This window comes from Apium graveolens, chromosome 10 (assembly GCF_009905375.1).
Source record: "Apium graveolens cultivar Ventura chromosome 10, ASM990537v1, whole genome shotgun sequence".
NCBI classification, from domain to species: Eukaryota; Viridiplantae; Streptophyta; class Magnoliopsida; order Apiales; family Apiaceae; genus Apium; species Apium graveolens.
In genome coordinates this window covers 189,225,310-189,297,398 of record NC_133656.1, presented here as the reverse complement: position 1 = coordinate 189,297,398, position 72,089 = coordinate 189,225,310, and the positions used below count along the sequence as shown (strand labels likewise).

The window sequence follows — 72,089 nt, the reverse complement described above, 5'->3', positions numbered from 1 at the left end:
TATTGTGCCAGAAAAAGTTATGAATGAAGGCAGAGAGCCAACAAATAGATAAGAGGTTAATACCGAGAAAGATGAGAAGGGAATAATGAGGTATTCCTACAGAATTTGGGTTCCAAAAGTTCAAGAGCTTAAAGATGAAATCTTAGATGAAAGCTAGTTTGAGGAATAAGAGTTAGAGCAAACCTTGAACGTGATAGTCAGGGAGGTTGCCACCAAGACAAAAGGAACCCATAACATGATGAAGTGGAAAATGAGGATTTAAATTATGTAAGATGACCCCAATTATGGGGAGTAGGAAGAAATATTTAGACTGAGGAAACAAAAGTCGAGTAAGGACAGGAGACCCGAGATGGTACCCCTATACGGCAATTCATGGACCTGTCTAAAGAGAACTTAGACTATTATCCCCAACCACCACCCTGAGGAGATAGTGCGGTGGGAAATTCTTTCATGACCTTTAAGTCGCTAAGCTCTCAGAGTTCCAAGGAACAAGCTGACCCAGTCGAGGCAAGAGCCTGGCTAAAGGAAATAGATGAATCATTTGAGATTCTAAATGATTGACGAACCACAAAAGACTGTTTTGTCACTTACCCTCCTAAGAGAGAGACCACCCGCTGGTGAAAGGCCAAGGAAGGCACGGAGCAAGAGATTATAATAAACTGATTTAAGTTCAGTCAATTGTTTTCAGGAAAGTACTTCCCAAGGTTATGGAGATAGTGTAAAAGCTTAAGAGCCAGAACAAAGGCAGACGAGTATGATGAATTATGAATCTAAGTTGTAAAAGTTATCAAGATTCGTTCTGAAGACACGAATCCAGAATGACGGGATGTTTGAAATCAATGCTTATGTTGTGTTGGTTCATAAAATAACGATAAGAGAAAGGAAAATAAAAAGAAACTGAAGTGGAAAGGAATATAAAGGCAATAGAGTTTGAGGAAACCCTAAAGACTCATAGCAATAGAAATAGAAAAGTATGTAATCGTCAGGATGATGATCCACCATGAGTTAAAATTGATGGTTGAAGGCATAAGAGATACATATATTGTACCCCCTTTAAGTTGGGAGGATTCGAGGAAACCTTGAGATAGTTCGAAGGATAAATATTGAGACACGGATAGACTGAGGAGACAAGAAAGTAAGAAATCAGGAAAAATTGGATGAAGGAAGTGACCTTCAATAATGTGAAATGTAAGACCGGTGGCTCGATACCCAGAAAGGGAGACGCCAGGTATGGGAGGTATCCCAACATTGAGGTGACTGTTGAGATAAACAACAAAAGTAAATAAGGAATTATTAAGAAGAAGTTCACGTTGAACATGACCAATATCTTCCAGAATATCCATGTTATCATTACCAAATCAGGAAAGAAAAGCGGATTACCATTGTTATCTTTTGGAGGCCATATGGATTGACCTCAATTTGAATAAGGATGCTATTATGAAGTTAGGTATAGACTATCGAGGTGGGAATGATGAATAAGATAATCTATCAAGGATATATGACTTGATTTATCCATGGAAGGACGCAGGTACCTTTTAAAGGTGGAATTAAGGATAGAACATTGGTAACTTAAAATGAATCGTAGGGGACTGCATAAAGGTTGGCATGTCACCCTTAATAGGGACAGTATGAGTTTTGACAGTATGATTGGGAAAGGGTTAAGGTAACAACAACCTTTAAGAATCAGTGGAGAAATTTTTCAGAAGAATATAGACAATGGTTCTAGTATTAGTAAATGGTATTGTGATATGCCCTGTATCTAGGGAATACAGGAGGAACGATTGAAGGATAACCTTAGAGGTTTTACAAGGAGAAAGGTAATATTCAAAATTCTCAAGAATAGAAATGTTGATAAAGGAAATATGACGTAATTATAATATTGCCAAGTGAGGCACGTGTTAAACCACGAGAAAGTATGGATCGAACCAGTAATGGTCGAAATTGTTCAGGGCAATTAGGACTTAAGATAAAAGATGTTCTAATTATGATTGAGCGTCAGTCATGACAGTGATTAACCTCTAAAGACTGAGACCATCTTCACATAAGCTGTGATTGAAATAAGGTAGAAAATGTATTTGGAGGTGGTTAAAATGACATTGACTGTAAGGAAATTTTACTATCAGGAAAGGCTAAAGAGGTGGCCGACACTTTAAAGGTAAGAGGATAATTATAGGCGCTTGTGCCAAAAGAATACAGTGATGATGGTTAAAACTGCGAAGGTTGTATTATGGTTTGGAAGATTGACATTCCTCCTGATGACTGTGCAATACCCAACCGTAATAGTAGTTGGTAAAGGTTTAATTCGTGTAATCGCCATGAACGGGCTATCTATCTTAGAAGGTCCTATCTTGAGATAAGCCAGGACCATGTTTCAAAAAGGACTAGACGAACCTTTGAGTAAGTCTTCTATTTAAGGCATATGATTTAGAATGGTATTAACCTGCTATCGTTGCTTTGATTGAAACTCTTCTGCAATTTTATCTGCTTCATGTCATGTATGTATGTCAGGATCAGGAGTGTTCTTCATGAATCAGAAATGGTGATTATGTTACCTCCCTAGAAGGATTTGATACGACATGTATGGACTCCGTATGGTTAGCTATTAATACTTCTTGGAAAATGAATGATGACAGTAGGTCAGTAGTGGACCATAGTAATGCAGCAATGATTCTGCGAGTAATGAGCTGGTTACAACCGTGAGAGTTGTATTGGAATGGATGTTGAGATTGAATACCACTAATCGGGTAGTGGTAGTGTATAAGTTATCATTGGTAGACTAATTAAGTAGAGTATCTACCTATTGAATATTTATTCTTTCTTATCAATAGAGAGTCGTATTATTATACGAGGAAGGTTGCGGTGCAAGCATAAAATTCTAGTAACGATGATGTCTAGAATGAGATCCCAGGTTCGATTTTCGACATCGAGGGAGTTTCAAAGGTAATTGTGTATAAGCTCGAGGAAGAGCATGGGTCCATAGAATGATGGACGGAATAGCAAATATTTAGGCATGTGAAATACGATGCTATAATACTTGATGTTGTTATAAATACTCATATGTTTCGTTCTCCTATGACAAACCTCTATAGTTCAGAGGTAGGTTCCAAGCCAGATATTTTGTGGCAGTATATTTTTTTTTCATATATACAAATCTCTTCAATTCGTTCTTTTCTCTTCTTTTCATTTCATGTAAGCTGAGAAGAACAACCCTTCCAGAAGGGGAGGTATTGCCGAATGACTATCTATCTGTGTGATAGAAGCCGAGTAGGATACCAGCTATTGTTTAATTGCTTGTCAAGTACTAAAGGCTGGCCACCTTCTGTACTAACTATGCGATATAACAAGTGTTCATGATCTTAGTGATCTCTCAACAAATTCCTTTACTTCTATTTGATTGATCAAATTTTGGAAAATAGAAACAACTGAAAAAGGAGTAATAAAGTGGTGGTAGTATGCGGAATGGGAACACATTCGTGATACTAAGGTTGACGTGGTTATTAAAAGGTTATAGAACGCTAGCGAGCAAAAGTATAACCCGTATAATATTAGGAACGGAAGGTAGTAGCGATTACGAACTGGAAAAGAATGGGTATTGAGAAGCAAAAGTTCTAATGATTAGAAGCTATGATGAGAGTCTGTGTAATAGACTTGAAAGAATTTGGAATGATCACTTAATGAGAATTGAGTTATCTTACGACAATAGATCCTATGTCATTATCGAGATGTCGCCTTATGAGATCCTTGAGGGAAGACAATGTCGATCTCCCTTATGTTAGGATAAAGTTGTAGAGCGCAAGATGCTCGGACCCGCAGTAGTCCAAAGGACCAAGGATATGATAGATCTAATCAGAGGACGGCTGGTAGTAGCCCAAGATGGACATGATAAGTATGTTGATTTGACACGAAAGGATAAAGAGTATGAAATAGGGGACCTAGAAATGTTATAGGTATCCCTTGGAAAGGATTGATGAGGTTCGGAAAGAAAGGAAAGCTAAGTCCACAAATTGTTGGACCCTTGGATATATTAAGACGTTTTGGGAAGTTAGCATATGAGCTAGCCCTACCCCCCGAACATGTAGTAAGTTCATAGCGTGTTTCACGTATCAATGTTAAGGAAGTGTAATTCGGATGCCAGATAAATAGAGGCATATGAGCGCATAGATATGCAACCCGACGTAACCTATATGGAGCAACCAGGGAGGGTTATAGAGTGAAAAGGAACAAGTGCTTAGGAGAAGGATTATCAAACTAGGCAGAGTTTGGTGGTAGAACCACAATGTGGGAAAATTGACTCGAGAGTTAGGAAGTGTAATGCTAAGAAAGTATCCCCATTTATTCTCTATTTGATTCCGGGACGGAATCCTTTTAAGGAGGGGAGACTGTAATAACCCCAATTTTTGGAAAATTTTGAAACCCTTATGAATAGTGTTTTTGCTGAATGAGAAAACTTTTCATGCCACACTATGTAGGGGTTCTGTTATGGATATTCTGGGATATTATTAGTACTCTATGAAGTATATAAGTGTATGTAAAGATCGTCAGAATCCAATTCCGAACACTTTGGTTTTTCCCGGAAATCCACAAGATACGGAGAGAATTGAGTATAAGGTAACAGGATAAAAAGGATTTAAATTAAAGGATTATAATAGAGGATCATAAAAAGGAATATAATGTATTGAGAAAGGTTAAGGGAACCTAAGTAATAAGATCCCGGGTATGATCCTTCAAACGATAAACGAGAACGAAAGTTAAGCGAACCGTATAACAGATCAGCGGCCATTAGGCAAACGATTAGGAAGTTAATCAAAGGGATTAGTGGGAATGATGTCATCCAACCAATAGAAAGAGGACAAGGAAGGGAGGATGACATCATGAGGATGATATAAGCATGACATGGGAAGGAAGGAGGTGTGGTTGAATGAGAACCACACAAATTCAAGGGCAAGAAGGTAATTGACTAAAGCAAGCACAAAAACCAAGCAACCAAGCCAAGCAAAAATCATTTTCATCAAAAATCAAAAGCAACCAAGGCTTTGTTCATGAAGCTCTCGGGTGGTTTTCTTAAAAAATGAAAGTCCAAGCTCCTCCACTTACTATTTAGCAAGGTAATTATCTAAGCTTCCCCATGGATAGTTACATACTTCCTATAAGTTTAAGCTTCTAATTCCAATCCAATCTTTTTCTATAAATCATGAAAGAAGATGGTGAATAGTGTTTTCAAGAACTAAAATTTGTGTTCTTGAAGTTTTGTTTAGATTAAGCTTGGATAAGGGCTTTAAAGGTGATTCCAAGCCATTCTCTTGATTCTCCACTCTCCAAGGAAGGTATAAACTACAAACCCTAGCTTTAGTTTTGAGTAATTAGGATTGAATTGTTTGATATAGCATATGTGAAGCATGATGCTTGAATGGTTGAAGTTTGGTTGAGTTTGTAGAGATTAGTTGGTTTTGTTGCATTGTTGGAGTTGTAAATCTTGGTAATTAGTTAAAGAACCTAAGTAAAGCTTTTAGTTCATGTGAGGAATAAGTATAAATGGTTAATGTGGATTTGTTGGGGTTGTTATGATGTGATAAGGATGGATGTTTGTTGTATGATGGATTTGAGGTTGGATTTGAGGTTGATTTGGAATGGGTTTGAATGGTTTAAACATTGGTAATCGCGTAAACATAGCCGTCGTAACGTCCGATTTTCTTTGGACTGTTTTTGTGCATAACATTAGGACCCGAGAACCCCCTGCTAGATTATGACCACTGCCATGTTTAGATAGCTCATGTTACGAGCTTCGTTTTGATATGTAGTTCGTTCGATTCCGATGCACGGTTTAGGAGAAATGACCGTTTCAAGTAACGGCGTTTCGCGAACGAAACTTTTCCCCTCGCCTTACTTTGAAACATAGGTTAAAGACCAAAAAGGGTTAATTAATGTATGAAACATTTAGGGTAAGTGTGTTAGGCAGTTGGTAAGACACTCGCGAAGGAATCGCCTTAAAACTCGTAAAGGTTAAATTATTAAAAATGGTGGAGCCGAGGGTACTCGAGTGACTTAAGAGAATCAGTAAGCGCAAAACGAGCGTTAGAGTCTGAGTTGGTTAGAGTATAGATTTACAAGTGACTTTGCTTTAATTCCAACTTACTTGTTGTTTATAGGTTACCAGACTCGTCCCGAGCCATTCGTAATCCCCAGTCGCTCAGGCAAGTTTTCTACCCGTTATAACTGTTGTTGTGATGTAAATATATGTATATGCATTATCTTGTGATAGTGCATGATTGTTATTAGCAAATTTTGCGATATATTGGAGCATGCTGATATGGTATATATGCATGTCTGTTTCGTAATCTGGTTATTTATCTGTTGATTTCAATGCTTATAGTTGCATAATACCTATGCTAGAAATAAGCAAGTAGTTGCGTATACCCTTAGTATAGGGGATAAAAGGTTAACATATTTCTAAACCGGGAGTCGATGTTCCCGAGTATATTATATATATATATATATATTTATATATATATGGATATAGTTTTTAAAACTATGGATCGAATAAGGTTTATTCGATACCTTTATTTTACTTAATTGAATATTAATTTGAGTATTCATTCGAGGGCTTATGACTCAGTTTATTTTATTATTTGAATATTATTTGAATATTCATTCGAGGGCTTATGACTCAGTTTATATTATTATTGAATATTACTTGGATATTCATTTGAGGATGTATGACTCCTTTATTTTATGAATATTATTTATAGTATTCATTCGAGGTATTATGACTCCACTTATTACTTAATAATATTCTTTATTGTATTAAAGAATAAGGTGTCGATAATCAAACTTACTTTTGATTATTCAAATAAAGATATTACTTTCGTATAAGTATATCTTTGATTATTTGCTATTCATTTCAAGTATAAGTTTTAATACTTCTACTTCAATTTTTTTTATAAAGATTATTCTTTATGGGAATATTATTTAAATAATAATATTCAGACATTTTCTAAATATTCTGGGGACTGATTTACTTCATTAAATCAGCTTCACTCCAAACATTCTTAAAAATGTTTTGCGAGTCTTCAAAATGATTTTTTAAAAGTTAGAGCGGATCCCAAAACTCATTTTTTTTAAGATCCTCCTTTCGAAGGGGATTTAAATACTCGCTCAAAACCTGAGGGATCCGGCTCTGTGGTGTGTTTTATATTCGCAACAAGATTGCTGTTTTGATAAATGAATTGATTACTTACCCAACACTCGGGAAGTAAAATTCTTGGAACAAGTTAATCCATTAACAGGCATCGCCTGGGAAATATCGGTGAGTTCTCCTTTCCAAATAGATACGACTTCTTGGTGGAGCCGTATCAACAAGTTTCTACTTGGGGAAAGTGGGGACAAGCTTTACGTTTCAGAGTCATGGATTTCATCTGAACTAGGAGTGGCGTAAGTGGCCGAGTAGCGCCGGCCCAGCCTTATTATATTGGCCCAAATGGCCTGGAAGTTCCGCTAAGGCGGTCCATTCCTTAGGAGTTTAGTGTTCGGTTGACAAGTAAATCCGACAGGTTCTCCTCTACATGTAGAAAATGGTGGGGTTGTACTACTACGACTGATCATCGTAAGTGGTCTTCCTGGCGCGGCAAACTCCCGTAATGAGTTCATCATCCAATTGGATAATTTCTGCAACACTACCCAGAGCACTTCGATAGAAAGGCTACGGTTGGGCGATTGTTGAGTGTTGGCAGGGTCAAGTTTTCAAAATGATGTTTACATCAAATGAAGTATCTCGTAACTTCATTTTATTTTGATAATATTTTAAAGATTTAATCTATTCAAATCTTGCCTTATAGTCTCATCTATGTGATGAACTTTTGAAGCTAATTATAACTTGAACGGTGGTAGTTCAAGTAGTATTTGGGAAAGATATAAGTATATTGGGGTATCTTGTAACTTCATCTTTTAAACTTATATCTAGTAAATGATTATCTTATGCATGACAAAGATTTTCAGAAAAACGTTGAGACAAGGTTAGATATATGAGATCACCTTGCAACGATATTTTTTTTATACAGTTATACACTGGGACTTTGTGTATATTGTGCATGGAAGAGGACTTCCAATATTTTGAAAAGTATATATGTATATATATATATACTGAATATTTTGCGACTTCATCGCATTAAGATATCAACTTGGTTCATTTCTTTTGACCAAGACTTTCATGAGTACTATGAGAAGGCTCATATATTGTTAATCATTATACATATTATTTTGGTGGGCTTGCTGCTCACCCTTGCTTTCTTCTTTCATCACACAACATCAGATAGACAAGATGAACCGGACCAAGCTCCCGATTCGCAAGAGGTTAGGAGACGTTCCGCAGTTTTCTAGAAGCACTGATGCCGCCATAGCTGAGGTAGGAACTACCAATAGGCTAGGCTTTCAACTTTTGATGTACCAGATTTATGTATATTTATGAATTGTAATAATGGCAAAGAAATGTAAATTTATTCAGAAAACCTTTTAAGGTGTATTGTCATATAATTGTGGAATAAAACGACTTGTGATTATTTTTGGATGTTCATCTCTGAGACTATAACGTGTGGTGTGTGTGTTTATTGTGGGGTCACAGTACAGAGTAGTTGAGTAATTATTAAGATTGGGTGTTATTAAGGGAAATGGAACTCGTGACAACCCAGATCCCCGACCCCGGATTTGGGGGTGTTACAGCCAGCCTTCAATTAATATTAATTGATTCCCTTGATCCCTTGATGAACAGACATGTGATGAACTGTAAAAATTCTAAACACATGTGGGAAACTATTGAGGTAATTAATGAAGGCACAGAGGAAGTTAGGGAGAACAAGTTGGAAATCCTAACCTCTGAATATGAACATTTCAAATCAAATCCAGGAGAAGGAATTACTGAAGTGTTTGAGAGGTACAATGCATTGATCAACAACCTGAACATCAATGGAAAGTATTATTCAATCAGGGAGGTCAACAAAAAGTTCCTTTTAACACTGCCAGCTCATCTTGAACATAGAATCACTGCCATTAGAGAAGCTAGAGATCTGAGTGAGATTTCTTTGGACATGCTCTATGGAGTGTTAAAAACTTATGAGTTGGAGCAGATTCAACAGAAGGAAGTCTACGGGAAGGATAGAATGGTCAGCACATCTAATGCACTTGTAGCTGAAGGTCAACAACAACAACAACAATCTCAACAGTTAGAAAGAATGGTACAGTTTTCCAAGGGTGAGGAAAATGAGTTAGTAGCAGAATATGATCCTCCTACTACAAATCAATCAAGTGATGATTTTTATTCCTTGGAAGAGCTGGAGCAATTGGAAGATGAATCAATGGCCCAAATTGTCAAGAGATTCTCCCATGTCAGATTCAGGAGGAATCCCAAGCTTAAGTACAAGTCCAACTACAACAAATTCCAGAAAGGTGGATCTTCATCCTCTAACACCAGCAGTGGTGGATACCAAACAGGGATGGTTGATCGGAGCACCATTAGATGCTATAACTGCAATTAGTTGGGACACTTTGCCACAGAATGTAGGAAGCCAAAGCAAGTAAGAAAGAACTCTGAAAGGGCTTATCTGGCAAAGGGAAGAAGCTGGGATGATACTGATAGTGAAGATGAAGAAGAAGGAAATCTTGCTCTTATGGCTATTGATGGAAAAGCTTCATCGTCAAGAATAGAGGTAAAACTTTCTGATGCTGAAATGGTTTATCATCTAAGAGGTAACTTAGATTGTGCACGTCGTGATAATGAACTGTTAAGTTTACAGATCACAGACCTTGAGAAAGAGGTCAATGAATTAAGACTTGTGCACATTAATCAAGACAAATTAAAAGAACAGGTATCTTTTCTAGAGAATAGAGTTGACTGTTATAGAAAACTCGAAACTATTCTTAAAGACAAGATCACCGGTCTTGAGACTAAGGTTAGAGCCTACTTCAATTCTTGTTCGAAGGCTAAAGAGTTCTACAGTAAGCAAGTTGTTAATCAAACATCTGGAATATGTTATGATTACAATGTTGCTATTGGAGAATTAGGCATAAACTCTCCTCCTCATGTCTGTGCTAAAGGGAGGGAAGTACCACATGTGCTTAAGGGTGTTGATGAACCCCTCTATAAAGCATCAATTGCTGAACTATTTAATGCGACCTCTTCTGTTATTCAAGAAGAAATACGTGCTGAAGATCTTGCTAATGAAAAGGTTGTTTCCAAGTCAAGTGTGTCGAAAGTTCCAGTCAAAGTTGTGAAAGCAACTGAGACTAACTCAGACACACATGAGTTGGATAACAAAAATGCCATGTCTACCATGCATAAATTGCCTGTTGTTAATCACTCTCATAAAGCATGTGGTGTTTCTAATTGTATGTCTTGTGCTTTTAATATGATGTATGCTTATTTTAATGGTAAGCATGTGTCTAATGATAAGACTACTCCTCGTCAGCATGTGAATAACAAGAAGCATGATAGGTCTAAGACTGCCAGTCCTTCTAAGGCTAGAAAGGAGACATTTGTGCCTAAGCTTAAACAGAAATTTGTTAAGGCTGTTTACAAGGTCAAATGTTCAGTCATTGAGAAAGTTGAGACAATTAAAATTAAAAATGTGGTTTTGCCTGACAAAGGACAGTTCTACAAGTATGCCGGGCCCAACCAAGTTTGGGTTCCGAAGAAGGTCTAATCCATTTGTAGTGTAGGGCATTAAACAAGTATAACCGGTAGTGTGGATTCTTGACAGTGGATCATCAAGACATATGACCGGAGATAGAGCCCTGCTATCAAATATGGTTGAGAAAGCTGGCCCCCTGGTTACCTTTGGAGATAACAGCAAAGGTTTATCTGAGGGATATGGCTGTTTGCAAGCTGGGAATGTTATCATTATAATTTTGTATATTGTGCTAGGTTATTATCAGGAAGCAGTATTTAACATATAGCACCAGTGACGAGACTTGAGAATATTACGATATATCAGGCACCTGCTACATATTACACTTGGAATTGTACTCTAGTAAGATGTGTACAAGTGTACTCCTGATTGGTGAGTTAAAAGAGGAAGTCAGTGCACCACAGTTCATGGACTTTGCAGCTGCAGATCTATTGGACTATGCAATCTCTTCTTCACAATCTCACTTCAGGTTGGTATGAACTAGTATACTGCTCAAGCAATCGTCAAGGACATGGTATGGCACTCTAACTGCAGTTACAGTTTTATATGAATAAGTAGAGTCGTCATATTTATAACTATCTTATCACTAAGCACAATCATATTGTTTTATATGTGCAGTGGTATATTGATAATGCAACATAACAATTAGTATCTAAAGTACTTGACAAGTATCGGTCAATGATATCTTGTTAACATTATGTTGCAGATATTTGTAAGCTTTTGACATGAATGAGAATTACTTAGACTTTACCCTAAGTGATCAATGTTTTATCAAAAACTCATTCATATTGAAAAACAAAATCAAACTTCTTTCTACATTAGTGATTTCTTATGTCATGTAAAATCTTTTGAAATCACTATTGTAAATCATTTTCTCTCTATTACCATATATTCTGTGTTACAGATTCAGTCTCCAATGGCTTTCTTTCATTAACAGTCATGAGGTTGAAAACCCACAACGTCTATCCCAGACTGTAAAGACAAACACCAAAACAGAACCAACCAACACTCTCTTACCACTAAATATAGTATGAATGAGCGTGAGGGAGATAGTGCCTTAGTGCACCACATAAGGAAGGTTCTGTAGTCAACCCAGTAGCTCTGTCTCCTACATAGATGAGTAGTATTTAAACCGAGACAACTGCTAGCCCCCATACATCTTCTCAAAAAGATGTAATGGCTGAAAAGGCACAAAAACAGTTACTAGATTCATTCTCTCAACAGGGTGAGTCTATTGAATTTTGCCTGTCGGCCAAGGTATCCGATGTAGTGTCACCATTTCAAACATAAACAATTCTTGATGCACAAGGAAATGTTACACACACAAAGGATGAGTTGACGGAAACAAGAGTTTCGACCATTTTAAGGTCAGATTCGATTGTTTAAGGTTCGTTAATGGACCAATTGCCTTTACAGGTGTTAGGAGAGGATACTGATCCAAAAGCCATATGTCAGTGGTCAGTGTCTACCTCCCCAGGCTTAAATCCCCTAGATGCATCTGCGGATAGTGGATCTGACATAGGCGCAGATCGGCAACTTGTTGACAATGATTCAGATATTACCTGATGAGTCACAAGGAAATGTCTTCACATGCATTAGAAGGGAACTGTGATCTTTATGCTAAATTCTTTGGATCATTGTTTACCTTCCCAGAATTCAAATCTGGAACCCTAAAAGGGAAACTAGCAACTTGTAAATTATGACTCAGATTCATCTGACGAGTTTAACAAGGATGGGGATTTGTGAACTCCCATTGCACCACCTGTGACCTCCTTAAGGATGGCTAAAGTGATTTTCCTTGCAGGTACAGCTAGATTATGGAGCTATGAGAGAAGAGTGATACACTTGTGAGAATGAGTGTAAACACGAGTGGAGAGAAGAGTGAAACACATGTGAGGTACACTAAAACAGGATCACACACTCACAGTGAGGAAGAAAGAGAAACACTTGTTATTTCTTTTCCAACCAAGTGAAATATGAGAACTCCTTCAGACGACGGCATACATTCCTTCTTTAAGGGGGAGATAAAAGCTTAAGTAATAGTTTGGAGGATTCCTCAACTAAGGGGGAGAAATAGCAGGGAGGAAGAAAAAGATCCTAAAAATGTACACTACACCACACCATTGTTGTTTGTAACTACGGATCCTATTGTACGGGAGAGGTGGTAAACACAAGGTGATTTCCTAGTAAGGGAAGAAGCTGTTAGGGGAGTACCATTGGTTTTTATCTGCGGATCCTATTGTACGGGAGAGGTGGTAAAACGAAGGTGATCTTCTTTAATCAGTTGATTCTCATAGGGGGAGAAGCAAGAGATATGGGCTTCTCAACAGGAAATGTGGTTGTACATGTGAAGATGGAACTACTTGATGATATGTTCAGTCTAGAGGAACATCTACTTGGAATCTGGAAAATGTTAAATCTAGTCCAGAACTTTTCTACTATTTACTTTGCATTTCTGTTTATATCTTTTTCTTATTTGTTAGTTGAGTTATCCTCTAGGTATTTGTGTGTTATTGTCTAACAAACAAATAGGGGGAGATTGTAAGGCATATGTCATAGCCTATTTGTATATTCGAGGATTCAACTCAACTCAAATAAGAATGTAATAAGTAAATAGTGGATCGACCGTCAGAGAGATCTCGCAAAGTAATATCTGTCAAAGGATTCAGAAACAAGGTTCATCTACAGACTTGAGGAGTTAATTCACTGGAAGAAGTTCAAGAATTTGATCATGCCTCAGTGATATAAATCAAGATCGTGGATTTAATCAAGTGACAGAGATCTCGTCAGAGTATCATTAATTACAAGGATTTAATCTGAAGAAAATCAGAGTATCAAAGTCAACACATGAAGAAACGTCACGGAAGTTAGTCACTCATGAACCAGACAGTACATCGAGTGTCAACGTTGAAGTGGTGGAATTGATTCATAATTTTCAGTGATTTTCAGAAGATTTGCAGAAGAATGGTTGCTGCTCAAGACTAGAATTAATTCTCTATTAATTAATTAAGTCATCTAATTTAATTAAGAAAATAAATTATATCTGCGAAGAATAATTTATTTATTAATTGAATTAATTGATTAATTAATTCTGAATTAATTTTAGGAATTTTCAGAAGTTTAATTGGTTTAAAAACAGTCTTAAATCAGCAAGACAATTGAAAATGAACTAGCATGACAATCTGGATTGTCATACCGATTGTCATGCCAAGTCATTTCAATTGTCATACCGAAAGTTACACTAGGAAGGAGATTGTCTTGCTAGTTCAACTGATTGTCATACCGATAGTCATTGTAGTTCAATCAGATTGTCTTGCTAGTACAATTGAAAGTCCTACTGAAAGTCTTGCTGAGCCAAAGAGATTGTCCTACCGATTGTCATTGCAGTTCAAGTAATTTTGTTGGATTGCACACAAAAAGAAAAAGAAGAAGACATTCTCTCACTGAAAAAAAATACAAGAACACAGCAGCCGCCTAAGAAATATTTCATTGTTCTCTGCTGAAATTCAAAGATCAATTTCTAGATTGCAAAGTTAAATCCAATCAACTAGAAATCTTTATCTTGTTCTTGTGTAACAATCTAGCGGATCAAAATCCCTAGAACTTAATCTCGAATCGCGTTTAGCATTTGATTCTAATTATTGCAAAAATAGAAAAAGTTCATGTCGAATTTATTCTAGATTTGTGATAATTGATTTGAGATTAATACCTTGTAATCGATACAGTTGTTGTAACACCTTTCAAGTTTAATAATATTCTTATTTAACTTGAATTTTGTTTCACATTTTTTATTCCGCATTTATTCGATTATTCGGTACCGTTTGTATTCAACCCCCCTTCTACAAACACATTGGGACCTAACAGAGCTGCTGTCTTTTCACCACCATAATGTCCACCATAAACTGTGGAGTGGAAGTCTCGTAATATCCCCTCCGTCTCACAGAATGGGATACATCTCCTGATGATCTGGTCAGCTTCTTGTCTAAACAAATATGGTTCATCCCACATGTACCACTTCACTTCATGCAGAAACTTCTTCTTTTGAGCTGTATTCATATTAGGAGGCATTATATTGCTGACAAGATAGTTCACAATATCTGCGAACCATGGCTCTTCCTCCTAAACTGCGAACAACTGCTCATCCGGAAAAGATTCGTTGATCAATGTCTTATCATGTGAAGTAGAATCAGGATTCTCCAATCTAGAGAGATGGTCATCTACTTGATTCTCAGTACCTTTTCGATCCTTGATCTCTAACTCAAATTCTTGTAGCAAGAGCACCCAATGAATAAGTCTAGGCTTCGAATCCTTCTTGGAAACCAAATAGTGAATGACCACATGATCAGTGAATACTGTCACCTTTATCCCAAGCAGATAAGATCGAAATTTTTCGAAACCAAAGACTATAGCCAAGAGCTCCTTCTCGGTAATGGTATAGTTCATTTGAGCTCCATTTAGAGTCTTACTAGCATAGTAGACCACATGAAAAAGATTATTCTTGCGCTGCCCAAGAACTGCTCCCATCGCATAATCACTCGCATCACACATCATCTCAAAAGGCTCTGTCCAATCAGGTGTCGTAATAACCGGTGCTGTTATCAAACTCTTCTTGAGAGTCTCGAATGCCGCCAAACATTCATCATCAAATTTGAAAGGTACATCCTTCTCGAGCAAGTTGCACAATGGTTTAGATATCTTCGAGAAGTCCTTAATGAAACGCCGATAAAAACCCGCATGACCAAGAAAACTACGGATTCCTTTCATAGAAATTGGGGGTGAAAGATTTTCAATGACTCCCACCTTGGCTTTGTCCACCTCAAGACCCTTGCTAGAGACCTTATGCCCAAGAATAATGCCTTCACGCACCATAAAGTGACATTTTTCTCAATTGAGCACCAAATTAGTTTCCACACACCTTTTGAGCACCGCACGAAGATTATTCAAACATTCATCATACGAATGTCCAAAGACGGAGAAGTCGTCCATGAACACTTCGACATTATTTCCAATCATATCAGAGAATATAGCCATCATACATCTCTGAAAAGTGGCAGGTGCGCCACATAAGCCAAACGAAACTCTGCGAAAAGCGAACGTGCCAAATGGACAAGTGAAGGTAGTCTTTTCTTGATCCTCTGGTGCAATGCAAATCTGATTATACCCCGAATAGCCATCCAGAAGACAATAATACTCATAACCGGCCAGCCTGTCAAGCATCTGATCAATAAATGGAAGAGGGAAGTGATCCTTTCCCATGGCCTTATTCAACTTTCTGTAATCCATGCATACCCTCCATCATGTGACTGTTCGAGTGGGGATGAGCTCGTTCTTCTCATTTGCTACCACAGTAATACCTCATTTCTTAGGTACACATTGCACGGGGCTCACCCAAGAACTGTCTGAAATAGGATATATGATTCCTGCATCCAGCCACTTCAGAATTTCTTTCTTCAGCACTTCTTTCATGATAGGATTAAGTCGTCGCTATTGCTCAACAGTTGGCTTACTACCTTCTTCTAGCAGAATTTTATGCATGCAGTATGAAGGGCTGATCCCTTTAATATCTGCTATAGTCCATCCAATAGCCGATTTGAATTCTCTCAAAATCCTCAAGAGCTTGTCCTCCTCACTACCTAAAAGGTCAGATGCAATAATAACAGGTAAAGTAGATGCATCACCTAAAAAGGCATACCTCAAGTGTTCAGGCAATGGTTTAAGCTCCAAAGTAGGTGCTTTCTCAATAGATGGTTTGAGCTTTCCTTCAGCATTTTTTAGATTAGAAGTACCAAGCGATTCAAATAGCATGTCTAGCTTTCGCCTCCAAGGAGAAGCATTTAGATATTGTAGTTGCTCATTGTCATCCTCATCATCACTGTCAAACTCCCCCACTAAGGCTTTCTCTAATACATCAGACATTAGCATATGATCAAGTTCTGAAGTTACCGCAGAATCAATCAAATCCACCTTTAAGCACTCCTCATCTTCTGTAGGGAATTTCATTGCTTTGAATACATTGAATGTCACATCCTGATCCTGCACCCTCATAGTAAGTTCACCTTTCTGCACATCTATCAAGGTACGGCCTGTAGCTAAGAAAGGTCTTCCCAAGATTATGGGGATATTCTTATCTTCCTTGAAATCCAAAATGACAAAGTCTGCAGGGGAGAAGAGCTTATCCACCTTTACTAACACGTCCTCCACTATGCCTCGTGGATATGTAATAGAATGATCAGCCAATTATAGAGACATGTAGGTGGGCTTTGGATCAGGCAAATTCAACTTTTTGAAGATAGACAATGGCATCAGATTGATGTTTGCTCCCAAATTGCATAGGCATTTATCAAAAGACAACTTGCCAATGGTGCAAGGAATGGTGAAGCTACCTGGATCTTTAAGCTTTGGAGGTAATTTCTGTTGCAGCACAGCACTGCACTCTTCCGTTAAAGCAACGGTCTCAAGGTCATCCAGTTTCACCTTCCTTGAAAGAATACTCTTCATGAATTTCGCATAACTAGGCATTTGCTCCAGAGCCTCAGCGAAAGGTATGTTGATGTGAAGTTTCTTGAACACCTCCAGAAACTTACCGAACTGCTTATCCAGCTTTTGTTGTTACAATCTCTTAGGGAAATGTGGTGGAGGATAGAGCTGTTTCTCCCCTGTATTATCCTCAGGCAGAGTGTGTTCAACAGTAGTCTTCCTTGGTTCCACCGCTTTCTCCTTTTGCTTCTCTTCTTCATCAACAACTTCAGCTTCTCCGTCTTTCGCTTTTTCAGCATCAGCAACTTTTCCAGACCTTAAGGTAATAGCCTTGACTTTCTCTTTAGCTTCCTTCCTGTCTGGCACTTTAGTATCACTAGGAAGTGTGCCAGGTTGACGATTGAGCACTGCATGGGCTATTTGACCGATTTGATTTTCCAAGGTCTTGATAGAAACAGCTTGACTTTTGCACAAAAGCTTGAGTTCCTCGAAATCAGCACTAGAAGGTGGAGCACCACCTCCTTGTTGAGGATATGAATGCCTTTGAGCATACTGCTGTGGTTGCTGGAATCCAGGTTGATTAAACTGTTTACTTATGCCTTGCTGATATGGTTGCTGAATAGCATTATGAGTATTGCTCCAGCTGAAATTGGGATGATTTCTGTTGTTAGGATGATAAGTAGCTGGCACAGGCTGCTGCGGTCGCTGATAATTGTTCACATACTGAACAGATTCATTAACAAGAGAACACTGATCCGTAGCATGAGAACCTGCACAAAGCTCACAGACCATAGCTATCTGATTGACTCCATAGGTGGCTAAAGAATCGACCTTCATAGACAACGCTTGGAGCTGCGCTACAATAGCTGTAGCTGCATCAACTTCCAGAATACCTGATACCTTCCCAGGCATCATCCTTTGAGTTGGGTTTTGATGCTCATTTGCATCCATAGTTTCAATAAGATTATAAGCCTCAGTATAGCTTTTGGCCCACAAAGCGCCTCCAGCTGTTGCATCGAGCATGGCCGAGATTGGGGCCCCAAACCATTATAGAAACCAGTGTCACCATCCAGTCAGGTACCATGATGTGGACACTTTCTCAACATCTCCTTGTAGTGCTCCCAAGCTTCGCATATAGATTCTGTTGGTTGCTGCGCAAACTGAGTAAGAGCACTCCTCATAGCTGTAGTATTTGCCATTGGATAGAACTTTACCAGAAATTTTTGTGCAAGATCTTGCCAAGTAGTGATGGACCCAGCTGGTTCTGAATGTAACCAGTCCTTAGCTTTATCCCTCAGAGAGAATGGGAAAAGCCTCAGCTTGATAGCCTTATCAGTCACACCATTATATTTGAAAGTACTACAGATCTCGATGAAATTCCTGATGTGCATGTTGGGGTCTTCAATTGCAGCACCTCTGAAAGAAACAAAATTCTGCACCATCTGAATAGAGCCCGGCTTGATTTCAAAAGTGTTAGCCTGAATAGCAGAATGAAGGATGCTTGACTGAATGTCATCAATTTTAGGCCGAGAAAAGTCCATAAGAGCTGGATCTGCCGGAACTATACGATCACCCATAATTACTGGTTCTTTCTGCTCACTCTCTTTATCCAAATCTTCAAAATCTATCTTCTCCGGAATATCAAGAACTGAGTCTGTCTCCTCAGCCGAATCTAAAGTCCTCTTGCGAGTACGAGAATGTGTTTGCATAAATGCTCGCTAAAGTACCTGAAACCTAAGCGGAAACGATAAGTAACACATCTTAATCACCTAATGACCACTGATGGTAAATGTGTAAACTAAACAAATACGCCGAGTCCCCGGCAGCGGCGCCAAAAACTTGTTAGGGCAAAAACACGCGCTAATATTCACGCAAGTATACGCGTTTGCAAGTAATATAGAATACTTTCTAGTTCGTTCCCACAGAGACTTGGACTAATTATGCTCAATTAATACTTACTCACCAATGTATGATTACTTCTCAATGTTAAGACAATAACACATAGAATTGATTAACTAATTATTAACTAGAATTAACTACGAGAATTAAACACTTAACAGACACTTGAATTAACAATATTAAACACACATGAGATCATAACTTCATTACTACTTCCTTCAATAGTTATTGTTATTACCCTTAGCATGTAACGGTGATCATATTAATCGAACAACGCTAAACTGATAAAAGCCAACTTTCGTTGTACTAATACCATTCTACCAAGCATCCACAATTAAGATAGAAGTTGAATAGTCATCAATTATGTTGAGACCCTATATGTCTACAGAATTTGACAACATAACGATTTAAGCACAAGTTATTCCTTATGATTACACAGGGCAAGTAAAACGGTTAGAGTTACCCACTAATCATGCATACACATACATGAACCTATGCTAGCATGGCAAGTTCTAAATCTCAAGATCCACCGTCACTTCATAAAAGATTAACACCCTATCTTATATGTTCGCGACACACATAAGACGAATAAGCACAACCAATACTAGATAGCATACAATCATCACACACTAAGGTATTAATCAACTAACTAAAGAATTCTGTAGCAAATTCCGTTACGACCCCATTATCACGATTAGCCCACGATTGAACTCATCGTCACCATGGGTTCATATGAAAACATGATAATAACACACGAGAATAATTAATAAAACTACTTATATTAAACCAGAGTATGTCACAAGAGTAAATAGGTTCAAAGTAAAGAAAACTAGCATCCACTGTTACAACGAATAAAAGAATCACAAGAAACTATGCTTCCTCTTCGTTGCGATGTGCTAAAACGGTCTTCTTCCTTATCTCCTTGCTCCTCGATTAATACCACGATTCAATACACGTGAAACGTCTCTGAAAACTACTTATATAGAAGCCCCACAAAACCCAGCCATCTAAAAAGTCATAAGTCCAGCAGAACAAGAACTCAAAAAATCAGATTTTTAATTCGTGCCCCTGAGCGGCCGCCCAGCAATCCTGAGCGGGCGCCCAGCTTCCTGAGCGGCAACCCAGCTGAGCTGAGCGGGCGCCCAATATCCTACTGGAAAATACTCTATTTTGCCCGTTCTCTGCTGCATTCTGCTCCTATCTTCCCACTTGCAATGCCAAACACATACCAAGGCCTATTCTTGATGAAATCTCCCCACAAATACAAGGAACGCCCTAAAATGCACAAACACTAGAAAAACACATCAAATACATAAAATACTTGATTTCAAGACATCAATTCAAGCCATTATAAGACGTTCTAAGTGGTATAAAATGCCACTTATCACAGTCGTGACTCACTTACACTGAGAAGCCACTGTAAAATAGAATTTCAAAAGATGAATAAAATGAGCACAAAACAGTTGAGGTGGACTCATGCATGAACTCATTCTAAAGTAGGCTTCAGAATAATGACATATTTTGAGCAAAATTCTTAGTTATGCCTTATTTCTAAGATGTACTGATATGAATCAGACTTTACTCTTTGTCTGATATTTAGCTTAATGCACACACTTACACTCCATATGAATGATGAAAATTACTGTGGTGATAAATATTGTTTTAGATTAACAGTTTATGTGTCAGATTGCATAAATTCTGAGGACAAGTGCTGATGGAAGTTCTGATGATTAAATTCTGATGAAACCATATCAGTATTTGTGTGAAGAATTACATGAATACAAATTCACTTTTCGAGTTAAGGAGCCATATTCTGATGACTTCTAAATCCTGATAATAATCAAGTTCTGATACTGACGTGACAGTATTTATTTACTTGGTTTATTTTTGGTCATTACTTGAACGATAATATTTTTACAGAATATTGGTTAATGTGAGATAAAACAGTCATAATTATTATGGGTTAGTGGTTAACGTGTATGTCCTGAAAAACTGCATATGCCCGGTAATTATTGCTTATTTTACGTGCCCATTAACTCTCATACTAACCGTTTACTGACTGTTCAAATGGTGCCAGGTGTAAAGTGTATTTCATGCTTCAAAAATATAACTGTTGAGTGGAGAGAGTATATATATGAGAGATAACAGATTTTCTAATCTTTTACTTACTTTTCTATTCTAAATCTCTTTTACTTTCTCTCTCTCTCTCTCTCTCTCTCTCTTTTATTTTATGAAGTTGTCTTTCTCTCAGAACTTTTTACAAACACTTTGCAAACATTCTCTTATTCACTTAATTTCTTTCAGAGATGGCACCAAAAGACATAATTGTTGATGGAGCTAAGTTTGTTCCTAATAACTTCTCCGCTATTCTTAGCAAGTCAGAAGCCCCATCAGAACTTCATTTCATTCAGGACTTTCTTGCTAGTTCGATATTGAGTATGCTCTGACCGAACCTGAAGCAGTCTCTGGTACTCAAGTACTGGAGTTCTGGAGAAGCGGAGTATATGATGATGGTGGTGCTCAAGGGTTCCCAAATATTATTTTTTCATCAGGGGAGCATGAGCATGTCGTGACATTGGCTACGGTTCAACAAGCACTGCAGCTGCCTGAGAACTGCGTTTATTCTACTGTTGAAGAGCCAGTTCTTCAAAACATGATGGCCAGTCTGGGGTATGAGAGGACATTGGCAAAGCTGGGTCAGTTGAAGAGATCTTACATAAGGAGGAAATGGAGTTTCTTCTTTGACTGCATAACCAAGGCTTTTGCAAGCAAATGTTCTAATTTCAATACAATCCCCATATTCAGCCAACAAATCGTGTATGCTCCCATAAATCAAACTGATTTTGATTATGCAAGTGTTTTCCTAGGTTTTATTGGGGATAGAATGACAGAAGATAGAAATACTGTTTACTTTGCTAGATTCTGTCAGCTTATCTATAGTTTTTGTTGTGATGATAAGCCCCAATCAGCTAGTGAATTAATTCCATCATTCAGACTAGCTAAAAGAGCTTTTAATGACTTATTATCTACTGATAATAAGAAGGTTGTGTTAAGACCCCACCTAGTTCCTTTATCTGTCAAACAAGCCTTGATAACCTATGATCCAGTTAAATACACTGAACTATATCTTGATATTCAACCATCCGAACCTCATCCATCAGCACCTACCACCTCTACAAAAACACCTCAAACTTCTCAACCTCAACCTTCAGATCCTACAGTGCAGCCTTCATCTTCCAAACCCAAGAGGACTAAGAAAGTACCTCAGACTCAACAGAAGAGAAGGAGAATTATTCTGCGAGATGAATCAGATGTTGAGGAACAGGTTCCAATATCAGAACCTGTTGTTTTAGAAGCTGAGAAGGTTACTTCTCAGAAAGATACTGTAACTGGGAGTTCTAGGCCCCTCAAAAGGCTTAGAAAGTTAAATTTTGATGATAAAGCTCCTACAGTATCTCCACTTTTGAAGAAAGTAAAGAAACAGAGAGCTCATAGGGACATAGTTGTGTCAGATTCAGATGTAGTGGAAGCAGCTAAGGAAGGGGATCAGGAATCTCTAATCTCAACAGAACCTATTGTTATTGAATCACTTCCTTCTACACAACATGAAACTGCTCAAGACAAAATTTCTACACCTCCTATGTCACCTATAGTTGATCCAGTACATACTAAAGAACCAGGTACAAGTGCTGAAATTGATATTCATAACTTGATTGTGCCTGAAGTTTTGTACTTGGAAGCTCCACCAATTCAACTCACTCCACCAACAACATCAACGTTGGATGTTGATCAGAACCTGGCTACAGATCAGAATTTATAGGATGATGTTGAAGTCTCTATAGCCTCACATACTGTTGTTTTACCAGAGGATGCTGATACTGCAGGTTCCACAAGTTCTGATGCTGCCAATGAAGAAATTATTGGTGAAGCTGCTACCAATTTACATGCTGCTGTAGCTGGTCCATCAGGACATGCACCTCAACAAATAATTACTAAAGCTGATTTAGTTAAGAAGTTTGTTATAGGGGAAGCACCGGTACCTTGGAGTGAAACTTCTAGAGGAAAGGAGTGGACTGAGGAATGGAACACAGTTAGTTTTGTTCCTTCTGAAAAGATTCTTGCTGAGCATCTTGCAAAAGCTGATGAAATGCTGATAAATGATGATTTCAAGGCACAGCTGAGAGTTACTGCATTGAGTACAAGGCACCTTCAAGGTCAACACTCAATAACTCATGACAAGGTGAATAAAATTCAGGATGCTCTGATCCAGCAAGATATGAATGTGAAACTTAAAAAGAACAGATTTTTCAAGCCAGTCTTTGACATAATTGCCTACATTGAGAAAAGTCAGGAGAAGCAACAAACTCAAATTGAAGAAATTCTGAAGAATCAAGTTTCTCACCAAAGTCAACTCAATGAGATCCAATCCTCAGTGGAATTGCTTGTCTCTCTTCTTTTACCTGCTGATGCCAAAAAGGGGGAGAAAGTGATTAAGTCCAAATGCAAATCTATTCAGACACTGAAAGGAAAGGATGATGGAAATGATGACCAGGGAAACTATGATAAGGGTAGAGGTCAAGGTCAAGGCAAAGGGTTTTCATCAAGTAAAGATAGAATTACAAGTCAAGGAACAAGTTCTGATACTGGGAGAAGAACAAGTTCTGATACTGGTAAAAGGATAAGTTCTGGTGAAAATCTGGAACTTGATGAAGAAATTTCAAGGGAGTTATTTCTTAAAGAAAATCCAGGAATGGACTTTGAGAGTCTAAAGGAAGAAGAAGCTATACTCAAAGTAGAAGGTGTCAAGAAAAAATCTAAAGCTTGTGTTGTTGAAAAGAAATTTCCAAAGCCTAAGGGTATTGTGATAAAGGAAAGAACAAGTTCTGAGGCAACCAAAGCCAAATCACAAGTGGAAATTGATCCAAGGTCCAAGGGAAAAGAAAAATTTGATGAACCTGTAAAGGTTTATATGCCAGTCATGGATGAAGAAATAACTAATGATGAAGAAGATGCTAATCTTACTCTGATGCATAAGAAGATGTTTCAAACAGCCTCTAACATGGCTCTTGTTGTTCAGAGTCAAGATGTAGTAAGTTCTGATATGACAGTGAAGCAAGCAACCTCTGACTTAGCTCAAGTTGGCTTGATATCATAAGATTGGAAAAGGAAATCTCTGACATTGCTCATATTAAATCTTCAAAGATACTCCTACCAGGATTCACCAAAGCTAAACAGGCTCAACCTTTGAAGACTGCAATAAGTGGTTTTGAAGCAAGAGTTGTTACAGGAAAGGAAGCAAGAGATAAATCTGGGTTGGGTAGTTCTGATGAAAGAAGAGTACATAACACTACCAATGATCCAACTTCCTTAAGTGAACCAGATGTTGGAGCAACTCCTGAAAGATTGAATCGACTTTGGTTTACCATACCTTCTTGAAAGAACATATCTTTTTATATTTTATGACAGATGGAATGGTATACCAGATTAAGTAGAATGCTATACCACTGAAGTATTTTGAGAAACTGGAACATGTTCTATTCCTACTTCAAGTGAAAGACAGATTAACAGATAGTGTTGCAGGGTATTTAAAGTCACAAATTCAAAGACAGAAGAAGCTTTATTCTGTAAAGTCTGACAGCACATACTGTCCCAAGTACAGAGATCACAAAGGTGATATTGTCGATATGAAGCCTAACTCTGCTAAGATTATAACTACTTTTCTGGGTTATAAAGATGTGGAATTCAATCTAGAGTCTGATAAGGCATATCTGATAAGACTAGATCAAGAGATAAGAAAATCTAAGATAAATGATCTCAGAGCAGCTATTTTTCAAACTGGAAAAGATACAGCTGAATTGATAAATGCTAAAAGGAGGATGGTCAATGAACTTGAATATGCTGAGAGATGTTTGTTGAAGAACTATCTCAGGACAACTCCTGATATCAAAGAGATCTGAAATTGAAGCCAAGTCAAAGATCTACAACTGCTTAAATTCTGAAGTATATACAGACTGAAGCTGTTATCAGAATTTTAAGATGGTAAAGCTGAAAGGACTGTAAGTTGTAGTTATCTAGTCAAATTCTCATACATCTATACTTAATGTTTTTGACATCATCAAATATCTGTTGAACTTGTATATTATGCTAATTTACAAGTTGGGGAATATTGTTAGATATATTTGATAATGTCATGAGTAATATGATTTGTATTTAGTTTTCAGATCTTACTTAACAGGACAAATCAGTACTTAACTGGAAATCAGCACTTATACTGAAGACAGAACTTAAGATATCAGAGCTTAAGTTATCAGAACTTAAGTGATCAGAAGATATTTATCAGGAGATAATATCAGGACTTAAGATGACTTTCAGATAAGGCAGGCGGCTGATTGAAAGGAAAGAAGATCGAGACTAAGACAGAAAGAATTATGCATGAAGAAGGAATTCTATGAAGAATTGAATACTTGGAAGAAAAGATAACTAGTTGATATATTTTAGGAAGCAGAAATATATTCCATATCAATTAGAAGATTATCTTGTAATTGTGTAGTATATAAACACGGGCATAGAGTTTACACTATAAGTGTTACGATTATCGAAGTTATTATTCTTTGTAACTCTAACAGCTCTCGTGATAATTTGTTCATCACTGAGAGAGGACAGTTCCATATTGTAACAGAGTTTATTGTGTTGAATAAAATCTGTTTTCTGTTACTTGAGTTCTTATATTCGATTTGATTGTGCTAAACACTGTATTCAACCCCCTTCTACAGTGTGTGTGACCTAACAACCTGTGTTCCCTGATACGAATCCTCACTTAACAATCCTTCTAATGATAATACTCAGATTTCTTTCATGAAACGTTGACGCCTAGTGCAACTGGTCTGGTTCACAGACGACTAGCTCCGATTCAGGTCTTCGTATTATATCCTTGATTACATTGTTAAGTTTGCCTCAACTTTATCGCTTCAAATACTGACTATCAATAAATAGATGTACTTTTACTGGAATCCAATCTGGTACTTTAGACAATATCTTCATTAACCTCTGTCTATACCCTGTCTTCAATTATTCAGAATCCTATGCTTCGAACACTATCTATCTTCAATCAATGCCAATACACTGAAATCTTCCGGTAGCACTTGTATACTGAATCTTCAATATTTCTGAAACCCTGAAAGTCTTTAACCTTTGTTCTTCACTGAGGCATGATCATATTAATGAACTTCTTTCAGTGACCCGTAAACAGACTTTAGGCCTTCTTCTAATCTTCTGATTCTTTGTATTTGCATTTTCTTCATTCTTCCTGATTTCTTGTGTAGACGTAGTATTATTAACCTATCTTGTTCTAGTGTTGTTATCATGTTGAGTTATCACGTAACTGTTCATACAATTACGCAGTCTCACCAATAATGTTGATGCGTCGTTTGTTCCGGGAGCCAGCACATTTATAGTTGGAATGGTCATTCGAGATTCTGAGGGGACTTTTGTTGAAGGGAGAAGCATGACATTACCTTGTCCAGAAACTATCTTTGTGGCTGAATGTATTGGGGTTAGAGAAGCTCTGCCATGGCTGATGAGCTACAAGGACCGAATAGTTGTGGTGGAAACGGACTCCTTGCTAACTTTTAGAGCTCTTCATGATATTGGCACAAATCTGTTGGAAGTGGGGCATGTCATAGATCAATGCAAGATGATGATGCAACAAAACCTACCTTTAATTTGTGTTAAACACATAACGAAGCAAGCCAATAAGGTGGCACATAGCATAGCTAGAATCCCATATTTGTTACATTACTTCATTGTTTTCTCATCTCCTCCTACCCATTTGGTGGAGATTGTTCTGAACGATTTATTGAATTAATGAGTTTTTCCGTTGTAAAAAAAACATTACATTTTTTTCTCAAGAACATTTAATTAATTTTTGAAACAACCTAACATTACAATTAGCCCGTGCTCCTAACATTTTTTGGGATAGAAGAGAAAAAATATTAGATAAGAAAATTAATACTTGTGTTAAGGGTGTAATTAATCCGAGTCGAATACTAACAGGCTCGGTACAATGCGAATTCGTTAAGCCTTTAGTATATAAAATATGAGTAAAATATTGAATAAACTAAATCAGATCAAACGTACTCAGTATTATCCAGTTAGAGCAGACTCTATGGATGGTAAGATGTACGAAAATCATGCTCCTACTCCGAAAATTAGAGAGGTTATTTCCGGAAAGACCCCATCTTAGTACAAGATAGATAATGAGTGACAAATTGCATATATGTGCGGTAAGTAACAAAAATAAAATTGATATAAACGAATATAACAAACAAAAATTGTAAAATATGTGAGACAATACATGAGTCCATGGTTGTATCATAAGACTTACCCACAAGAAGATTAACATCCTTAAGTAATATTTAATAAATGTATATGCACCTTAATATACACAAAATCAAGCATGCACACAACCCCACTTATAAAAAAGGAAGAGAACTTTATGATTGTGGTGGTTGCAAATCACCATAAACAACCCCAACAACTCGAATCTGTCATTGCCAAGCAACCTATCAAAAGTCATATCACGTGTGGGATTTAAAACCTTCATATCCAAATTTAATTCATCCGCCCAAGTACTACGTGATCTACATCTCTTTCTCTTGCCCCGCACCGATATGTTTTCAACATCTATAATCGGATCTGATGCACGTTGTCTCCTAAAATGTCCATACCGGCTCAAACTGCCCTCTTGTATCCTCTTGGAAATAGACTCAACACCTAATTATCGTCTTAAGGCATCACTCGGTATATGATTTGTCATAGTACGACCTCGCATCCATCGCAACATACGCATTTATCCCGTTTTTCACCGACGCCCTGAACTTTCCTTAATGGACAACATGTCAAATCATATAATAATGTTGGTCGGATAGCAATTATATTGAATCTACCCTTCCAACTTAAAAGATACACTCTTATCACACAATACCTCTATGACGCCACTTCATTTTAGCCATTCAGCTTTAATACGATAAGTAACATCTACAGCAATGTCCCCACTGTTGTCAATGACTAATATAAGGTACTTAAAATGATTTATCAGCGGAACTCGGTCTTCAGCGAGACAAACTACAATATCCGCCTCATTAATCTCCCCACTAAAAATAGTCCATAAATATCCAGTCTTAGAACAACTCAAACGGAAATCATTAACCTCTAATAATGCATGCCACTACTGTAAGTGTACATTAATCTGACTCCTAGTCTCTGCTATCAACATTATGTCATCAGCAAAAAACATATACCAGGGTACGTTTTTGGATCTCACGGGGAAGCACATCCAGAATAACTATAAATAACAAAGGACTTAACATTGATCCTTGATAAAGGCCAACATCAACCGGAAAAAAGCAAGCATCTCCTATTGGCGTTCGAACACATGTCCCTACCTCCAAATACATATCTTGTATCGTGCATATATATATATATATATATATATATATATATATATATATATATATATTTTGGAACCCTCCTAACTTTTAAATATCTCCAAATTACCGCTCTCGGTATAGTATTATAAATTTTTTTAAGATCAATAAATATCATATGAAGATCTTTGTGACGTTCCCGATATTTTTCATAGAGAACGAATAAGATAAATTGCCTCAATAGTTGATCGACCAGACATGAAACCAAATTGATTTGTCGATATATCAAAAACCCTTCAAATATTGGACTCAATAACACGTTCACATGGTTTCATTGTATGACTAAGTATCATAATATTCAACAGCCACTCATTTTGCATCTTAATCGTCCGAAGTTTTTTATTAAAAAGACTTATCAACCATCACATACTAGGTTCTGCTAAACAGTAACACTGTTCAATCGATATCTCATCCAGGCCCACTATCTTGCCCTTACCTTACCCCGTCATGCACAACCCTGTTTCTACTTCATCTCTAGTAATATCTTGACCTCAACCATCTTCAACCTCCATAATGCGAAAGACTATCTGATCCCATATAACTTCTCTCCATCTGGCTGTGTTAAATAACTCATAAAAATATGTATATCACATTCCTTTAATATTCTCATCATGCAATAAAATATGGTCAACTCGTCCTTAATATACCTTATCTAACAAAGATCTTGACGACGCCTATTATGTGCTTTTGCAAGTTTTAAAATTTCATTCACACCCTCCTTGGTGTTGAGACGTCTATACACATCCTTGTATGCTTGATCTTTAAGTTCTGCAACTGCATTTTTAGCCATTCGTTTTGCAACTTTAAAATTTCATTTCTTTCTGGATTCGTCTGCGCTGTCTGAATTGACATGAATCCCATAAATATTCTCGCTTGAACTGCACTCGCATTTGTACTTCTTCATTTCACCACCACTATTTTTTTGAGAAATTACTCTACCGGAAGTCACCTCCAACATCCTTTTTGCTACATTCTCTAATAGAACTGACTATGTTAGTCCACATTTGCTCTACATCTCCTTCTTTCCTAATACAACTTTGAAGCATCGCCTTAAATTCTTCCTCTTACAACTCTTTCAAATGCATCCAGAGTATTCTTGGTGCATCAACATTCATTCCTTCTTCCAACTGAAATACGAAAATTTAGATCGGTGGGGCTTACGGACCTTACAAACCAAGTAATTTGATGTTCGAGTTCAGCTCGGTTAATAATTCGAATAGTTCGAGATCGACACGATTATTAACGAGCTGAATTCAAACATTTTGTTAGTCGAGTTTAAATAACTCGCGAACAGTTTGACTTATTTACGCCCCTATCTCGTGTACTCCCGATTTGTGTAAAAAACCAAGAGAAAGTAAACAAAAAAAAGAACATGTTGATTATTATTCGAGAAGTGATTTGAGAGAATTTTTTCAAATCTTCACATTTTCCAGAAAAAAGTTTTAAACAATGAATCATTTCTTTTCTTTTGCCAAAAAACTAGGGAGCATACCTCGAAAAAAAAATTAAAGTTCTCTTTTCTCTTCTCTGCCTTTTCGAATTCTGGACCATAATGTTAGGCAATTTGAATAATCGGTTTCAGAATAGATCAATCTCAAATCGGATCAATTTTTGTTTATTATATGTTTGAATATATTTTGGATCTGATCAAATGTTATCGAGATAAATACACTATGTCATATTAGGTATTTGATCTAATTTTTATTTTCTAAAACTTAAATACACTTTTTAAGACTTTATATATGATATACGCTTTTTTCAGATAGGGGATATGTCTAAATACCCATTTAGACCGGGTATTTCGACCAAAAAAATTGATCTTTTTTGTAAAATGCATAGTTAGACTAGAAAATCAGAAAATAAACTTTTTTGGGTAAAAATGGAAAAATGTTGAAAATATTTTAAAAAAATGGTTGAAATACCCGATAAGAGAATGGGTATTCAGACATATTGAATGGGTATTCGGACAAATTCCCGGTAAGAGGAATTGTATATACCAAATCTCCGAAAGCATCTCTGAGCTTTAAAAAATAAAAAATTAGATTAAATACCTAATCTGAGACAGTGTATTTCAAATATCCAATTTAAGAAAGCGTAAATTGTAGATCAGATGAAATTGAAATTCAAATTCGCATCATATTATGTAACTTGGATACAAATTCGAACTTGATTCCATGAATTTCGATTTGGTTTTTCAAATATGCACCCAGGTTGCCGCGTATAGTTCTAACTAAAACTATTTATGTTATTTTATATATGGAAGTAAGTTTGTTATTTTTATATGAAATAAAAAAATATTTGTATTGTAAAAAAAATTAAGTGAAAAAATAAATTAAATACGCATCTATTAAAATTGGATATCTAGTAATTTTTACCCTTTTTTAATGTAAGGATACACTTGGACCTTTTTTATTGAAATATACAAATAAAAATATGTCCCTAATTAATTTAAATTTTTAACGAATTCTGTTAGTACTCTCTGAGGGGAGGGAAATAACCACAACAGAACTCGCGCCCCTAGGTGGCCCCACAGAGCGACTCCATTTTCATGATCACCTTCACCCCCTCACTCCCTACTCAGCTACATACACATATACACACACACAATAAGGGTTTCGGTAAAAAACATTTATACGTATATGTAAATCATCTTGCTAAACAAGTCATCGTCTCTATCATCACTCTTCCTTGGTTTGCAATTACACTTTGCTGCGTATCCTACACCATTTGATTCTCATCTGATTCAGGTGAATTTCTCTTCCATTTTGTGTTGATACTGTAATGTGTGTATTCATCTTAACTTGTTTGATTGATTCCTTGTGATTACGGTTTCGCATGCATACACACACATACTTACGCACACATACACATAACTTAGAGTTTCGGTGTTCATACAGTTACACGTAAATGTAAATCATCGTGCGCGCAAAAAGACAGGTAATCGTCTCAATAATTACTCTTTCTTCACTCGAAATCACAATTTACGTATCCTACGTCACCTGATTCAGGTGAATTCTATTTTGTGTTGAAATTGTAATGTTATGCATGTATTCATCATCTAGATTCTGTTGAAATTGTAATGTTATGTATGTATTCATCATCTAAATCATTGTTTCGTCGCGATTGCGATTACGATTTCGTGCGTATGTGTTTGTAATGTGTTTATGCGCAACACAAGTAATCGTCTCAATAATAACTCTTCCTCTGCTCCAGATCACACAAATCAATATTGTGTTAAAATTGTAATGCGCTGTGTGTTTTCATTGATTCGTTGCGATTACGGTTTCGCGCGTTTGTGTTTGTAATGTGAATTACGTGCAAATCGTTTCAATTATAACTCTTCCTTCGCTTGAAATTACAATTGGCATATTACACGTCACTTGACTCATGTGAAATTCAATCTTGTGTTGAAATTGTAATTCTGTGTGTGTGTTCATCTCAATTATGTTTTGCAGTTACGGTTTCATTGATTTGCAATATGTATACATTGGTGGTTTGAGTATGGTGAAATATATGTTATGTTGAAATTGTAATGTGTGTCTATTCATGTCAATTTTGTTTTGATTTATTCACTGTGACTATGGTTTCGCGCGTTTGTGTTTGTAATGTCATGTGTGTAGGTTATTTTTGGTCTTTATGTAGGTAAATGGCGTTTCGAGCTCGGCGTTTGGTTTCTGGACGGCATGTTCTTGCATTACGGGAGATGGCTTTTGCACGATCCCCCATCTTGAGTACTGAGTTGGTTGTATTATATCTTTTGTGCTCCTTATACTTTCTAGTTTTTACTGATAGCAATTATTGATCATTGGACTCGTTAAACTGCATTTGCATATGTTTCCATTGGCATAATAAGACTGTTTGGAACTGTTCAATCTATTGATTAATGGAGATTATTGATACCTATACCTATAATCATCACTAACTATATTCTCACCACAAGAAAATGTTCCATAGTAAGAAGCAATCAAATAATTAAACTATTATAGGCAATCCTATCACTGCAACACGGTTGACACCGTAAATCTACTCAACCATGCCTCATTTCATCGTAGAATAAACGCACCACCGTGATTATATCCGTGAATCTATTCTGCAGAAAAACAAACAAAAACAAATTAGGTGACGCTATAGATTAATTTCGGAAAAAAGTGAACTCGAAATTTATGACAGGGGCATAAGCAAATCAAAAATATACTTAACTATATATCAACAACGAAGAATTCGTATTGTACTTAATTAAGATATTTAGGTTATATTTTGCACAGATATATGACACATGACATAAGCCACATTATAGTAATAATAATCATAATTATTAATACTATACTTTTTACCATTGCTCACACAGCATCCTGACCTACACTTTCATTTTGATTGTATTTCCACAGGAGGAAAATGCAAAGCAAAATAATATACTCAAAGTTGAGCAATCTGATGTGGTGAGTATTCCAATGAAACAAGAAAAAGTGAATGTAACTAAGCTCGGCCGTAATTTTGCAACTTCAACACTGGCTTCAGCATGGGTAAGCATGTACTTTCATCACATGTGTTCATGCAAGTACTTTCTTCTGGTTCTAACATAGTTGAATCCATGAATTTTGATAATTCTGAGGCACTCTAACTTGCAAATCTATTCTTAAGACGTCTGAGATCATTGCTAATGAAAGGGTTCTCTGTATTTTTTTCAGATAAATGTTTACAACTGTGAATCCAGTGATGGGAAAAAAGAGGCTGTAGCAGATGGTGAAACAGGGAGTGGAAAGTCTTATAAAGCTGCCCCAGAGGAGAATGACACAGAAGTAAATGTCAATGATGTAGCTCCTTCACGAATAAAAGATATTGTAAGCTTCTAACACCAACTTAATTGAACATCTGAATAAAGATGCAACGAGATTTAATGTGCTGTTTGCACCAGTTAAAATGTGCATCAACTCATCTCTATTACAATTCAGGTTAATAAAATGCTCCGAAGTCTTAAAAAACAAGTGGATGACGTGGATTCAAAAATAAGAAACTATTGCCGAGATCTTACCAGGTATTTATATATATCATTCTTGAACATTATTCAATAATTCAAACACTTGGTAATCTTAGTAACAACCTATATCATCAACTTACATAGGTGATTCACACAAAATGGCCCCATAAAAAATTGTATCTAAGAATGACAATCAGAAATCCGGATGATTATTAACATGGCAGCTTTTACATCTATATGTAAGCCTAATTTTGGCAGTAGACATTCAGTATTGTTCTTTAAGGTTTATCTTTTTATGTCTAATTACTTCTTTGAGTATTTGCTTAAAAGGAAACGTAGTGATAAAAAGTAAAAGCTATACAATAGTGATCAAAAAATATGTGACAAAAATCCTATTGGAAATTGCAAAATACAGCTATAAATTATTTTTCTAATATCCATTAGAATCCCACTAAGAAATTAGCAGTTAACCCCTTGCTAATAATACCATCTTCGATTTTTCTTTGTTTGAGGAAATCATGATATAAGTTTCAGCATCTGTTTTGTAAACCTAATAATTGATTATTTACTTCTTTTTTTGGTTCAGACTGTGAAACAAAGATGTTTCTAATATTCTTTTTAAATTATATTGAAATTACAAATCAATTTTTCCCACTTACTATCAGTACCTTCTCCGTCTTATAATAAGCATCTTTCAAACGGATTATTAATAAGGTAATTTATAACCAAAAAATCATTTCAGTTCATATTTAAAATCATGTAGTATATTGATAATAGTAAAGCATACCATGATAGGTAAGCATGACTCAAGATGAACTACTCATACTTTAAGCCAAATATTACTTTATACTTCATATATTTCCAAATCTATTACAGTTACTTATTTGTTTAGATATATAACCTGACTATCCATTATGTGATTCATTCATATATATGTCAAAATCCCTCAATTAAGTTGGACACTTAATTTTACATTATATCAATTAGTCGGTAACTTTATATTAATACAGCATGCATTAATAGTCATTATTTTACAACTTTAGAATCATTTTCAATGATTACAATTTACAATTAATTGTAAAATAGGATCTTTGATTATAAATAACATAAAATTAAATTAATACTATAACACCATTTCTTTACTTATGTATGTGTGTGTGTGTATGTATAGATACATATCATATAATTAAATATAAAATTCAATGTAATTTTCAGGTTAACAAAAAAAAGGAAATCAAGACTTCATACACGGGAAGAACATACATCAAGAGTTCTGAAGTAAAAGGGAACAGGCCTATTTTAGTTTTCTCAATTAAACGGTTAAACCCATACTGTAGTAGGCTAATTAAGCTATAGCCTAATTTAAGCGTCTAATCTGATTGTCATTTTATGTCGTCGTTGATCATCCTCTACTTTCACTACCGAAAAGACAGAAATTATGTACAATTTTGCTTCACTCCATGCAGAGAGAATGTATTTTTATCATGTCATGACCATTCCATTTAATAAACTAAACAAACTGCTACAATGAATTTCGTAAACCAAATCATGATCAAGCAAGGATCATACATTCACATAAATATAAAATGCTACATAATGTTCCTAACTGTAGATATATCCTGTCAGATTAATTGAGGTTAAAAAACTGAAAATTTATGTTACATCTAATATAAATGGTATTGCTTGAGTTCAGATATTATGACGGAAGATTTAGTCGAGAGAAGGTGGCAGAAGACGCAGCTGTGGACTTGGAGATTAATTTGGACAATGGGAAAATCCAAGGACTTGTCAAAGACCTTTCAAAAGACAAGGGTCAGTATCATTTGTAAAGTTTAAATACATATTAGGAATGTAAAAAAAGAGTTGATGATTGATCTTTACAATTCAGTATTCGGAAACTTAAGTAAAGCATATCTGGAAGTAAACATTCAGATCAAATCAACGGATATAAAAGGATTATTTAGAAAGGACTCCTAGGACCAGATCACTACGGTCTTATGTTACAAGATGAAATAATTAATATTTTAAATTATTAATAATTAATTATCATTGTTTCGCCATTGGTCCAGATTGAGTAATTAGCTTAACTTAAAAATTTACTCCGCTAGTTTTTTTTAAGAGAAGCGTGTTTCGTAACATAACCTAAATTCAATCATTTTACCAAATATGTAGTGTACACATATAGAGGCCATGCACTACTATCAAACAGGACATAAATTCACTTGTCTCGTCTATTTGTCAAATAATAACTTGCGACTTTAAATTGACTTGTCTTAATATCATTGACTAATTTTAAGTTGTTAATTTGACTGGAAAATTGTAACATTACTCATAAGTCTCACCGCATTCTAAACATCTTAAAGACACATCATAGCAGGTCAGTTTGGTCATAGTTTTATATCTCTGAATATATATCTTATACCTTAAATCCTTAATTATGATTGTTCATTTTGTGTAGTATATGAATTGAGGTTAAGTTGTTGCTACTCTTACAAAGAGGGAAAACTTCAGCTCAACAATTTGACCGTGCATGGAGTATGGCCTGCTCACCTAGTAAATGGCGAGGTAGTTCATATAATAAATGAAGAAGAAGAAATTGCACGCAATATGCCAATTGCTGTTGAGGTGAGTAATCTTGACTTGTCATACAGTATTCATATATTAATATATGATGGTAAAACCTTCTTAAAATAAATTTATAATAAAGATAATACATTACAACATAATTTTGCAGCTCTTAAAGCAGCTTGGTGTGGACTACCCTGACATTATATCCAAAATGGAAACACACTGGATAAGCATTGATCATACAACGAACTTGAAAGCTATATAGTTGCATGAAATCTGCAAACATGGATATATGGAGTATACCTATTGGATCAAAGCAATAGAACTGGCAAGTCAATTTTTTTACGATGATGGTAAATGCAAGTTGATTGACATAATCAAAGAGGAGGGGTACATAGCGGGTAAGTTCTGTTGCGAGAAGTTCCAAAATGATATGAGCAGAAGAGTAGGTAAAAAAGTCTTAACAACATACAGAAGAAAGGTAGCCGGAAAGGTATATTTTGCAGAAATTGGAATCTTGTTTGATAGCTCCAACAACATGTTGAATTATCCTGAAACTCAATTTGACTTCACAGAGTTTGTAGTCGAACAACACGAGACGGAGGTAATAAACACATTATGAATTCGAAAATATAATTTTTTTTGTTATTGCCTAAAATACACTAGTTCTGCAGTACCTTTTAATAAACTAAAAGTATGAGAATGTTTAAGATTTGACATTTTATCCACAGGATAGCTTCAAAAGAAGAATCTAGAAGCTTCTCAAAGATGTCAAGTTCTGGACAGGCTGGTATACCCCTGTTTTTAAGTTGTCTGTGATTTTTTATTCTTTTGTATTCACTTCAATATGCTACTGATCCCTATATTATATGACAGCATAGAGATATTAGGCCTTACAATTGCAACACAAATTGGAATCTTACCTAGCCTATTCATTCACGACTAACAAGTATAAAGTTTGTGTCTACTAATGATTTTTTAATTGTTATGTATTTACCTCATTACGTGACCAATCTCTACATCATGATAGCACAGAGAATTTCACCCTTAAACTACAACATATATTAGAACCTTACTCAGCCTATTCACCTTTCTTTGTGATTTTTTTTTAATTTCTCCCCTTAATTTGACTTGCAAGTATCGACAAGTTCGCGATATATGCCAAAACATCCCTATCCTGATAGATAGATACACACATCTTACTCTACTTATTAACTTGTGACAAACAAGTATCAACAAGCTTTCCACTGTAAGAATCATATGTGAATTAGCTTGTGATATTCCACAATAGGGTAATTGTTAAAAAACAAACCTTGCCTAATTAGAACTGTTACAAATGTGTTGGGAATAAGGTATTTTACTCTTTAGCTTTAGCAACGCTCCGCCATTAGCATCTTGTAGCGTAAGAGAAGATAATATTAGCTACCCTGTCTTGGTGTAACAATTAATCGAGGCCAATATAATAGTGACATTAGGCCAGAGTTTTACTTCCAGTTGAGATGGAATAGGAAAATCAACTCAGCCAGCACCAGCAAGAGTTAGCTAGGTAAGTCAATAATATAAATAAAAAGTAGAACAACAATACCAATGTATTTTTCCCTGATTTTAAATTATACTTACAATTAGCATTAGGAATAATATGTGTCAGTCTATAAGTAGTTTAAAAGAAACCTTGGTCAACATAATTTTCGCGGAAACTATCATAGCTTACATTACATGACCGTGGTGAGTGTAAGCCTCAGTATCATAGTAAATAATTTAACATTCTGCTCCCGCATTCTTAATTGCATAGCACCGTTCCATGACTCTGCTTCACAGTTCACCTATTTATATCTTATCAGTTCTGCTTCTGATCTAGAGCTCATTTATATACAATATTATCGCTTGGAAAACAACTATTAATTTTATGTCAGTCTTTAACTATATATTACACCATTATCTGACTATTCACTTGTCGATCAACATGTCCCTGTAAAGACTCCAGCTCAAGGTCATTTTTGTTCACATCTTTTACCCAACTCCATACCTCCTTTTTCTTCCTTGCTAAACATCTTAGCTGAGTAGTAATTTTTTCTTGCGACGGGAGGCTAACACGCCTTTTGGTATTACATCTTAATCTGTTTCTAAATATTAAAGACTAAGTCATTTATTAGGCCCTCTAACGATTAAATGTGATAATCATGAGCTCCTTGATACAACAGAGCAATTTTAATAGAGATTCTATGTCATTAAATTAGCTTATATGAATGTTGGCTGCAGATACTGGCTATGACATATGTGCCTTCAAAAAAAACAGTGCTTTAAAGATGATGATGCAAATCTCACCAAGTAGAACACAATGGGACAACTCAGAAGAGGATGCGCAGACGACTAACCAGATGGTTTGTTAAAAATATGAGTAAACCCTCACAAACAACAATATTGTTACTATCTACTCTGGCAATCATTACTTTTATACTCTGTTAAGCCCTTGTTGTTTAGTATCAATGTAACAATTTTACCCTTGTGCTTAATATCTTAGCAACGTTTAAATTGCTAATTTTTTCCTTCATCTTCTTGTGCTAAGCTTGGAGCTTCTAATTTCAAAAAAAAAACTTTAACGTCATAATTATTAATACTAAAAATATACTAGAATTACATATAAAACTACTCTTCCTGTAAGTCATAACTACCTCTCTCCCAGATTATATAATCCTTTAACTTTCTTGCACATATTATAAGGAACATGAAAGTGGTATTTGTAGAGAACATTTTTCCATAATGTTGTTTATGCAGAAGTTTAAGATCCTGCACCAGTTATGGTTACAAATACATAGGCAAAAGCATCTATGCCCAAAATCATGGATTATAAAATACACTACTGTATCAGCAAATTATAACTTGTCTCAGCTGTCACCAAAACACCTTTCTAGACAACATATTAAAATGCATTAAAAGCTGATTCAAATCAAAACTCGTATTCCATCTCATTATTAACTACAAAACTACAGTCCTCCTACAGGATTTATAAGCCTAAGCTCACATCAAACAAGTAAAACATTTATTTTCCAAATTTTGAGATCAGTGGAAAACAATCTTCAATGTTTGAAGGATTATGAGCACTCAAAGCATGTAACTTTTGGCATACACATCATCGTTTCTAAAAGAATCAATTGTATTACGATGTCAGCTGGTAAAGATAAGCACATACCTTTGAAAGTAGGTTTATTTTCTCCATTTATTCTAGGCAATTCCTTCTTATCTTCAGCACAACAATTCCCAAACTCTGCACGGGACAAATAGGTAAGAATGAGCGAGCACAAAACCAACACACAGGTAAAAGTACAGAAGCCTATACCACTCCGATAGATTGAACATCCCAATGCTATAATTTTTAAAGAAATCATACCTACAGCTACTGAGTTGTTTCTTTCCTGTATACACTTTGTTTCTTTGTCCGAGTAAGAATTTTCATTGTATAGATAAGAGTAGAATTTTCATTGTATAGATAAGAGGTTCTCAATACCATAACATAATTTAGTTTTTTGTTGTTTTTAAGTTCTCAAGTTTCACTACAAAATAGCTTACACTAACTTTGTAAAGAATTAGAATCCAACGACTATGCTTGTATGAAGAAATCAATCCCATTGTGACCCTATCCTTCCATTAAAATAGCATATTTAGTCCTTCAAAGTTTAAATTTTTACATCAAGACAGTCAAACTTCCAAACTCCAACACCAAAAGATCCAAACTCCAACACCAAAAGATCCGGTATTTCATTTAACAATCAGAAAACAATTTTAACAACCCCAGTCATTCAAAGTTCTCAACTTTTACATCAGAAAACTCAAAAACTCAATTTTCACAACACATAAAAACCAAAAAAAACAACAAAACAACAAAACAAAACTTCCAAGATAAATAAAAAGAGAAAATTGTGTAAAAATCAAGAAACTTTAACATCCAATTAGTCTAGATTCCCATCAATTGAAAATCATATTAGTCCAAGAATCTTTCATTTTACGTATGTAAATGGGCTAAGCACAAACATCTAGAATAACCCATCTCAAGATAATTACCATGATCTTTCTCAACCTATAGAGACATACATACACACATAAATGTATAAAAGACAGAGAGACAAAGCTTACCAACATCATTCAATATTGGAATTTGGAAATGATGGATGAAAAGAGGAGTAAATATTTGTGGATTTAGAATTGGGGATCGAGAGACACGAGGGTATGATCGTAAAAGTTTCGTTCTTTTGTTCTGTGTCTGAACTCTAGCCGCCTACATAGTATAAACGATGATGTTCGGTAATGATGTAGAGATTGGACAATTGACAATACCTGAAAATAAAAATTACAATTTATTTTGTGATAAATTAACTACAAATCAATTTTAAAATTAAATGTATAATAAATTATTAAACAAAATAAAAAATGTTAAATAATAATGTAATATCAAAAGTACAAATCTATATATCTATATATTTATATAAAGGATAATCTCGGGCGAGTGACGTGGCATCGCTCAAGTTATGTTAAATCTGATTTGTGAGGATTTCACGTCCTCATCCATTTCTTTATTTTCTTTCATTCATAGTCTTTTTTAAACTGCGCGATAATTACTGAGAAAATCAACAAACTTAGGGAAAATCAATCGGCAATCAGTTAATTACTTCAAAGGGAATCAACAGGTAATCCTATAAATTCAGTTTTGTGCTCCAAACCCCTTTTTGTCTTCCAAATCTGCTTGAATTACTCTGTCTTTCACCCGTAGTTTTTTATTTTTTTGGTTTTATGTTCTTGAATTAATCCCTGCTTCCTTCCTTTTTTTCTGTATATGTTCACTATATTAAGTGTCATTTGGTATTTATTTTTAGCTCTCTATTGAGTTATTGCAGGACAGGGCATAAGATATCTATATATCTAAATAAAGGAAGATGTCAGACAGCTAAAGTGGCTTTGCTCAGGGGGCTTTGCTCAGATGGTCAGAACCAACTTTTACATTATTTTTCCCCCAATATTATATGTATATCGTCTCGAATAAGATGATTATTTGATGATTTTGGGATTTTAGATTTTTCCGTGTGTGTGTAATTGTTTCGTGTTTAGGTTTTGATTGGATTTGAAATGAAACGATAAGAAGAAACACATTGAAATGAGATCGAATTGGCGAGCGAGGAGGTTGTGAGACCGGAGATTTCACATAGTCAGACTAAGTGCGACTAACGTCCTTTCTTACAGTAATTTTTGGCTTGGTAGTTCAGTGATTTCACCGGTTTCAAAATTTAATCAGTAACCGAAATCTCATTGCCTGCTCGCAAATTAGCCTATAAGTAGTCAGACAATTAGCGATGGTTCAAACTCACGATATAATTCTATTGAGGAATTTATGAACAAGGTACGGCTATGGTTTTTTAGTATTCAATTCATTTTATTTGTATGCATAGATGTGTTCATTTGAGAGTACATACTGATTCTGTTAGTCCCTTAACAATATAGCAAGAATTACAAAAGGGGGGTTGAATGGAATTCTTAAACCTTTTTCTCGAAATAAAAGCGTTCAACTCGAATATAGATATAAGTGTTTTGATTAGCACAATGCGGAATAGAAACTTAATTGAATCAAAACATAAGTAATTAAAAACAGGAGTCTTTAAAAACTTTTTGGTGGATTTAAACAATTTCACCAGAGATATATATTATATATCGAGAGGACTCTATGTGCAAGAATACTCACAGCTGCTTACAAATTGAACTACTGAGAATACAGGGAAATGCTAAGGATTCTGCTTACAAAGATTTCTCTGTTTTTGTATCTCAGCTATGTTGTTATCTTTATTTGCTACGTTCTTGGTTTATATATTACCAAGATTACAAAGTCAAAAAGACTGAATAGATATAAAAACTATCAATCTTAAGCTTTGCTACTTTTCGTCCTCTATTACCCAGTTAATGGGCTTCCACAGTAGATTTGTATACATCTCGACGGCTTTGCTCAGTTTTCACTGTTCAACTGCTGTTTGAATTCTTTATATGATCATCCGTTGGACTTTATGAATATCCGTTGGATATATGATCATCCGTCAACTTTCTGAACATCCGTTGATGGCTTCATTGATCATCTGTCGACTGCTATATTAAACATCCGTTGATAGTCATTTGATCATCCGTCGATGGCTTTGTTAATCATCCGTCGGTAGCTATTTTGGCACTTGACTTCATTTCACTTATGCAGAATTACAAGACATCATTTATATACAATTAATCAACCTATTCTGCATATCTAGTTAAAGTCAACATGACTTATAGGCTACTACAGAATCTATACAAAGATGTATACAGAACTGTGCTACAGACTCATTATTACATAATCTACTCACTCGATGGATAATAAGTTAACATCCGTCGGGACTATAATGAGTTATCCGTCGGGACTATAATTCTTATCCGTCGAGTGCTACATTATTTCACTAAGTAAAATCTACTTAGATGTTTTGTTTATGAAATCATCAAGTACACAACATATGCACAACAATCTCCCCCAATTTATGTCTACTGGAATTATAGCCATAAATTAAGAGATACTTGATGATAACAAAACATCCTAAACATATAGCTTTAAAGATAAGTAGATAATACTGAAAGTGCTTCAGATAATCAAAATGTACAAAATTTGGCTCACAGTCATTTCAAGATGCTCCTCTAGCCTGAGCAGATTTTTCTAGTTTCTTGAAGGTCTGGATCTTCTTCCAAGCTTCCTGTTGTTTTCATCAATCTGATTTTGGAGCTGCCTGTGGAATTCCAGTTCATCAGATTCTGAGAGATCTAGCTTTTCTTGCATTTCCAAGAGAGTCTCATTGCTAGAGATACTCAATTGATCTTCTAACCTGAAGAATCTTCTCACACATTTATCATCTATGAACTCCATCAGCCAGTAGGGCCTTAGATGCACTCTTCTCCCTGTGTATGGGATGATTAGAGTCTTTGGGAGTGCATCTTTAGCTCTAATACTCCTTAGTTCTTCAATCTTCTTCAATACTAGTCTTCTTGCAGTTACATTGAACCCAACGTTCTTCTTGAAGGATGAATAAACTTTAATCAGTACAGCTTGGCTTTCTTGAAGAATCCTGTGAAGTGGCCACACAATCTCCTTTCCTCCTTTGTACTTGAACACTAACCTTTCAGTTAGGTTTCTGTATGCATCAATTCCCCTCACTTCATCTAGTTCATCCAGATAGAGGTTTAGATCAGAAAATTTCTTGATGTCACACAAGTACAAGTAGTCTCCCCTGTTGACTTTGGGTTGAGCTTTAATTACTGATTTGGATTTGAGAGGTGACAACTTCACTTTCTTGACTGCCCTTGACTTTGTCCTTTTTGGCTTGCTAAGGATTAGTAAACTGAAGTCAGGAATTGGTATTTTATCCCACTCTATTGGCTCATCCTTGGGCACAATAGGTTCACCATGAATATTCCTGTAGGGATCCACCACCCTTATATCTTCAAATACCACAGAGGGCTTTGATGCTTGAGTTGTAGCTGGTGTGGATACCTTAGGAAATTGATCTTCCAATTCTTTGTCAACAATATCCAGTTTCCTTTTTGTTCTTCTAGCCAATTCTTTCTTTCTTGGAGATTTCTTCTGTTCTTCAATTTTCTTCTTTGATTCAGCAGCTTCAGACGGTTGCGAGGGAATTTGTTGAGATGAATTCACAGCCTGTAGCTTGGCCAAGATAGCAATCTGCTCTTTCTTTTGTTTAGTCTTCTTTGCATCTAGAGCAGCTTGCTTCTTTTCCTGCTTTAATCTGGCTTTTTTCTTCTCTCTTTGATTGAGCAAATTGTGGATGTCCAGCTACCACACAAATTTCCTTTCCATTTCTGAATATCTTAGCAATTCTCCTTTTTGAAGCTGAATCAGCTGGATCTTTATAGAAGACAATTGATCTTGACAGAAGTTTCTTCTCATCAGGCTTGGGTGTCTCATACACAGTGTCCAAGGGGTTCTTCAAAGATGATTTTGGATAGTTTGACCTTGGTTTAAGAATTATTTCAGCCTTTGTAGACTTGATGCAGGAAGATTGTCCTCTTACCAAATAATTCATGCTCATCTCATTCACACTGATTTGCTTGACTTGAGAGTGATGGATGGCTGACTTAACTGGCTCCTTGACAAGTTCAAACTTTTTCTGTATCTCCTCATCAATCTTATCCCAGTTGATCAAACTCAACTTTCCTTTCTCAGCAACTTTCAAATTTGCTGCTGATGCTTTAATTAGATCTATACCATCTGCAACTGGTGGCTTAGAGACAGTAATTGAAGGTACAATTACTTTGCTGATTTGAACTTGAAGTTTATCCCCCTCACTTGGTCCTTTCTCCCCCTCACTTGGTTCTCTCTCCCCCTTTTTGTTATCATCAAGTTGAGGAGTTAGGCCTTGTGCTTTAGCTAGTTGCATGAGAAGATTTGTCTGAGACTGTTGATTTTGAAGAAGGGTAGCCACTGAATTCTCAATAACTTGAACTCTATCTTCCAGCTTGGCCAGCTTCTTTTCAGAATCTGATTATCTCCTCAGTCTCAGTAATAGATCCTGCATGGTACCATATGGCATGACTGGATCCAGCTTCTCAGAATTGTAGGTCTTCAAGTCAGCTATATCCTTTTTGAGTTCATCCACACTCAGATTCTGTCTTAATTGTTGTATCTTCATGAGATGTAGAGAGTCTAGGTGAGCTTGAAGAATAGCCTTGGTACCAGCATCTGAAGTTTCCTGAAGGGCCTTTTGAATAGCCATAACCTACTTGACCAAAGATACACCAAATTGTCCTGGTATAGATTCCTTTGTCCATGCCCATTCAGGTAAATTTGGAACAGAACTTGGGCCTTCATCTCCCCCTAAGTTCATGCTTCCATCCAAAGAAACAGAGTCATCATCATTAGAATTTACTTCAAATTCTTCAGATGGCTCACCAGCTTGAGAAGGCATCCTATTGACAGCAGCTTTATCTCTTTGAAGAGATTCTGAAGTGTGTACTAAGTTCAAAGTCTGTTCTGCCTCCACATTGCCCTGAGCAGCCAACAGTTGATAGGCTGACACAGGGTGAGTAAAAGTGTCAGCATCCAAGGAAATGTTATCAATTACAGCTTTGTAATGTTGCTGAAATTGTCTTTCCTTTTCAGCATCATCCACAATCATTGACTCACTAGCAATGGCTGGATCCACCCTTATAGCTTCTGTACCTGCTTTTCTCTCATAATCTCTCTTTTGTTGCATCAGGGTCTCACCCTGGCTCCCCACCCTCACACCCTCACCTTCACCTACTAAGGTGGGACTCCTCTCACTCACTTTTGCCAATCCTGAATAAATGGATTGCTGATTTTCACTCTTTTCCTCTCCTTTTGCCTGGGAGCAACCCAGCCTCTCACTCAATACACTCTCCTCTCTCAGTCCTAAGAGTGACTGTACAACCACTAAATCTTCGGCACTTGAAATAATTGAAGTTTGAAGTTGTGCAGAGATACTCGACGGATAAGTGATATCCGTCGAGTGAGTGGTAATGTTATCCGACCGATAACTGCTGTTAGGCTTATCCGTCGGGATACAATCACTACTCGACGGATGAGCAATATCCATCGAGAGAGTAGAAATGAATGAGGTGGGAAGAGAAACTATTGTTGACTCTGTGTTGATTGAAGATATTTGGGGCACAGATGTCACAATAGAATCTGAAAGAATTGGCAAGTGAGCCAACAAATCATCTAAAAGATGATGCTCACTTGCACTAGATTTTGTCTTCCCCAACTGAGTTAAAGAAGGGGAATCAGGAATTGAAGTATTTATCATATCCACTTTCAGAGAGTTTGTTGGTGAGTATGGTGTTTCAGATGCTTCTATTATTAGAGATTTTGGCTGTGACTCCACATTTATTGGAGCCACATCAAACTGAATTTGAGAGAGTGCAGGGACTGTGTCTTTAGCACCAGTTTGCACTGTGTGTGTGCCCTGTGCATCCCCAGAGGTTTTAGATTTCTTCTTTCTTGTGTAAGTTTGGGGTGAGCTTGTGTCCCTAACCCTTTTGGTCTGTGCTCTTGGCTGAGAGCTTTGTTCAATAACTGCATCCTTTTGGGAGGATGTAGCTAGAAGTGAGCTTTTATCCTTTTTAAGCACTACAGTTTGTTGGGAAACTGCAGTGTGGCTAGGCTGGGATTCACTCAACTCTCCATCCTTATTCTTGGGGTTTCTTTGATGTTCACCCCTTCCCTCACCTGACTTTCCCTCCTTCATACTCCCCTCTTTTGCTTTTGTGGATTTTTCAACTGGTATCTTTTGAGAGATACCAGAGGGGGTTTTCTTTGATTTAGATTTGGAAATTATAGAGGGTTTGGAGGCTTTGGTAGGCAACTGTTTGGTCATTGGCACAGTTGCCATAACTACTCCTGAAGTTAAAGAAATAGTGGAGGTTGGAATAGTTGTAGGGATGGATGAACTTACCTCACTTACCTGAGGTGCCTGCATTACAGGAAAATAAAACATTGACACATCCCTGTGATGGTTGGCTCTGTTCAAATCTGCAATGAGTTTTCTCTCTTGAATCCAACAAGCCAGTTTGTTGTTTGGGTTCTCAAGCACAATCTCTTGACATAGATGGTTAGCCAATAACATGAAAAATCTAGCATAATACACATTCTTTCCTCTTTTAGCTAACTCACCTAGTTTAAAACCTAACTCAAACAAGACAAAGTCACTGAAATTATAAAATTTATCTGTAACTAGCATGTATAGCATGTTAAGCATGGAAATATTCACTGAATCAAAATTACTGACTTTTCTAGAGAAAACTTTAGTAATCACATCACACAAGAAACTCCACTCCTTCCTAAGACCCAATCTCCTAATATCACTTAGTTTAGTAGTAGGAAGTGCATAGTGCATGGAATTAAGCATATTTATAATATCAGTGTCATTGTGTGGTGAAGTCACATTATTATCAGGAATTTTGAAACATGCTTTTATTACATCACTATTGATACTGAACTCATTACCTTTGATGGTTAGAGTGATGGTCTTGTCAGCAGAGTTGTAAATAGCAGTGGTCCACATCTCTTCAACAACTTCACAGAAGATTGTGGGTGACTCCAGCATGGCATAATTCATCTTGTGATAGTCCTCTGATTGCTGAATACCCTTATTGACTTAAGTAGTGAAGTTGTTCTTCTCATAAATGAACCTAGTTTGAGACATAATCTTTACTACAAGTGCCATTGTTAGAGAATGAAAGCTTGAAGAGAAGGAGAATATTTGCTTGAGAGAGAATGAAATAAAAGCAGTTGAATTTGAGAATGATAAAAGAAAACAATTGCTATAAAATAAGCTTTTATACTATCTCAAAAATAACTGATAAAAATAATAAAGTAAAGTAAACTAACCAATAGAAATTGCCTAAAATAGCCGTTTAAAAATTAAACTGTAGAAATTCCACCCATTATCCGTCGTGTAATGCTTACAAACTGTAAGTATACTCGATGGATAATGTTCAAGGAATTAACGGCTGAGATTTAGACAATTCGACGGATGAGGATAAACTGATATCCGTCGAGACATAAAGTATTCCAGAAAAATAATTGACTTTTATTAGCAAGTAGTATATCGATGGATGACTAAACTCGATGGATAAGGGTCATCCGTCGAGATGCAAATTTTGACTTAGCCAAAATTTCATCCAAGATTTAAAGATCAACTAAATTTCTGGCTGCATTACAACTTGTAAAATAACTCAGATAAATTTAAGAGTAATTAAGCATACCTAACTCACTTACCAACCTTGAAAAGGTGGATTCATCCAGTGGCTTGGTAAAGATATCTGCAAGTTGCTTCTCACTTGGAACAAAATGTAATTCCACAATACCATTCATCATATGTTCCCTTATGAAATGGTACTTGATGTCTATGTGCTTTGTCCTTGAATGTTGCACTGGATTTTCAGTGATGGCAATTGCACTTGTGTTATCACAGAAAATAGGAATCCTTTCAACTTGCAAACCATAGTCTAGCAATTGATTTTTCATCCATAAAATCTGTGCACAGCAACTGCCAGCAGCAATATATTCAGCTTCAGCTGTAGAAGTAGAAACTGAATTTTACTTTTTACTGAACCAGGACACAAGCTTGTTTCCTAGAAATTGACATGTTCCTGTTGTGCTCTTTCTATCAATTCTACAACCTGCATAATCTGCATCTGAATAACCAGTTAGATCAAAACCAGAATCTCTAGGGTACCAAATGCCAAGTTTTGGTGTTCCCTTGAGATATCTGAAAATTCTCTTAATAGCTATCAAGTGAGATTCTCTAGGAACAGCCTGAAATCTAGCACATAAACATGTAGCAAACATTATATCTGATCTACTAGCTGATAAGTACAGAAGTGAGCCAACCATGCCTCTATAACTTGAAATATCCACAGACTTTTCAGTAGTGTTTAGTTCAAGCTTAGTTGCAGTCGCCATGGGAGTTTTTGCAGATGTGCAATCCATTAGATCAAACTTCTTTAAAAGATCAAAAATGTATTTAGATTGACTAATGAATATTCCATCACTAACTTGCTTAACTTGCAAACCAAGAAAGTAAGTTAGTTCTCCCATCATACTCATTTCATACTTACTTTGCATCAATTTGGCAAAGTTTTTGCAAAGTTTCTCATCTGTAGAGCCAAAAATAATATCATCTACATAAATTTGAACAAGTATACTAGAGCCAATAACATTTCTGAAAAATAAAGTTTTATCTACAGTACCTCTTGTGAAATGATTTTCCAAAAGGAACTTTGATAAAGTGTCATACCAGGCTCTAGGTGCTTGCTTCAGTCCATAAAGTGCTTTCAAATGATAATAGATATATTCTGGAAAATTTGGATCTTCAAAACCAGGAGGTTGACTAACATACACTTCTTCCTCCAAATCTCCATTTAGAAAGGCACTTTTGACATCCATTTGATAGACCTTGAAATTGGCATGGGCTGCATAGGCTAAGAAGATTCTGATGGCTTCAAGTCTTGCAACGGGAGTAAAAGTTCCATCAAAATCTATTCCTTCTTGCTGACAATAACCCTTAGCAACCAATCTAGCTTTATTCCTGATTACTATGCCATTTTCATCCATCTTGTTTCTGAATACCCACTTGGTATCTATTGGATTCTTTCCTTTAGGCTTGGGTACCAGCTTCCATACATTATTCCTTTCAAATTGGTTTAGCTCCTCCTGCATAGCTAAGATCCAATCAGGATCCAACAAAGCTTCTTCTACCTTCTTTGGTTCTTCCTTTGATAGAAAGCTGATGTATAGACATTCTTCCTGAGTTGCTCTTCTTGTTTGAACTCTAGAAGAAACATCACCAATGATAAGCTCAAAGGGGTGATCTTTTGTCCATTTCCGTTGTTGAGGTAGATTAGCTCTAGATGAAGAGATCTCATGATTGTCTTGATGTGTGATTGAGTTTTGATTGCTAGAAACTCCCCCTGAGTTTGTGGATCGTTGATTTGAGAAAGGAGAATTTTCTATAGGTGATCTGTCTTGACCTCCTGCTCTTTTTGATAACCCGACGAATGGTGAATTTTGAGTATCGACGGATGAGGCAGGTTGTCTTCCGACGGATAACACAGATTGCCTTCCGATGGATGAAGCATTATGCAACTCGATGGATGTTGAGTTTTGTGCTTCATTGGTGGTAGATTTGTCTGCATTATCCTTAGACACTGTTTCTTGATCACTCTCATCATCACTGTCATCACTAACCATCTCCACATTGTTGAATTTGAGGCTCTCATGGTAATCTCCATCTTTCAGTCCTTCAATCTTTTTATCATCAAACACAACATGTATAGATTCCACAACAATGTTGGTTCTTAGATTGTAGACTCTATATGCTTTACCAACAGCATATCCAACAAAAATTCCTTCATCTGCTTTAGCATCAAACTTCCCATTTTGATCAGTTTGATTTCTCAGGATATAGTATTTGCAGCAAAAGATATGAAGAAAGTTTAGAGTTGGCTTCTTGTTCTTGAACAATTGATAGGGAGTCATGCATCTTGCTTGATTAATCAGAGAAATGTTCTGAGTGTAGCATGCAGTATTTACAGCTTCAGCCCAGAAATATGTTGGTAGTTTAGATTCTTCAAGCATTGTCCTTGCATCTTCAATAAGTGATTTGTTCTTCCTTTCCACTACTCCATTCTATTGTGGAGTCCCTGCTGCTGAAAACTCATGCAGTATCCCATTTTCTTCACAAAATGCTCTCATGACAGAATTCTTAAACTCAGTTCCATTGTCACTCCTGATTATTCTAACTTTGAAATCAGGATGATTATTGACTTGCCTTATGTGATTGATGATGATTTCACTAGCCTCATCTTTAGACTTTAGAAAATATGTCCAAGAGAACTTTGAGAAATCATCTACAATTACTAGGCAAAATCTTTTCCTTGAGATTGACAATACATTGACTGGTCCAAACAAATCCATGTGAAGCAGTTGTAAAGGCTCTTCAATTGCTGAATCAAGTTTCTTCCTGAATGATGCTTTGATCTGCTTCCCTTTTTGGCAGGCATCACACGGTCCATCCTTTGAAAACTCCACTAGAGGAATACCTCTAACCAATTCTTTCTTTACCAGTTCATTCATGGTCTTGAAGTTTAAATGAGATAGCTTCTTGTGCCATAGCCAACTTTCATCCTGACTTGCTTTACTGAGAAGACAAGTTACAGATTCTGCTTTAGTTGAGTTGAAATCAGCTAGGTACACATTTCTTCTTCTCACACCAGTGAGAACCACTTTGTTGCTTTGATTATTAGTCACAACACAGGCTTCTTTGTTGAAGGTTACTGAATTGCCTTTGTCACAAAGCTGGCTGATACTCAACAGATTGTGTTTGAGACCATCCACTAAGGCAACCTCCTCAATGATGACATTGTCCTTTGAAATCAAGAAATATCCCACAGTATAACCCTTGCTGTCATCTTCAAAAGTAATACTTGGGCCAACTCTCTCCTTAAACTCTGTGAGCAGGGTAGAATCACCAGTCATGTGTCTTGAACAACCACTGTCCAAGTACCAAAGATTCCTTCTGTTTCCCTGCACACATCAAAATCAAATCAAGTTAATTTTGGTACCCAAGTTTCCTTGAGTCCTGCCTTATTATCTTTCTTCTTCTGTTTCTTAGGTCTTAACTCATTTGACTTAGAAATTTCAGGTTCTTCCTTAGTCATTTGGGTTGGACCTTTGAAACCATTTAATGCAACAGAATTATCATACATATTATGGCTAACAGGAAATGGCATGCTTGGTGTAAACATGTTATTCCAGTAAGGCATGCTAAATGGCATTTGAGGCATACCTAGCATAATATAGATTAGGTGCAAATGGCATATTAGCAAACTGTGCATTCATGTTCTGTGTAGGCATAGCATTAACAGGCATGGGAGGCATGACATTCATGTTAGGAAATTGAGACTGAACATACATGGGAGTAGGCATGGCAGATTTGCAATTAACAGACAAATGATTTACACTACCACACTTGACACAGATTTTTCTAGGAGCATATTTATCAGGTGTGTAGTTATTGTGTTTGTTAATCCCTACTTTACCATTCCTGTTGTTTTTCCTTTTAGTCTCTGTTTTTATCTCAATTTTCTCAAGTCTGTCACTTAACTGTTTGACAGTCATGTGACCAACATTAGCCCTATTTCCTTTCTTAACTTGACTTGACTCTCCTGAAACAAAGTTCTTGGAAACAGACCCATACTTCTCATTCAGCTTGATTAGTTTGGCTTTGCTAATGGGCTTGCTCAAAGCCGACGGATGAGGATTTTCATCTTTCGACGGATAACACTTTTTGTTATCCGACGGATAGTCCTCATCGTCCGTCGAGTCTACATCTGTCAGCAAACCATCTACCAAATTAGGTTCTAGTTTTTCTTTGCTCTTTTTCCAGGCTTCATCATAAAAAGACTCAATTCCTTGAACTTTGGTGATTTGAGCATGGACATCCTTGGATGTTTTCCATGCTTTAATCACCTCTTGTTCACGCTCGAGCTGCTTCTTTAAAATCTCTTCCTTTTTCAAGGACTCAGTTAATTCCTCCTTGGCAATCTTACACTCAATTTTTAGTTTCTCAAAATCAACAAACTGAGACTCAAGCACATTATTCCTCTCACTTAAAAACAAGTTGTTTTCTTTGATTTTAGCATTTTCTTTAGTAAGAGACTTAAGTGTAACACGCAAATGATATAACTCTGTAGACATGTCATTTATGGCATCATTACACTCAGCTTTAGATAAATGTGCAAGGTTTGTAGTAATTACCTGATTGCTTGAGGAACTTGTCTCTGTTTCATCAGATTTGGCCATTAGGGCTAGATTGACATAGCCGACATCTTCATCTTCATCCAAACCATCTGCTACCCAGTCATTCTCTTGTGTAATAAAAGCCCTTTCCTTTTGTTTGAGTAGATCAAAGTATTTTTTCTTATAATCCACAGACTCAAACCTTTTCTTACTGGAATCTGACTTTCTACACTCATTTGCAAAATGCCCTGCCAAGCCACATTTGAAACATTTGAATTTTGACTTATCCACCATGTTTCTATTTGGCTTGACTGCTCCAAAGTTCTTCTTAAACTTGAGCTTGCCAAATCTCCTGGAAAGAAATGCTAGGTGCTCATCAATGTCCTCCATGTCATTTTGGCTCAATGAATCTTCACTTTCTACTGCAAGCCCCTTGCCCTTGCTCTCACAGACCTTAGAAGTTGACTCAACAGCTTCCATCTTCACTTCCTTCTCCTTTTCTAAATCAGCAACTAGTGCAGTGGATCCTCCTTTCTTCTTTCCTCTCTCCATCCTTTCATCCTGCTCTATCTCAAGCTCATAGGTCTTCAGGATGCCATACAGTCTCTCCAAAGTAAACTCTTTATAATCTTGTGAGTTTCTTAATGAGACTGTCATTGGTTTCCATTCCTTTGGAAGAGATCTAAGGAATTTCAGATTAGAGTCTTTAGTCTGATAGACTCTTCCATGCAACTTAAGAGCATTTAGTAGTTTTTGAAATCTACTAAAAATGTCAATGAGTGACTCACTTTCCTCATTGTGAAAATGCTCATATTGCTAAATCAAGAGCTGCATCTTATTTTCTCTAACTTGCTCAGTGCCATCATAGATTATCTGTATAGTATCCCAGACTTCCTTGGCAGTTTTGCAGTTGATAATGTTGTCAAACATGTCTGCATCAACTCCATTGAACAGAATGTTCATGGCCTTTTTATCCTTCCTGACTTGTTCAATGTCAGGATCAGACCATTCGTGCCTTGGCTTGGGAACTGATGGCTCGTTTCCTGTTGCAGCTCTCATTGGAACATGAGGGCCTGTTTCTATGCAGTCCACATAGGCCTCATCTTGAGAAAGCATATGAAGATGCATCTTTACCTTCCAATGATGGTAATTATCTTTATTTAGAAAAGGAATCTTGACTCCAACGTCTTTCTTGTTTATCTTGCTGAATTATTTTGATCTTTAAACTCTTTGTAGATTAAGAGCTTGCTCTCATACCAATTGTTAGTCCCTTAACAATATAACAAGAATTACAGAAGGGGGGTTGAATGGAATTCTTGAACCTTTTTCTCAAAATAAAAGTGTTCAACTCGAATATAGATATAAGTGTTTTGATTAGCACAATGTGGAATAGAAACTTAATTGAATCAAAATATAAGTAATTAAAAACAGGAGTCTTTAAAAACTTTCTGGTGGATTTAAACAATTCCACCAGAGATATATATTATATATCAAGAGGACTCTGTGTGCAAGAATGCTCACAACTGCTTACAAATTGAACTACTGAGAATACAGGGAAATGCTAAGGATTCTGCTTACAAAGATTTCTCTGTTTTTGTATCTCAGCTATGTTGTTATCTTTATTTGCTACGTTCTTGGTTTATATATTACCAAGATTACAAAGTCAAAAAGACTGAATAAATATAAAAACTATCAGTCTTAAGCTGTGCTACTTTCCGTCCTCTATTACCTAGTTAATGGGCTTCCACAGTAGATTTGTATACATCTCGATGGCTGTGCTCAGTTTTCACTGTTCAACTGCTGTTTGAATTCTTTATATGATCATCCGTTGGACTTTATGAATATCCGTTGGATATATGATCATCCGTCGACTTTCTGAACATCCGTTGATGGCTTCATTAATCATCTGTCGACTGCTATATTAAACATCCGTTGATAGTCATTTGATCATCCGTCGATGGCTTTGTTAATCATCCGTCGGTAGCTATTTTGGCACTTGAATTCATTTCACTTATGCAGAATTACAAGACATCATTTATATACAATTAATCAACCTATTCTGCATATCTAGTTAAAGTCAACATGACTTATAGGCTACTACAGAATCTATACAAAGATGTATACAGAACTGTGCTACAGACTCATTATTACATAAGCTACTCACTCGATGGATAATAAGTTAACATCCGTCGGGACTATAATGAGTTATCCGTCGGGACTATAATTCTTATCCGTCGAGTGCTACATTATTTCACTAAGTAAAATCTACTTAGATGTTTTGTTTATAAAATCATCAAGTACACAACATATGGACAACAGATTCATATATTCGTTTTAAAATTATGGGTGCTGTCAAATAAAAATATATAGATTGATGTCGTTTCGTATGTTCTCGTGCTCTTTTTTTTTTGGAATTCAGTCCATTTTGTTTGTATACATAGGCGTGTTTATTTGAGAGTCTATGCTGATTTGATTTGTTAATTTGGAAATATATGGGTGTTGTCAAATATAAATTTAAACATAGATAATCATTTCATATGTTTCCTTACGAATAAGTGTGGTGTGTTCATAATCTTTAATCAATACATTGATGATTATTTTATATGCCCCCTGAGAAAGAGAGAAAAAGTGTGGTGTGTTCATAATCTTTTTATGAGGGGTTTTGAAGGAGCTGACTGGCTTACTGTGAACTGATACATTCATGACATACATCCATCTTCCCGACTTGAGGGACGACGACAAAGACAGTATGATAGGAGTTCTAATTTGCAGGATGTGGGACTCTTAGGAGTCTGTCGATGCGAAAAATAGCGGTTTGATTAGCATGGATATTATATTGATTGACGGAAAGGTATGCCTTTTAAGTATGCATATGATTCGGTTCTTCAAATATTATGTCCTACTTATTAAAATTTGTTGTAGGATTGATTTGAAGTTGTGCGAGTCAAATCATTTTTGTACTAAACAAAAATGTTGTAACCTATAAAAAATTGCATGTTAAATATTCATGAAACGTGGCGCGCTTACCATTAAGTGATAGTTTATGACTTTGTGTTATTATTTAAACAACTATATGATAGAGATTTTAGAGTAATTATCTGAATTTTATATTTCATCTTCGTTCTCCTCCTTTAATCTGATAGAATCAACTTCCCGGCTTCAAATGGAAAGCAGAGGAGATGACTTTTTTATTTTTGATTTTTGTAACAGACCACTCTTTCAAAAAGTGGGAAGATTTTTGGTGAAACAAGCTTTTAGACATTGATACACTTGTATTTGGCATCTAAAAAGCAACATTTTCTTTTTAATATAACATTATTTTTATGTATAAAATAAATCCTCCATTTTTTTATAAAAGTTGCCTAAATATATAATTTATGAATGGATTGGGTTGCTTTATGTTAATTTTGTTTTTGATTTAACTAATTCTGGATTACTGTTTTATTGCAAGTCATCTTTCAAAGTATAGAAATTTTGAACCCAATTGGGTGTCTTTCTTTTTTCTTCTTTGTGCTTGTAACTAACAAATATCAAATGAATAGACAATATATCTATGACAATTAACTAATATCAACTTTATCGATATATTAAAATTTATTATGAAATTATTTTTAAAAATATATATTCTTGATCAGAGGGGTAAACTAATGTTTAATATATAAATGTCAAATGATTTGAAGTGATAAAAATGGAGAATGAAGCCATGAAGGAGTAAGAGAAAGTATAAATGAGAAATTAAGACCAAGAATACACCACAATGATGATAAAATTGTGAACATCATGAATATAAAATCATCATATATTTGATAAAAATAAAGAATCTCTAAAATTATATATAGAGAAGAAAATTATTGTAATTTTTCGATCCATAATATTCAGTGATCCTTATAATTATAGTGAAATAAATTTAAATAACAAATGCTTACAAATGGTTGACTTGGAAATATTGTAGTTAAATATAAGTTGAGGGCACTTGTATGTCAATTTAAGCTCCTGATGATGTGTCTGGGTTGCAACCAGCTGAAATGTTTGAGTTTCTTGCAACATTAACGTGGTTTTTGGTTAAAATTGTGCTTCAGAAGCATAATTAAGTTAATCAGGGTTGATCCATTAGTATAAACCATCTCAGTAATTAAAAGAAATTTAATTAAATAAAAGGTGATTCTTGTTTGATAAAAATATTTCTTAAGCAAGGTGTTTGATGTGTTACCCCTGTTAACTATTCATTTAGATGCCTTATGCTAATACATAACTTTGTCATTTCAATTTATGTCCAAATTTGTTGAGCTTCTGTGTCTACTTGACTGTAGTTAAGTCTCTAAATGTTGAGTTTCTGTACATGTTTACCTTATTTTGGTTTGCACTGTTTCTTTGGCCAGGTATATGAATGGTTAGAAAAGACTAGCAATAAAATGAACAATTCTGATCGTGCCATACGCATTGATCTTCTTGCCAAGACCGAGGGCTTAAAATCGGCCGAGAAATACTTTGATAACCTCCAAGGAACTGCAAAGACCAAGAAAACATATGGGGCACTTCTTAACTGTTACTGCAAGGAAATTTTTTTGGAAAAAGCTCTGAACCTCTTTGAGAGGATGAAGGAACTTCGTCTTTCTTCTACTTTAAATTATAACAATATGATGTCCCTTTACTTGAATCTTGATAAGCCTGAAAAAGTTCCTATACTAGCTGAAGAAATGGAGTGGGAGAACATCATCTTTGATTTGTATACCTACAATCAAATAATGAATAGCTATGCGTCTCTGAAGAATTTCGATGCAGTAGAAGGTGTAATTGAGAAGATGAATAAGAATAAAGTAATGTTTGATTGGTTTACTTTGGGAAATCTAGCAAAAATTTATACAAATGCAAGTCTGTTTAAAAAAGCCAATGCTACTCTGGACAACATGGAGAAGCTTGAAAATTTGCGTGATCGTGAGGCATTTCACATTCTGATTACTTTGTATGCACAAACATCCAACTTAGATGGGGTTAATCGATCATGGGATTCTTTGAAGTTGGTTTATGCAAAATCCAGTAACCCTAATTATTTAAAATATATTTTCAAACCACGCGAAGCGTGGTTTTTTCACCTAATTTCATAATATGATAACAAACCTATACGCTTATATTTTTAAATAACTCATATTTATTAATTAGTAAATAAAAATTGACCAAAACAAATATATTTAATTATTAGCTAAATTGACCCCAATTAAACGCATATTTAAATCATATTCACGACTTTTTAACTGATAAAATGTTCAAAATATTATCTTTTTTTTTGCAGAAATTATCTTTTTATATTAAGCGATAAAATTCATTTATTTTTGAAAATTGTGATAAAAATATGGTTTCTCTTGAAAGTATAAAAAATATCACTGAAACTGGCAACTCAAAATTAATAATCATTATAGATATTTTTTAAATAGAAATTACCTAAAAAGTTATAATAAATAAAAATTTGCTTCTTTAAAATCCGTATCACGCGCTTGGGGATTTAAAATGTGTATCACGCGCTTGGGGAGAGATAAATATAGGCTACCATGGTGAAAGTTTAGCGCACCAAGCCGAGTGCCCCAAAAATTTTCATACATTAGGCCCCGGTGTGTTTGGCTACATAAAATAAGTTAATTATTCGTTTATGAATTAGTAATTATTTATTAACGAGTGTTTATCGACCCAGTTTATTAACTGAATTTATAAATTATAAGCTGATAAGTTGAATATTAGCAATGACGTACTTTTTCACAACTTATTTTAATTTTTCATTTTTTATTAACTTTTGTTTTAAAATTTATGTTTTTACATGTCTTTTTAATTTAAAATTTACAAATTAAGATAATTATATTTAAAATTTATTTATTTTAACTCAGTTAAGTAAATAAATTCTGACATTTAACCAAACACTTATTTAACTTATAACTATTCATCCAATTATCACTTGTAAGTCCCTTATTCATTTTAAGCCTTAAATTATTTATTTTAAGATTTCTGAAACATGCATATGCTTAAAATAGATTTTAGAAACTAATCTACACTTTCTTTCACATAATTTTAATTTTTCTCTCTGTTTTTAATTTAATTTTTCCCTTCAAACGGTAATTTTTTAAAAAAAATCGTTGGATTTTTCTCCATCTCTCAACGCTCAATTTGCATAACATATGTGTTATGTTTTGAAATAATTTAATATATATATATATATATTTAATTTCTAGTTTCTATTCTAAAATTGATTTTTATTAGAGTAGCCCCATATATATATATATATATATATTAACTAGTCTAAAACTCGTGCGATTCACATATTGTTTTTAATATTATATAATTTTAGAGTGTAAAAATTTTTAAGCTTTAAAATTTATTTATTAGAAATTTTTGATAATTTGATTTGATAATTATTTTAAATATGCATGTGTATAATTTAGTGAACTTTTAGTTTTTAAAAAATATCAGTGATTGAAAGATTTAGTTTTGTTGAAATTGATAGATATGTTTACAAAAAATATTTATGTTTTAATTAAAAGATAAATTTTAGCTCAAATCAATAATAAACGAATTATTTTTATATTGGTATACCGAACAAATCTAACTAATTATATTCAAATTTATTTTGATTTAATTTGTTTAAACTCAGATCATTGATAAAAAACTATGTATCAATAATAAAAAATTTATGTTAACACGAATAAAAGTACATATTATTTTATTTTAGTTGGTATAGTAATTTTATTCTTTTAATTTTGATTTATCGTGAATCAATTATATAATTTTTTAGCGCGGATGAATATGTATTGATTTATTTTACGTCAGACGTAATTATACTAATTAAGGAATCATATATATTTTCATTTTATTAAAATAGTTTGGATATTATGGAAATTGAAAATTGTAAATAAATAAACCCAGATATTTTACACAAAGATCTGTAATCAAACTTTTAATATTTCTGTTATTAGGGTCGGATCCCAGTTATCCTACAATCCAGTTCCTATATTATACCTAACAACTAATTTGACAGTGAAATAGCAAATCTTGGTTTTAGTCTCATCCTGTCAATCAAATCCAGCTAACACTACACCATATATGGACTATTGTAACATTTATTTTTAGTGTTACAAGGTAAAGTGTTACCATAAGTGTTTTAAAAAAAAATAGCCTACATATGCCTACACATTTTTTTAGTATAACCATTGGTATAATTTGGTGTAACCATAGGTATAATGAGGCATTTATGGTTACACTAAATTGGTGTTACTTTTGCTTTTAAAAAAAGTGTAAATAAAACCTGAAATGTTGGGCACGACTTTAATGAAAAAGAGGAGAGGGAATTGAAATAATTAAAAACAGAAGGGAGAATTATTACACATTCATTTCTCACTCTCACATTCATTTCTCTCAAAATTAAACACTCAATCTCACCTCTCACCACTCTCTCGAGCTCAACCTCTCACCTAGTCAGTCACTCTCTCGAACTCTCAATCGAACTCTCTATAATAAGGCGTGGAATCTCAATCAGGTCTTTAATTAGGGTTTCGATCGAGTCTTGAATCTGAAATTAGGTATGCTCCACTTTTTTTTTATATGCTTATGTGGTTTCTCTCTGTTTTTTTGTTTGCATGTTCTAGTTTTCATGTGAAATTAGGGCTTATATGATTTTATATATGAATGCTTTCGATGTTGTTGATTTCGATGCTTGCATGTTCTGGTTTTAATGCTTTTGACGTTGTTGATTTTAATGAATGAGACTCATGAGTATATTAATGAGACTAATGAGTATTTTGGGTTAAAATATTTTGTAAAGTTTTTGAGTTTTTTTTAGTTTTCTGAGTTTTTAATTGTGTAAAATGTGATTGTCAATGTGATTGTGTAAATGCTCTACCCTGCTCTTATAATTTCAGTTGTAATTTTGAGTTGTAATTTTATTTTTATATTTTTAATCATGGATGAAATTTTAGTTGTAATTTTAAGTTGGATGGATGTTTGTAATTAGTGAAGACAGAGTCAAGCCTGTGCCTAGTGATTTTTGTAATTTTGAGTTGGATGCATTGCGGCTGTTAATGAGATTTAGGATTAAGAGGATAATCCTTTCAATTTTGTGACCTCAAAATTGTAGTATATGTGGAGTATGCCCTGCTCATGGTCATATAGGTTTGTATAATATGAATACTTTTGAGTTTATAAGTTATTATGTTATTATGAGTACCTTATTTGATTATTTGTTTAGGTAAATATAATAAGTTAATCTATATTTAGGCATGTAATTGTATATATTTAGGTTAATATTAATACTATTTATTTATTTAAATAATTAGTATTAAAAAGAGTTATAAACTAGAAATTTGTTATGTGAGTTTGCAGTTGTATGTATTTCTGATAATCGTATCCAATACTAATCGTTAAACCATAAACCAAACATGTAGGCTATATGGCTAATAGTTACATGTTTATTATAGGTAGGTATGACAAACAATGTTAATACTTATTTGAATCGTCCCAAGTATACCAAAGATTATATCGATGGAGTGAAATTGTTTGTGAGGAAAGCGATGGCCAATTACGCTACTGAAGAGGAAATAAAGTGCCCTTGTCGTAAGTGTGAAAATCGCTTGTGGTGGTCTGCCGGCGATGTTGAGAGTCACTTGATCTGCAGCGGACCATCAATGTCGTTCATTAAGTGGATTTATGATGTTACTTTATTGATAGACAAAACCGATAATATGGATTTCGAACCAAATCCCGGATTCGGAGATAATCTTGACGAGATGTTAGATGTGACACACGGCAACATGGGACCAAATGCAGATGCCCGAAAATTTTATCGACTTATCAATGATGGAAAACAGCCCCTCTACCCTGGTTGCAAGAATTTTTCGCGATTAAGTTTTTTAGTTATGTTGTATCATTGGAAATGTTTAAACGGAGTAACCAAGTCTGCATTCGAAGAGCTATTACAGTTGTTAAAATAGGCTGTTCCCGGTATTAATGTGTCTGCCTCTTTTAATCACGCTAAAAATATTATAAAGGATCTAGGTCTTGACTACAAGAAGATAGATGCATGTCCGAATGACTACATCTTGTATTGAGGGGAGAATAAAAATAAAGTTTTTTGCAAGACTTGCGGTGTTTCAAGGTGGAAAGACGTGGCACAAGAAGCGAACGATAACAATAGAAAAAATCCCGCCATAGTAATATGATATTTTCCGCTGATCCCAAGGCTCCAACGACTATTTATGTGCAAAGATTTTGCTAAACAAATGGTTTGGCATGCGGTTGAACGAAAGAAAGATGGGAAACTCCGTCATCCAGATGCTAAAGCTTGGCAGACTATAGACGCCAAGTTTCCGCATTTCTCATCTGAAACTCGCATTGCGAGATTGGGTTAAGCTATTGATGGGTTCAATCCATTTTGCAAGATGAATGCCACGCACAACACATGGCCAATTGTAATCGTGAATTACAACCTTCCTCCGTGGCTAAATATGAAATCGGAAAACTTAATTCTTTTAACTATTATTCCTGGCCCGGATGATCCGAGAAACAACATCGATGTCTACATGCAGCCTCTGATTGTGGAGTTGAAAGAGCTATGAAAAACAGGAGTAGAAACATATGACGCTGCAACTAATCAAGTGTTTACATTACGCGCAAGTGTCCTATGGACAATTAGCGACTTCCCTGATTATGCAATGTTGTTGGGGTGGAGCACAAAAGGGAAGCTTGCGTGTCCAGTATGCCACTACGAGACGTCGTCAATGTATTTGAAGCATAGAAAAAAGTTTGTTATATAAACCATCACAAATTTTTAGATGCTAACCACAAATGGAGATCAGACAAAAGAAGATTTAATGGCGAAGTGGAGGCTGGAACAAGTGCTCCGATGTTAACTGGGAGACAAGTTGCAGAAATCTTGGATGGTTACGAGAATTTGTTCGATGGGGCGGGTAGAAAAAGAAAAGTCAGTTACGATGTTAACCCTTGGAATAAAAGGTCAATTTTTTTTGAGTTTCCATATTCGAAGGACAACTTAACTCGACATAACTTGGAAGTTATGCATATAAAAAAGAACATATGCGATAGTGTTTTTGGGAACCTTGTTGAATATTGGTGGTAAAACTAAAGACCATCCTGAAGCTCGGTTAGATATGAAGGATCTAGGTATTAGAAAGGCCCTTCACCCTACCACCTATGCCGATGGAAAAGACCTTGAAATTAGGGCGGCGAAGTTTGACATGACAAACAAAGAAAAAGATATTTTCTGTTCAGTGCTTGAAAAATCTAACTTCACTTATGGTTTCGCTTCCAACATTAGCAAATGTGTGCAATATAGGAAAATATTGGGATACAAAAGTCATGATGCACATATAATCATGCAATACTTATTACAATTTGCTGTCAAGGGATCGTTAAAGCCCGAGGTGGCAGCATTGCTGATAAGACTCTATGAATTTTTAAGAGGTATTTGTTCTAGAGTTATTGAGGTTGAGGAAATTAAAAAGTTACAACAGAAGATTATTAAAATACTCTGCCTACTTGAAAACATATTCACAAATGCCTTCTTTGACATTATGGTACATCCATTAGTACATTTGTGCTTGGAAATCGAATATGGTGGACCAGTTCACCAAAGGTGGATGTATTCAATTGAGAGGTACTTAGGTGTACTTAAGAAATATGTTCGAAATAAGAGTAAACCCGAAGGATCCATTACGGAAGGTTACCTAGCCGATGAATGTTTGACATTTTGTGCAAAGTTTCTGAATGATGGTGAAAAAAATCGATAAATGAAGCTCCAACTTTAAATGCAGAAAAAGGCGGGTATTCTATCGGTCTGGGGAAAAGCAAAACAGGGAAAGATATCAACTTACTTGAAGATAGTTGGATCATGGCCCATCGGTACATTTTATTTAATTATAATAACAAGGAAGTGGAAGACCTAATTGAGTAAGTCATGTAAATTAATAAGTCCTAAAATTTTACACATAAAGTATATAAAATATGCTACTAATTTAAGCAAACTAAAATACCATACTTGTTTTAATTTCAGAAAACATCATACATTAATGGACAATAATGCACAGTCCAAGCGTTATAAAAGGGAAATAGCACATATGGATGAAGTATGTGACTGGTTCAGGGATGAAATTAGGAAAAAACAAATATTTTGAGGGAACTAGATTCATTAGCGAAAGGTCCAAGATGAGAGGCTAAGTGGTTCAGCGGGTACGTAGTAAATGGATATAGGTTTCACACAAAACAGAGAGATCGCAACTGCACCACACAAAACAATGGTGTCTACTTGACATCCCTAACCACTAGTTTGCGAGTGCAAAAGACTCTGATCCATCAGTTGGCGAAGTTAGTTATTACAGATCAATCAAAGAAATATTAGAAGTCGACTATTGGGGAGCCTGTTAGGTAATGAATTACACACAAAGTGGGGGGAATGCGTTTTTATGCTTTTCTTGAAATTTTTATGGTTGTGAATAAAGTGAATTAAACCTTGCAGTGAGATGTATTAATACTGAAATTAAACAAGCAATAACAGTAAACATAAATCTTTCAAAACTCACTTAATTTTATATTAAAATTAAGAATGTTTTGCTACAAAATTATTAGGCTCTTTGTTGCAGAGAGCTTAACTACTTCCTTAAGAGAAATACAAGATTTTCTTATCTAAATTGTTACTCCTAACAAAGGACCAGTGTTAACTTTATATCTCAGTTAACTGCTGGTTTACACAGTGTATAATAAGACATGATATTCACTTTAGTAAGTTGTCACTAATCATTCCATTTTGGGAAAAGTATATCTTTCATTTCTGGCTTAGCATATCTTTGTTGTGTTAACTTTGATCTTCCTTTGTCAGTTAATCTTCACCCTTGATCTTGCACACTCTTCAAGCTGATTTTTATAGACTTGTCAATCCAACTGGTTGAATTGTTTGTTGATTGTTAATCTTGGATATTAAACTGATCTGCACTTTGTACTTTGAGTTTTACCTCGAGATCTCCAATTTGTTATATAGAGAACTTGACATCTCGATAAGTATATTGGCTTATCGAGATCTCTCATTACTTTATACTTGATTTGACTTGTAGAGATCTCTGAGTTCTCTATAAAAGAATTTAGCTTGTCGAGATCTCTTCACTTCATGTCTTCACTTTGGCTTATAGACATTTCTGAGTTCTCTAGTGACTAATTGATTTGTCGATAACTCAGAGTTCTCTATTGATAATTGACTTATCGATATCTCAGAGTTCTCTAATGATATTTGACTTGTCGATAACTCTGAGTTCTCTAGTGAAGAAATGACTTGTCGCTATCTACAATCTTCATGTCTTCAATTGACTTGTCGATATCTTTGAGTTCTCTAGTAGCTTTCCTGACTTCTCGATAAGTCATTTGGAGTTCTCGAATGATTTCTCTATAACACTAAATCTGTGACTTGTAGAGATCTTGACTTAGAATATTTTTCTCAAAACAGATTTATTCAACTTTAAACTTCTTCATAATTCTTCTGGGGCATAATCTTCTTGATCTTCTTCTAGATAGAATTCTTAGGCTTGATACTGTTTCAAAAAAAGACTTTAGTCTGCTCTTTGACCTTTTTACAGACTTTTAATGTTATAATACAAAATTCAAATTAATATTACTATATAACTTACTTAGGGTTATCAATTTGACTCTAATTTGTGAGAAGATTGCTTAACACAAATTCATGCTTGTTAACAAGACTAACCCCAAGTTATGATGTAAAATAAAATTAATACATAAAAATTGACATAATTACAACTTTTATACATTAGGAGATTACAAAGTTTAAGTAGTTACAAGCATCAGGTAAAGACTATTTTTGCTTCTGCTTCTTCTCTAATGAGATCCTTTAAGTAAACAAGAATTTCAAGTTCTTCTACAATAGGTGTCCCAATTAGATCTTCTATAAGTTTGATTATGTCTGCCTTTGGATAACCACTGTCTAGTAAATTAATCCTAAATCTTGGGAATTTGCCAACTTTAATGTTTAGAAACTTTCCATCCTTAGAGATTCTACTCATTCCTTTTTCTTTTCAGTTCTTCTAATATTTTTATGAACATTTCAATCTCCTCATCATACTTCCTTTTTCTTTCCTCATATTCAGCCTCATTTCTTTTTCTTCTTTCCTCTCTTACAAACAACCATTCAACCAAAATTGATCTCCATGCTCTTATAACAGTATCCTTATCTTTTAGAAAGCTTATCACTCTCTTGATTTCTGTGGGAGAGAGAGAGAGTCCATTAAAGTATAGCCAAGGAATTTTAAGGACCCATCTTCATAGTAAATTCTAACTTCCCTTAGAGATACAACTCACACTCTAACTATTTCCTCAGCTAGTTGATGAAAATAATCTTCATCTGAGATGCACCAATACAAAGGTAGAAAGTCATTTTGCTTGAAACAATTCCAGAGGGCCCTTTCAGTGATTTTTACTTTTTCTGTAAAACTTGGCTTTCTTAGGTTTCGTCCCAATAGACTTGTAATTGATTTTGAGTAAAGGCTTGTCTAAAGGTAAGTTTGTGATTTTCTTAAGAGATGTTTGGTTTGAGGTGATTGGTGTTTTTAGGAAGGTGTTTGCAGTTTGTTTGTATATAAACTTTGGCTTAGAGGTTAGAGGTGGTTTGATGATTGAGGTTGTTGGCATTGAAGGTTGAGCTAGATTTGTTTGGATTTTTAGGGTTGGTTGATGTGGTTCTTGTTACATATTGAATTCTCAATGATCAGAAGAAGCTCAGGATCTGGTTGTCCGGGTGTCATCAGTATCTGATGTGTCGTCAGGATTTGACACATCATCAGCATTTGGATGTCATCAGTATTTGAAGACAGTCAGCTTAGAAGATTTGTTCAGTTCCTTGTATTGTGGCAGATATCTTTTACGTCTGAGTTATAGGACTTTATCTATTCCGTTGAAGATATGTATCAGTTTTAGTTAGCTTTTGATAATGCATATCTTAGATTAATTTGTTATAGCCGTGTAGTATATAAACACAGTTTAGGTCATCACGTAGTGAATCGATCTCGAGTATCATTCGACCTAGCAGCTCTCAAGAACATCAGTATTTCTTGAGAGTGTTTTGTAACAGTTTTTATCAGATATATAAAAAGTTGTTATATTTTATTACTTGTTCGAAACATTTATACAATTGTATCCAGCCCCCCTTAAACAATTGTATCTTCACTGGGCAATAATTGGTATCAGAGCTCACTGATAAACTTACAATCAGAAACGATCTAAACATGTCTCTAAACAAGTATGAAAGTATTAAAATTCTCATTCTGAAAAAGACTGAATATCCTACATGGAAGGTAAAGATGCTCATGCACCTCGAAGCTACAAATCCAGATTATCTCGACGTGATTAATGATGGACCATATATGCCAACAAAATTGGTGTCTGCAACTCCTACTGTTGCTGGACACTATTAGCTAAAGGAAAAGAGTGAGTGGACACCAGAAGAGAAAGTAGCTATGCTAAAAGATGCAAAGGTAAGAAACATTTTGCATAATAGTCTTGATTCTGTGATGTCAAACAGGGTGATAGCCTACAAGACTGCCAAAGAGATCTGTGATGCTCTTAAAACTCAATGTCAAGGAACCATGTCCATCAAGAAGAACAAAAGGGCTGTTATGATTCAATAATATGAACACTTTGAGGCCAAGCCTGATGAAAGTCTCACTGACATATATGACAGATTTCTGACCCTGCTTAACAATCTGTCTTTGATGGGAAAAGTGTATGATCAAGAGGATTCAAACACCAAGTTTCGGAGAGCCTTAAGTGAAGAATGGGAGACTCAGACTTCAATCATACGACATTAGTATGATTTGGAAATAATTACTCTGGATGAAGTCTATGGCATGGTGAGAACTCATGATTTGGAAGTCCAACAAAGGAAGGAGATTAAAAGCAGCAAAGGGAAATCTGTTGCTTTGAAAGTAAATGATAAAGCTTTAAAAGAAAAGTCTGTTGGAGTTATAAGAAAGAAGAACAATTTTCCAGAATCAGATACTGATGATTCATCATCAAATCCTGATGATGATACTGATTCTGAAGTTGATGAGAACATGGCAGATTCTGATGTCATGCAAATAGCCGCATTGCTGGTTAAGGGCTTCAGGAGGATTCAATTCAGGAAGTCTAAGAACAACAGAAGCTTCAGGAAGAAGTTTACTGGAGGTGAAAGGAAGTCAACTGGGAGAAAAGATGGAAAGGACTCTAAAGCTGGAAAGGTAGACATGACAAAGATCAAGTGCTACAACTGTGATGAACCTGGTCACTTTGCCACAGAGTGCAAGAAATCAAAGCATGATAAAGGGAAGAACAAAGCCCTGATCACATCAAGAAAGAATTGGATGGATTCCTTTGATTCTGATAATGAAGACACATGCTATGCACTGATGGCTAGTCTTGATGATCCTGCTTCTTCTGAGTCTAAGGTACCGACTTTCTTCTTCTCTTTTAATACTGAAGTTATATATGAGTTGAAATCTATTCTTAAATCTCTGCATGGTAATTTTAAGAATAAGACTCTATAAAATGATAGACTTATAACTGAAATTGAGATCTTGAAATCTAGGAATGAACAGTTAGAGTCTGACTTAAAAAATCAGATAGATTTGAAGAAAGAATGTGAGAGAGCTAAACATACAGTAAAGATTCTTGAGGCTAGATACAGTATGTTAGAGATAGATTTAAAAAATGAAAGAAAAACCTTTAAGGTCTGGACTGATTCAGGCAAAAAGGTTCATGAAATGATCTCAAAGAAAAAGTGGAAAGAATGCCTAGGATATAAAGATGAAGTTAAGGATGTGGACACAGAAAATAAAATTTCCCTTAAAACTCCTGTTAAGTTTATTCCTTCAGAAGCTGATGAACCCAAATCCACCTTTGAAAAGGGCTCAACATCAGTATCACAAGAAAAACTGGTAAGTAATAAATCTCAAAGAAAGGAAAGCAAGGAAACCATTAAAACTGTTAAGAGAGAAAAGAACATAGGACTTTTGTCAGCAAGACAATTGAAAAAGAAAATATCTGAGGTTACTGACAAACCTCAAATAAAAAGTCCTAAAAGAAACAGGAATGGTAAGCAAGGTATTTCTAAGGATTCAAATTACAAGGTTATTCCCAATGCTCCTAGAAAAACTTGTTTTAACTGTGGAAATACTAATCATCTTGCTATTGATTGCAGGAGGAGTAAGAAAATGAAAACTTCTATTCCTGAGTATGATGTTAAGGGTAGTACAGTATTTTATAAACCACAAAATCCTTGTTTTCATTATGGTAGTAGTTGGTATTCAATTTATACTTGTAGTTCTTATCACAAGTTGTATCACAATTATTATGAACCTTTGCCTAAATTTAATAAAGTTACTTGTGTGCTTAATTCTATTGGTTTTACTAAATCTGCTTCTAATAAGACAAATCCTGACAAAGGAAAAATTGTCAAAAATACTCCTGACACACAAAGGCTTAAGTTGTCCAAACAGAGGGCCCAACAAGTGTGGGTCCTTAAAAATCCTTCTAATTAATTATTCTTCTGATCGCAGGGTAACAAAAAAAATACACTTATCTTGGATAGTGGATGTTCATGACACATGACTGGAAATAAATCTCTGCTGTCAGAATTTGAGAAGAAGGTTGGCCCAGATGTATCTTATGGAGATGGAAATGTAGGACACACTCTGGGATATGGCAACTTGATAATTGTAAAGGTAGCAATAGAGAATGTAGCTCTGGTGGATGGACTGAAGCACAATCTTCTGAGCATCAGTCAAATCACTAACAGAGGTTATCATGTGGTATTCTATGACTCGCACTGTGAAGTTGTTCATAACCAGTCAAAGAAAATTGTCTTGATATGATACAGATATGGTAACATATATGAAGCAAGGCTACATGAAAGTCTTGAAAAGGAAGCTACTTGCCTTATCTCTAAGGCTTCAGTAGATGAGAGCTGGAACTGGCATAAGAAGCTCTCACATCTCAACTTCAATTCAATCAATGAACTTTCCAAGAAGGAGCTTGTAAGAGGATTACCAAATATGCTATACTTAAGTGATGGTCTTTGTGATGCTTGCCAAAAGTCTAAACAAAGAAGAGTATCTTTCAAAAGCAAAACAAAATTCTCTATTTCTGAGCCATATCACATGCTACACCTGGACCTTTTTGGACCAGTGAACATAATGTCCATCAACAAGAAAAGGTAAACACTCGTAATTGTTGATGATTTCACTAGGTATACTTGGGTTTATTTTGTACACAGGAAGGATGAAACTCCAGAAATTCTTCTGGACCATATAAGGCAAATTGAAAATGGATGTACTCATAAAGTGAAAATTCTGGAAGTGATAATGGAACTGAATTTAAGAATTCAAAAATTGAGGAATTCTGCAAGTACAAGGGCATAGAACAACAATTCTCAGCTCCTGGTAGGGGAGAGCATGGGCCAGTTCGGCTAGGTTTTTGGATAAAACCGGAACCGCAACCATAATTTTTCGGTTTCTAATATCGAAAACCGCAACCGCCGGGTTCAGATTCGGTTTCGGTTTAAAAAACCCGGTTCGGTTATAATCGGCTCGGTTTCGGTTACAAAATCGGCAAATATAAAAACAAAAAATAATATAGAAATGAGAGGGATTAATATGCTTAATCCTGAGATTAATAAATATTATATCAGTAGAGTTCAACAAAATTACAGAGTACATTATGTTCTAATTTCCAACAGTGGGAATCAAAGTAGTCTTTCATAAAAGACAAGCTAAACAAAAAAAGGTCCTCTAGAATTAACAATCTGCACGAACCTTAAATACCCATAAACGACTCCACAGCATTTTACATGCACCCTAAATTGCCACTATTATTCGTAGAGACCTTTCTTACCTACGTTATATCAAGGAACAATTTGACAGACAAAACATAATATAATTCCAGATGACCAAAAACTACAGTATAAGTAAAATAAAGAGAGGTAAATAAAATGAATGAGTTTGCAGGGGAAACATAATTGTAAAAAAGCAAAGCATGTGCTAGAAAATATGCAGATAGACATCCACTCATATAGCCTAGGGAAGCAGATCTTCCCAAGAACACAAATCCCATAAGAGTAATCTGACAGGCACAATATTTGTTATTAAGTAAATAAGAATGAAGACTTCCTTGAGCTTAAAAATCATTGAAAGCTAACATACTTGTAAAGATGCATACCATATTGGGTCTGGAATAGCAGCCATTTCCATGGAAAACACAAAAGAAAAAGCAGTTAGTTATAATAAAAACATAAGTAGACAATTTCTCATATAAAAAGGATAAGCACCAAAGCTAGGTAACAGAAAGTAGGACATAAAGAACTCAAAATTAAAGGAAGTATTTCTTGAGCTTATAGGAATGTTAATTTTATTAAGTTTTTTTTTAAAAAAAACTATTCAACTACTATGTTGTTTCAACAATGATGTTTTTTCCCCAGTTCAATCATAGAACAATTTTCACTATCAATGCCATACCCAATATTAATTAAGTCTCTTTAATTCATTCATAGTTGAGGTGAATGATTTGTCACAGGTGCATATCATTTTCCAGTACCAAGTCGTGAATTAACAAATCTCTTAAAAATATATTATCCACAACCTGACTGAACCTACATGAATTAATATATCATGTTACTTAGCTTGCCTGTCATTTACTTCATCTTATATTCATAAATAATTAGTCCATTGTATTAAGAAACACACACAAAAACAAAACTTTGCCAAACTATTAATCCCCTAAGGTCTATAATTTAGAACAGAAGAAAATAAATCGGAAGTCCAAGAACACGAAAGAGCATATAAAAGTGTCTCCACGATACCCCGGTTGATATGCGAATAGTTTAATTTACAGATTAATTTTATAATATGATATTACTATTATAATTTTTAGAAAATTCATAAATAATATAGGTATTATATATATAAAATGGACTAAAGATCATACTCCTGATCTGATCATTGGAAATCCTGATGATGGTGTAAAGACAAGAAGTGCAACTCAGAATGAATGTTTATATCATAATCTACTTTCAAAAGAAGAGCCAAAGAAAGTAGAAGATGCACTTAAGGATGCAGATTGGGTCATGGCTATGCAAGAAGAATTGAATGAGTTTGAAACAAATGAAGTATGGAAGCTGGTGCCTAGACCTAAGAACAGGTCAATTGTAGGCACAAAGTGGGTCATTAGAAATAAGACTGATTCTGATGGAACGATCATCAGGCACAAGCCAAGATTGGTGGCTAAAGGTCATTCCCAACATGAAGGTATTGACTATGATGAGACATTTGCTCCTGTTGCTAGGCTGGAAGCAATCAGAATCTTCTTGGCATATGCTGCTCACAAGAAGTTCAAGGTCTTCCAGATGGATGTCAAGAGTACATTTCTCAATGGAGACCTTGAAGAGGAAGTCTATGTTGAACAACCGCCATGATTTGTGGATCCTAAACATCCTGACTATGTTTACAGACTTGATAAAACACTCTATGGACTAAAGCAAACACCTAGAGCATGGTATGAAACCCTTGCTCAGTTTCTACTTGAAAGTGGATTCAAAAGAGGTACAATAGATAAAACCTTATTTTATCTGAATAAAGGTAAAGATTTGCTTTTAGTTC

At 35.4% G+C, this 72,089-nt stretch overlaps 1 protein-coding gene and 2 long non-coding RNA genes across 3 annotated transcripts; 2 read left to right on the top strand and 1 right to left on the bottom strand.

Annotated features, from left to right (window-relative positions):
• Window positions 1-32,345: 32,345 nt before the first annotated feature.
• On the bottom strand, window positions 32,346-40,391 carry LOC141692546 (uncharacterized). The gene is made up of 3 exons (XR_012562844.1): window positions 40,212-40,391; window positions 39,271-39,345; window positions 32,346-32,624 (listed from the first exon to the last, which is right to left on the bottom strand). It is a non-coding gene; the product is annotated as an uncharacterized LOC141692546 (long non-coding RNA).
• Window positions 40,392-40,667: 276 nt separating this feature from the next.
• LOC141692312 (uncharacterized) lies at window positions 40,668-41,251 on the top strand. The gene is made up of 3 exons (XR_012562799.1): window positions 40,668-40,762; window positions 40,970-41,055; window positions 41,181-41,251. It is a non-coding gene; the product is annotated as an uncharacterized LOC141692312 (long non-coding RNA).
• Window positions 41,252-55,234: 13,983 nt separating this feature from the next.
• On the top strand, window positions 55,235-61,379 carry LOC141691483 (uncharacterized). The gene is made up of 3 exons (XM_074496220.1): window positions 55,235-55,261; window positions 56,790-57,431; window positions 60,867-61,379. The coding sequence occupies exons 1-3, from the start codon at window positions 55,235-55,237 to the stop codon at window positions 61,377-61,379; spliced, it is 1,182 nt and encodes a 393-aa protein (XP_074352321.1).
• Window positions 61,380-72,089: the final 10,710 nt, after the last annotated feature.

Bases quoted from the DNA above. Each gene is read 5' to 3' on its own strand.
- LOC141691483 (XM_074496220.1), top strand. From the start codon at position 55,235: ATGGATATTATATTGATTGACGGAAAG. The intron at 55,262-56,789 runs GTATGCCTTTTA...TTCTTTGGCCAG, and splicing joins TTATATTGATTGACGGAAAG to GTATATGAATGGTTAGAAAA. The intron at 57,432-60,866 runs GTTTATGCAAAA...TGTTTATTATAG, and splicing joins CATGGGATTCTTTGAAGTTG to GTAGGTATGACAAACAATGT.